Source organism: Beta vulgaris, chromosome 4, assembly GCF_026745355.1.
Source record: "Beta vulgaris subsp. vulgaris cultivar EL10 chromosome 4, EL10.2, whole genome shotgun sequence".
Lineage (NCBI taxonomy): Eukaryota > Viridiplantae > Streptophyta > Magnoliopsida > Caryophyllales > Amaranthaceae > Beta > Beta vulgaris.
This window is the reverse complement of record NC_079205.1, coordinates 7,908,268-7,980,356: the sequence shown is the minus strand read 5'-3', so window position 1 is coordinate 7,980,356 and position 72,089 is coordinate 7,908,268. Positions and strand designations below refer to the sequence as shown.

General features: G+C 35.4%; 5 protein-coding genes and 1 pseudogene across 11 annotated transcripts; 3 read left to right on the top strand and 3 right to left on the bottom strand.

Annotated features, from left to right (window-relative positions):
• Positions 1 to 324: 324 nt before the first annotated feature.
• On the top strand, positions 325 to 3,086 carry LOC104907264 (uncharacterized; annotated as a pseudogene).
• A 5,616-nt stretch (positions 3,087 to 8,702) lies between these two features.
• LOC104907266 (uncharacterized) lies at positions 8,703 to 10,367 on the top strand. The gene is made up of 2 exons (XM_048641913.2): positions 8,703 to 9,384; positions 9,589 to 10,367. Exons 1-2 carry the CDS (start codon positions 8,703 to 8,705, stop codon positions 10,365 to 10,367), a joined length of 1,461 nt encoding a protein of 486 aa, XP_048497870.2.
• A 10,066-nt stretch (positions 10,368 to 20,433) lies between these two features.
• On the bottom strand, positions 20,434 to 23,130 carry LOC104907267 (uncharacterized). Its single transcript, XM_010696172.4, has one exon. The coding sequence runs from the start codon at positions 21,592 to 21,594 to the stop codon at positions 20,569 to 20,571; it is 1,026 nt and encodes a 341-aa protein (XP_010694474.2). The 5' UTR covers positions 21,595 to 23,130; the 3' UTR covers positions 20,434 to 20,568.
• Positions 23,131 to 34,212: 11,082 nt separating this feature from the next.
• On the top strand, positions 34,213 to 46,138 carry LOC104907250 (ABC1 family protein C21C3.03, mitochondrial). Of its 3 annotated transcripts, none has more exons than XM_010696148.3 (5): positions 34,213 to 34,436; positions 36,546 to 37,830; positions 39,182 to 39,448; positions 40,602 to 40,757; positions 45,734 to 46,138. In XM_010696148.3, exons 1-5 carry the CDS (start codon positions 34,429 to 34,431, stop codon positions 45,851 to 45,853), a joined length of 1,836 nt encoding a protein of 611 aa, XP_010694450.1. In that variant the 5' UTR covers positions 34,213 to 34,428; the 3' UTR covers positions 45,854 to 46,138. The 3 variants fall into 3 exon arrangements, with proteins under 3 accessions (XP_010694450.1, XP_010694449.1, XP_010694452.1); XM_010696147.4 differs by having other exon boundaries at positions 34,214 to 34,436; positions 36,543 to 37,830; XM_010696150.4 differs by having other exon boundaries at positions 34,216 to 34,436; positions 36,438 to 37,830.
• A 1,186-nt stretch (positions 46,139 to 47,324) lies between these two features.
• Positions 47,325 to 61,922, bottom strand: LOC104907251 (ubiquitin carboxyl-terminal hydrolase 14). 5 transcript variants are annotated; one of them, XM_010696155.4, is made up of 19 exons: positions 61,625 to 61,922; positions 60,780 to 60,954; positions 59,910 to 60,022; positions 59,288 to 59,621; positions 56,868 to 56,962; positions 56,097 to 56,230; positions 55,958 to 56,014; positions 55,763 to 55,840; positions 54,287 to 54,341; positions 51,962 to 52,042; positions 50,882 to 51,080; positions 50,364 to 50,421; positions 50,157 to 50,279; positions 49,403 to 49,491; positions 49,221 to 49,310; positions 48,936 to 49,106; positions 48,663 to 48,781; positions 48,456 to 48,582; positions 47,325 to 48,020 (listed from the first exon to the last, which is right to left on the bottom strand). In XM_010696155.4, exons 1-19 carry the CDS (start codon positions 61,730 to 61,732, stop codon positions 47,842 to 47,844), a joined length of 2,385 nt encoding a protein of 794 aa, XP_010694457.1. In that variant the 5' UTR covers positions 61,733 to 61,922; the 3' UTR covers positions 47,325 to 47,841. The 5 variants fall into 5 exon arrangements, with proteins under 5 accessions (XP_010694457.1, XP_010694455.1, XP_010694456.1 ...); XM_010696153.4 differs by having other exon boundaries at positions 48,663 to 48,787; positions 48,936 to 49,103; positions 61,625 to 61,916; XM_010696154.4 differs by having other exon boundaries at positions 48,663 to 48,787; positions 48,936 to 49,103; positions 49,224 to 49,310; positions 61,625 to 61,915.
• A 3,170-nt stretch (positions 61,923 to 65,092) lies between these two features.
• Positions 65,093 to 65,629, bottom strand: LOC130591044 (uncharacterized). Its single transcript, XM_057393936.1, has 2 exons — positions 65,423 to 65,629; positions 65,093 to 65,377 (listed from the first exon to the last, which is right to left on the bottom strand). Exons 1-2 carry the CDS (start codon positions 65,627 to 65,629, stop codon positions 65,093 to 65,095), a joined length of 492 nt encoding a protein of 163 aa, XP_057249919.1.
• Between the last annotated feature and the right edge of the window lie 6,460 nt (positions 65,630 to 72,089).

Genomic DNA, 72,089 nt, shown 5'->3' with positions numbered 1-72,089 from the left:
TCGAAATATATGTGGACATATTTTGTGACTTTTGTTTCTCTTACTTGGATCATTGTTGCTCTTATTGATCTTCTGTCAGAATAGTCTATTAGAAGTAGTATTTTATAATTTTAAGAATTAATGTATTGTGTATATTTTAATGAGATTTTTTTTTTTTGATTTTTTAGGTTGAAATTATTGCTTAATAATTGATTAATTGGGGAATATTCATCACAATTGGAGTATTATTGCTTAATTGTCAGGTTGTTTCGCTCCTTTTTTTCACTTTCATTTACGTCTTAGATTGTTGATTGTGAGTTTTACACCTTAGTTGTTTTTTTCCCTATGCCTCCTAAAACTAGAAAGTATGAATTTGGGTATGAAAAACGTAAGAAAAAAAAAAGGCTTGAGGAGTTAACTCAATCCCAAAAAGGAGCTCTTGATAAATTTATTATAAAAGAGCCTCATATTCATGTTGATAATCAAAATATCGAGAAGGAAAATGATGAATTTCTTGAAAATGAAGTTACTAACAAGAATGTTGATATGGAGAATCAAAATGTGGACTCAAAAAATAGAGGTGATATGCCTATTGAAAATGATAATTTGGATAATCAAAATGTTGTTTCTAACAATGACTGTGATGAGGATTTGGAGGATAATAGTAATGATAATGAAAAGCAAGAAACCCCATTTGAACCTTTATTTGATATATTTGATCCAAGAAACTGGGATGCCCTTGATTCTAAATGATTGATGTATTAGTAATGAAAGGTCCAAAAGAGATTTTTCTATTGTGAAGGGTCCTAAAGATAAATTTTCTAGACGATTTACTGCTAATTTATACACTAGAGTTTTATCTAATGGGAGAGCATGATAGAGATTGGCTTGTCTATTCAAAAGAGCTTGATAAAGTATTTTGTTTTTCTTGTAAGGTTTTCAAAAGAGGGATTGGTAGAGGTCAATTGACGAACGAGGGTTTTAGTGATTGGGCACATATTGGTGAAAGACTTAGAGAGCACGAGACAGGCATGGAACATGTTAATAACATGGCTATTTGGTATGAGCTACGTTTGAGGCTAAATAAGAATGAAACTATAGATAAAACAACTCAAAATCTAATTGAAAAAGAGAAAGAGCACTGGAAGAATGTTTTGAAAAGAATCATTTCAATAGTGAAATTCCTTGCTAAACATAATTTGGCCTTTCGGGGTTATAAAGAGAAATTGTACCAAAATAGCAATGGTAACTTTTTGGGTTTAATTGAAATGTTAGCAGAGTTTGACCCTGTTGTTCAAGAACATGTAAGTCGTGTTACAAATGACGATGTTCACTTGCATTATCTTGTGCAATAAAAACTGAAATCATTAAAAAAATCAAACAAGCAAAATATTTCTCCGTGATACTCGATTGTACACCCGATGTTAGCCACCAAGAGCAAATGTCTTTGATAATAAGATATGTTGATGTTTCTTCAAATTCTGTTAGCATTGAGGAATCTTTTTTAGGATTTTTAAATGTGAATGATACAACTGGCCAAGGACTTTTTAATGTTTTACAAAGCGAGCTGAAAAATCTTGATCTTAACAATTTGATGCACGAGGACAAGGATATGATAATGGATCAAATATGAAAGGAAAACATCAAGGTGTTCAAAAGAAGTTTTTAGACATTAACCGAGAGCATTTTATACTCCTTGTGGTTGTCATAGTCTTAATTTAGCATTGTGTGATATGGCTAACTCATGTGGTAAAGCTAAAGATTTTTTTGGAGTTATTCAACGAATTTATACAATTTTTGCAAATTCTACTAAAAGGTGGCAAATTTTGAAAGATAATGTAAAAGGATTTCATTGTCATCCACTCGTTGGGAGAGTCGTTAGATAGTGTTAAAGCTATAAGATCTCAAATGTCAGATTTTAGAGAAGCTTTACTTGAAGTATCAGAAAATGATCTTGATTCTAAAATAAAAAGTGAAGCTAAATCCTTAGCACAAATGAGCTTGGTGATTTTGAGTTCTTAATGAAATAATCATTTGGTTTGAGATATTATCTGCAATTAATATGGTTAGCAAGCTCTTACAATCAAAAGATATGCTTATTGATGTTGCTATGGAAAAAATAAAGGGGCTAATATCATTTTTTGAAGGATATAGAGAAACTGGCTTTTATAATGCATTGGATAATGCTAAGGGAATTGCTATTGAAATGAATATTGAGCCAATATTTCCTCAAAGACGTATAATTAGAAGAAAAAGAAATTTTGATGAGAATTCAGATACCCCATCAGTTGAGCTATCTGGGGAAGAGTCTTTTAGAGTTACCTACTTTCTTTACCTTGTTGATCAAGCTGTTGTTTCCCTTGAGAAGAGATTTGAGCAATATCAAGAGTATGAGAGTATTTTTGGATTCTTGTTTGACTTGCGCAAGTTACAATCATTGGATCATCTAACTTTGTTGTCTTGTTGTAATAATTTTGAAAAGGCATTAAAACATAATGATCAATCTGATATCAATGGAGAAGAATTATATGTGGAGTTAGATTTCAGAGGAATATTGCCCAAGAAAAAATGGGACCTATTGATATATTAAATTTTTTGAAGGGCATAGATTGTTTTCCTAATGAGATTGCGTATAGAATTTTATTGACTATTCCTGTGACAGTTGCTTCTGCAGAAAGAAGCTTTTCAAAATTGAAGTTGTTGAAATCTTACTTGTGGTCCACCATGGTACAAGAAAGGCTTAATGGATTAGCTTTGATAGCAATTGAGAATGATCTTTTGGAGACCATACAATATGAAGATTTGGTTGATGAATTTGCTTCAAAAAGCGTCAGAAGAATAGCTCGTTTTATGTAGGAGGTTAATAATAGCTTTAAGCTGTATTGAGATTTTATTTACCATTTTAATAAAGTAGTTTAAGTTTTCGTAGATTCAATTTGTAAGAATATAATCGTATTTTGATATTTATTTTTTTAATAAATTTTTTTTTATTATAATCGTATTTTCATTTTTCTAAATATAAGGGGCCCAATTTTTAAGATTAGAACAGGGCCTCTAAAATGTTTAAGACGGCCCTGTATATATATTAAACGCCAAGGATCTGGGGTTTTAACAGATAATACAGAGATAAAATAAAATCTTAAAATAAAACATTTGGGGTTTTAACAGATAATACAGAGATAAAATAAAATCTTAAAATAAAACATTAAACAATTAAAACTAAGGCGGTTTAACCAGCCATTGCTTAAAATGAAAGACTTACAAATCGTCTTGATATGAAACTGAAAATACTAAAGAGAGTTACAAATTTATTTGTAGAAGAAGAGAGAGAGAGAGAGAGAGAGATTTTCTGAGGAGCTTTTGTTCTCGTGTATTTTGCTCTCCCCTTAATCTGAAGAAGAGTCCTCAATATATAGGCAGGGGAGAACTAGTAATGTCACGTTGTTTTACTGTGTATGAACAATTTGTCTTCTGCTTTAAACTGTTCACAATTTTGTCTTGTAGAAGCTTTATACTGTTGATGAATAGTTTTGTAGCTTTATACTGCTGAGAAACTTGTCTGTTGCTGTTCAAAATTACTAGTGAGACTGTAGTTCTGAAGCATTTTGTCTGTTTGCTGCGTAAAACCTGTTGCTGCTTTGAAGATAGTGAGAGGATTTTTTTTTTTTTTTTAATTTTTTTTAAGTCTGGAAACCAGCATCTTCTTCATCGTCACTCAGGTGGATGGAGGAGTCTGCTATTGTTTCATTGTCTGAGGTTATGGAGGATTCAGACATGCTATTAGCTAGCTGTCGAAGCATCCGTGCGTAATCTTCGGGGGTTTTAGCTGAGGCAAGCAAGGAATTTGAAAATCGAAAACAAGGGTAGCTTTTAACACTTTTAGGGTAACTTTATATATTTTAAGGGTAATTTTTACCAGTTATGAAAACTGAAAAGGGTAACTTTTAAGGCTTTTAAGACAATAACTTTATACTCCCTCCGTCCCAAAATATAGTTCCCATTTCCATTTTGGGCGTCCCAAACATAGTTCCCATTTCCATATTTAGTTTTACGTTTTTCTATAATTTTTCTAGAAAAACCGTGTCCCATCATTGATTTGCTTCTTGAACTTTGTTTTTTCCTTTGTTTATTCAACCAAAATGTTAGAATTAATGCTCTTTCCCCAATTATTCTCCATTCTCTCTCCTGAAATAATCTTTTCCCATACAACATTTATTTAAATAAACAAAAAATCTTACTACCTCTCTTATATTCTACTTGCATAAATTACCGTGAAAAAAGGAAAATGAGAACTATATTTTGGGACGGAGGGAGTATATTTTAAGGATAACTTTTACCAGTTTTAAGATATATATTTCAAAGATAACTTTAACGAGCTTTAAGGTAACTTTTATATATTTCAAGGGTAACTTTTACCACCTTCTTCCTCAACCTTCATCTTCTTCCTTTTTCTTTCCCAAACTTTCTCAATTTAAACTACAGGATACAAAACTATGTCTATTACATCTCAAAATATAGAGGAAAAAAGTAAAACATTTTGAAAAGATATAGTAAGAGAGAGAAAATTACAAAATTCGAACAAGAAATTTAGAGAGTTTGTCATTTTCTCTCGAAACACATTCAATTTTCCTTTATGAACTAAGCATGATTCCAAAACCAAAATAACAAATCATCTCATAATAAAACATCATTCAAGTATAACATCTCAAATTCACAGGTACTCCCTCCGTTTTCTAAAGATCTTCCTTGTTACTGTTCCTACAGATGTCAAGAAAGATCCATTTGTGTGGGGTAGATAAATTAGGAGAGAGAAAGAGATTAAGATAAATAAACAAATAAAAAGGGGTTAAAGTAGGAGAGAGAAAGGGAGTAAAATTGAATTAATAATGTAATGATGGACTATATGATAAGGACATGTGAGGGTAAAAAGGGAAAAAAAATCTCAAATAAGGAATAAAGTAAAAGAGGGAAGATCTTTTGAAAACACATGCACTTAAACGAAAAGAGGGAATATCTTTAAAAATTGAGGGAATAGTAGATAGCAATAGGATTATAATGCATTTTATTGACCCTAACTTCAGTATCACACATAAACATTCTCTTTTTCCTCTCTAATCTATCGAGACGCCCTAAAACTTGTATTGTTTTCTCTTCTCTATATACAACCTGCATTAAATGTTTTATTTGGATGTAATTAAAATATTTGGGTACGAGTTTGCAATGAGAATGTCCACAAACACTTACTTTGTTTTTTCACATGATAAGATGTTTATCATGTTTGAAGTGAAAGAAGAGTTTGACACATATTCATCACAAAGGGTAATATATACTGCCCATTGTTAGATGATAACTTCCACTTGCAAAAACTTTGAAAAAACATATCAGATCACTTTTGGTACCGAAAACTTAACTTTTGCATTTGAAAGTTTAACTTTTTATTTGAAAATAAAACAATAACTAATTATACCTAAATGTTATTAATTATTAATTTATTCGTAATAGTTAAATAATATGAAGTAATAGTTATGCTGCTAGGATTGTTGTATTTTCATGCTTTGAGAATCATGTACATGCATTCAATCACAAAAATACTACATAAGTATATATGCAAAAGGTGGATTAGATATGTAAGAGCAAAGTGTGGGAAAGAGAAATGAATAGATAAACCAATGTAACCCCATGGTGATATGAAACCGCGAGAGAATTAGTTCTACAATCTCATTCTCAAAAGTCAAGATAATGAATATGCAAGAAATGCACTCCAAGAAGTCTAAAAAAATACTATTGCAATTATGAATAAAGTCTTAACTACAAAACCAATCGTAAAAGAATAACGATGCTCATCAAGTACAACTACATTGATTATTTTATATCCGTATGGTTCAAAAACAAAGAGAGAAAGTCCAAGAAAGAAAAGACTTTTTGAGAAGACTAAAAAAATAAATTCCAAGAACCAAACTGAAAGTAGTACAATAATTACTCCAAATGCTAGGTTGTTTTAAGTTATTTTTTCAAGTTATCTTTTGTATTTGACATTTTAGATTTGCAAAAAAAATTGTTTCTTCGTTTATATTAGAAACCAAAATAGTGCTCAATTAATCTGAACTAATTATAGAACAACACTAACTAATGTATTGAATATGTTAGCTAAAAAACAATGGAAGTCTACATAAAGATTACTAGCTCTAAACTATTGTGCTAAAAATATTTAACTAATTCGCCAAAATATTATCGTGAGAATTTGTGAGACGTGGTCCATTTTCTAAAAATATATATCTCTTGGGCTGGTCAGGTCTCAAGTTAAGACTAACGTGAGACGGTCTTTTTTAATACTTTGTGTGCTCAATAAACTCTTCTTTGTAGTTTGTAGATAGGCAAGTGGAAGTCGCCCAAGCCCTGGTGGAAGCGACTGAGCTAGAGTTTTAGAAGAGGTTGATCCGTTGATTACCTCTTCAACATGGAGTGATAGTGTACGAAGGATAATAATTAATACTCCATCCGTTTCCTAAAGATCTTCCCTTTTTTTCATTTAAGTGCGTTTTCAAAAGATCTTCCCTCTTTTACTTTATTCCTTATTTGAAAAATTTCCCCCCCTTTTTACCCTCACATGTCCCTATCATATGGCTCACCATTACATTTTTAATTCAATTTTACTCCCTTTCTTTCTCCTACTTTAACCCCTTTTTATTTGTTTATTTATCTTAACCCCTTTCTCTCTCCTACTTTACCCACCCCACACCCCGCACAAATTGATTCTCATTGATATATGTAGTAACAGTAATAAGAAAGATCTTTACAAAACGGAGGGAGTACGGCTTTAAGATAGACAAAATGCTTGTTACCTTAAAAAAAAAAAAAAAAAAGAAGGCTTCACAAAATGTATAATGATAATGAGCATTGGGAGTACTTGGCCTTGTTATGGAAGATATAGAAAAAAGTACCGTTGAAAAAAAAATCGTCTTGTAAAAGACCGCCTACTTTTAAATTAAAATTAGGTAATGGTAAACTCAATATTAAAAAGAAAATTAATCCAACAATTACTAGGTTAATTTTTTCGGTGACTAGTTTAATCCATTTAGTGACTCGGTCTACTTTTATATCAAAATTAGACCGTCCCTTTTAATAATGTTTGTAAAAAAAAAAACTAGAGTAAAGCAAGTGTTTACTCTTATTATGTTTAAAAAGAAAATTCAAAGTTAGGGTATTGAGGATCATTAATCACTTTGAATATCTTATTATATAATTATGATTATTGTTAATTGTGTAACTATTAGGCAAATAAATAGTCATAAGTCCTATTAAAACTGAGAAACACTATTATGAATCTGAATATGAAAAAAGTGATATATATATATATATATATATATATATATATATATATATATATATATAACAACGTTTATGCGCCACGCAGTGGCGGATCTACTGTTGGTCACGTGTGGTCACGTGACCAACTATTATTTTTTTAAAAATTTTTTTTTTTTTCATTTGCAGCGTTTCACTTCTCACACGCGCATAGAGAAAACCCTTCCTTTTTCTCTCTCTTTCTCCTTCGCGAACAAAATCTCAAAAACCCTAAGTGTAGCAGCGCCGCAGCCGCACGGACCACGGTCGTTTTCCGGTGACTTTGCCGACCGCCCGACGCACGCACAGACACACTTCAGTCAGATAACCCTAAGTCCCTAACAAAACAAAGTCGAGTAGCAGGACTAGCAGCGTCGTGTTCGTGTTAATCGTGTAGTCTCACAAAAACTTTGCCGACCGGCGACCGCCCGATGCACAGACCACGGTGAGTTTTCCGGTGAATTGTTATTTGCTTGATTTTGTTAGCATTTTGATTTTGTTGTTTTGATTTTGTTAGGGTTTTTTTTGTCTCAAAAAAATCTGATTTGTGTCTTTGTTTTGCGAATTGCAACAGACCAACACATTTACACATTACACACCAACAGAGGGCGGCAGGCGGCGGCAGCAGCAGGCAGAAACTTCAGGTATTCTTCATTTCTTCTAAAGTTCTAATTCAACCTTCTTAATTGAATCATTCTTGAAAATTGTTGAATTATTCTTCATGAATCATTGTTGGGTTGTAAATTGTTGCTGATTATTCTTCATGAATCATTGTTGCTGAAAATTAATGTTTATTTGTGAATTTTTGTCAATTTGATTTCATTCTTGATTGAATCATTCTTGATTGTGTTGTGATTTGGAAATTAGATTAGGATGCCATTACGATTGTGTTGTGATTTGGAAATTAGATTTGGAAATTGATGTGAATTTGTGATTTATGAAATATGTTACTAAGGATAGGAATTAGAATGTTTTAGAAATCATTTGCTTGATTGTATTGTGTTGGCTTTTTCAATCGACTTATTTAATCTCATTCAAAGTATTAATTTAATTTTCAGAATGAAAAGGAAAAAAACGAAGGATATTTCAAGTTTTTTTGTTAAAAGAACGCCAACTCAAAATCCACCTCCACCTTCTCCTCCTCCATCTCCTCCACCTTCTCCTCCTCCATCTCCTCCACCTTCTCCTCCAAATCTTTCACCACCTCAAGAAAATGAACAAAATCTTCCTCCTCCATCTCAACTAAATAAACAAAATCCTTCTCATCAACAAAGTGAACAACATTCTTCTCCATCACACAATTCCAAAACCCATCTTATTCTCAGATTGAGCGAATTTGAAATTGCTAATCTTCCACAAGATCCTGGAAAAGGAGAAAGATGAGTGATTTTCATCCTGATGATAAAAGCATAGTAAGAAGAACATACCTTGATAGAAAACCTTGCCAACCTAAAAATTTTGTGTTTCCTCAAACACTTATCGGGCCGAAAAATCGTCGATTTAATGTGGATTGGTTTGACACTTGGCCTTGGCTAGAATATAGTGTTGAAAAGGATGCTGCATTTTGTTTTGCTTGCTATTTATTCAAGGAGGACAATTCGGTTGGAAGAGATGCTTTTACTACCAATGGTTTTAAGTATTGGAATAGATTGGATGTAATAAAAAAGCATGTTGGTAGTCATAAGAGTGTTCATAGTAATGCTATGATTGCTATGGAACTTTTCAAGAACCAAAAGAGTAGCATTATTACTGGTTTATCAAAACAAACAAAAGAAACCATGAGTGCTTATCGAACGCGATTAGAAGCTTCTGTTGAAACTATCAGGTGGCTTTTACTCCAAGGGTTGCCTTTTCGGGGTCATGATGAAAAAGAAAGTTCATTGAGTAGAGGTAATTTTGTTTCATTACTTACTCTTTTTTCACAACATGATCCTGAGTATTCCAAAGTTGTTTTCAAATTGGCACCTGGCAATTGTCAACTCACTTCTCCTGTTGTCCAAAAAGATATCATTAATGCTTGTGCAAAAGAGACAACGAAAGCAATACTTGAAGATATGAATGGTGGGTGGTTCACCTAAAAGGAAAGAATTTCTTCGAGAGAAACAAGCTCAACGAGTTGTGGAAGCACTATCCTCAGGTGAACTTGAATCGGGAACGGGTTTAAATCAAGAACGTGGCTTAGGCAGAGGTCCCACTTTAAAACAATTTTGAATGTGTTTGATTTGTATCCTTCAATTCTTGAGTCACTTGATAAAATTGGTGAAGTTTCTGATGCAATTGATTCAAATAAAGCACAAGCTCTTACACACTTGTTAATGTCATTTGATTTTGTGTCTGTGACACACTTGATGGTTTCTATATTTGGCATCACAAATGCATTGAATGTGGCTTTGCAAAAACGTGATCAAGACATTGTAAATGCTATGGCCATGGTTGATGTAACCAAGATCAATCTACAAAAGATGAGAGATGAAGGATGGGATTCTCATATGGAAAAAGTCACTTCTTTTATGTCTAAATATGACATCGAGATTCCAAACATGGAGGAGAAATATCATGTTCCGGGGAGAAGAATGTTTAGAGGTAAGAGCCCACAAGTTAACAAATCTTCATCATTTCGAGTTGAAGTTTTCTTAAGTGTCATTGACCTTCAATTGCAAGAACTTGAGAATCGGTTTCCGGAGATAAGTAAGGAACTACTTATATGTATGTCTTGCTTTAATCCTACTAACCGTTTTTCTTCTTTTGACAAAAGAAAATTGATTCAGCTTGCCAAGTTCTATCCCAATGAGTTTTCAAGTACTGATATGATATTTTTTGATTGGTCACTTGAAAATTTTATTGTTGATGTTAGAGGAGATGAGAGATTTTGGAATTTAAAGAGTCTTCACGAGCTTTCAATGAAACTTGTTGAGACGGGGAAGTCCGAAACTCATGATCGGGTCTACTTGCTTTTGAAATTGGTGTTGGTTCTTCCCGTTGCAACTGCAAGTGTAGAAAGATTATTTTCTAGTATGACGCAAGTGAAAGATAAATTGCGGTAATAGCATGGGAGATCAGATGTTGAATGATTGCTTGATTACTTATGTGGAGAAAGAAATGTTTTTGAAGGTTAGCAAGGATGATATTATAAATCGATATCAAAATATGAAAACTCGTCGAGAACAATTGTAATATTTTCTAAGTACTATTTGGTTGTAATAAGTACTATTTTTAGGTACTATTTTATCGAATATGAACTATTATTAGTCATAAATTGATTTTATTTGAAGTAGTTTTCTTTAATTCATGGATTATCTTATATGGATACGCATATCCGAACCCGTGCCCGTAGCCATTTCTGTGCTACCTAGTCGGTAGTGACCAACTATTCATAAATTCCTGGATCCGCCACTGGCGCCACGTGACACCCTCCTTCTGTCATTAAAATTTTGCCACGTATTTATTAATCAACAATAAGTCAGGTGATCACTATTTTAAAAAATATATATGCTAAAGCTTAGGATCGAACCCCGGGCCTCAGGTAAGGGTTTTCAAAGACTTACCATCTCATCTAACATCTATAAGTAATTCATATTTTTACAAAATTATAAATATGTATTGTAATTAGTAATGTGGCAATAAATTGTTAATTATAACACAATTCCTTGATTACGTATATATATTTCAGGTGTGCTTTTAGGTGCCATGTCGAACTTTTCCTTTGCACTAGAATTTTATCGCGTATGCAATAAATCAATAGTAGATTGGTCATCATATTTTTTGGAAAAAATATAATGATATCTTGAATCGACCCCAGGCTATGACCTATTATTAAGTATTAGTTAGATATATTTACCTACACCAAGTGATATATGATGTAATTATTTTAAAATTTTAATTATTAATAGATGAAAAATATAAGTACCTGGAGTATACCTCGGACCTAAAAACTAATTAGATATGTATTGACTCTGTTTGGGGAAGCATTTTAGTTACCTTAAATAATAAGATATTAGCATATTTTAGGTGCTAAAATGATTAGTAGTATTTGAGAAGTACCTAAAATAAAATTTCAAGTGACTAAAATGAATTAAATAATAAGTTAAAAAATTTTCCTTTTCAAAATCAGGTGACTGAAATTTTGAAAGGTTTTTCCAAAACTTTGACAACAACTAATTTTGCTAAAATAATTTATCAACTTAATCAACTAATTTTGCCAAATAGTTAAACTAATCAATTACCTTATTAGTTCTAGCACCTTATCAGTTTTAGCTTTATCTTATCAGTTTCAGTTAATTTATCAGTTTCAGTTTATTTTCAGCTAATAATGCCAAACAGAGCCATATATGGAGTTTCAAAATAATTGAATTCCTAAATTAATCAAATATAAATGATGAATTATATACTACTTACTGCCAAAAACGAATAATCTGTTACGGAAAAATCACACAATATATTAATAATTATAAAGTTTTTCCAGTAATCAGTAGATTGTAGTCATTGTACGTACATCCATAATCATAAAAAAAAAATATTCAGAAATTATAGAGACTCTTTAGCTAGGTGTCCAACAATTCAAAAATATAACATTCTTAACAGATTCTTCAGATTGTTTTAACTTTTCATCCATAATTTTATTGGATATAATCATGCTTGAGGCAGACGACGAGACTCTTTTAGCATGAGAATATGATCTAATGTTGTTCACAACATGTTGTTGAAGAGACCTAATTGGGTAATTCCACCTTGAAAACCTTTGATCTAATCTTGAAGCTTCAACTGCTGCAATTCTTGCTGCTAATACCCAAGTTTTTGTGATGTTCATCTTTATTTTGAACTTCAAATTATCTGATGGGAGTGAAAAATGAGAGTGATTTTGTTCTAAAATGTTGAATGATATATGATTGATTAATGTACAGAAATATAACAGATGCGAGTTAATATATATATGAGGGTTTGAGCTTTTACGTAGAGATTGATTGGGAGCGAGATGAGTAATGCAAACAAATTTGGTGTACATGAACGTGTCTGTTTTTTAGAATTAGTCATGTAGTGTTAGTAATAATAGAGCCATATTCATGATTCACGAGGAGCAACCGAGCAAAGCCAAACCCATGTGTTGCCACGTGATATAGTGGCTTTTACTCTTTTAGAACACTTATTTATGTGGAGGTGGCAAATTATTAGAATCTCTTGGTTTGATAGGTGATACTAATTAATTTTTTTTATTTATTAGGAAATTAAGTCAACCTAAGGGCTAATCCCTACAAGGCTACTAGCCTGTAGGAAACACCAACACATTGGTCGGTAAGGCATGCATAGCATGCAAAGGAAATACCCCAACATAATGTTGGGGGTAAGAATCAAACCCTCGACCTCAGGGGCCAAGGGGGAGCGCGCTACCCACTTGAGCTAACTCCTATCCTTGGTGATACTAATTAATGATAGTAATGATAATAATCTTTCTATCTCGGAATTTGCTACTCTCTCTAATCTCCTTGAGAAGAGCTATTCTTAAGTTCATAATTGCGACCGGATTCACCTCTTCACTCATGAAGATGACGTTATTCCTATGCATCCATATAGCCCATAGGGTTGCTATGAACTCTGATACCCGTGTTGACTTGACGCCATCCTCCTTCCAGAATAGCTTGAGAAAGTTCTTAATCCATTCTTCAACAGATATGACAGTCATGGGGCATATTCTTATTCCCAAAAGCGAGCTTGCCCATACACGCCTTGATATATTGCAATCTCTGAATAAGTGACTCTCATTCTCTTTATCTTGCTTACATAGAAAGCACATCTCTTGTATCGGAATGTTTCTTTTTAGGAGATTGGAGCTAGTAGCCAGAGCCTTATTCAGTAGTCTCCATGTGAAGAACTTCCATTTTGGTATGAGATCGGAGGCCCAAAGTTTGTTCCAGAATTGTCTGTTTTCCTGCGTGATATTCAATTCTCCTTTGTCGGTCAGGTAGAATGCATAAATATCCTTGACCTTGGGTACACCCGATTTTGATTCGCTCCAAACAAATCTGTCATGCAGGTCTTCTGCCGGTATATGAGTGGCTAATATCTTCATGGCAGTGTCAGAGTTGAAACATTTCCAGATTAGCGAAGAATTCCATGTTTTTTGTTGTGTGTTCAGAAGATCCTTCACCTGTCGAAATTTAGTGATCATAAACTTGGATTACATAACCGTCATAGTCGCATGAATTAACGTAATTTAATCCTCACTGCTACGTCATCCCATCTTCATATGCATACCTAAAACAGAAAAACAAAACGTCATGAGCCGAGGCTCAGTAACGTACTACTCTAACAACGTAAATTCATTTCAATTCATTTTATTTGCAAACAGGGAGAAGAGAATATAGTAAGAATCATTTCGTAAACATACACTTCGAATCAGGAATTTAAAAGTCATTTTCGTTCATATTATCTCCATTATCACATTTCATTATCAGAAAACTTTCTTTGGTTACTTTGGCGAGTACAGAAAGGCATAACCACCGAGGATATTCATCTCCCGTCAGAAGGTGACATATAACATCATAGATCATAACAGAAGGCAAAGCCACCGAGGATATTCATCCCCCATTAGAAGGTGGCATATAATGCCAGACATCGTAACAGAAGGCAAAGCCACCGAGGATATTCATCCCCATCAGAAGGTGGCATATAATGCCAGACATCATAACAGAAGGCAAAGCCACCGAGGATATTCATCCCCCATCAGAAGGTGGCATATAATGCCATACATCGTAACAGAAGGCAAAGCCACCGAGGATATTCATCCCCCATCAGAAGGTGGCATATAATGCCATAATGCGGGTGCCACCGAGGACGTTGTCCCCCATCAGAAGGTGGCGTTGCCGCCAGATAACAGAATGACACATGCACGGTCCAGAGAACATAGTACTGTCATTCACCATCTTTCACTTTCATTTATCATGTTTCGTTTCTTTTGAGTGGTTTTCAGAAATCATATTAAAGTCATTTCATAACGTCATCAAATCATTTACAAAACATTTCATATCCCGCACACCATATAAAACATAGCATAAACATTATATAAAATCACCATAAAACGTAGTTGGAAGGGGAGTGCGGGTGTTAGCAGTAGACGTTACCTGGAATCCTGCTTAACAACCTTGATCGGACGTAGGGGAAGGCTTGTAATATCTCTTCCTTTTTAATCTCTTCTCCAATTGAGCAGACGTTGAACCAGAGAGCAAGGGAGGACGGACGAGGCTCCGGCGACAGCGGCGAAAGGCGCAAAACTCCGGCGACTCTGGGCTCGGGTTCGTCGGTGCTGTAGCGGCGGTCTGGCGGTGCGCGCAGCAAGCAGAGGAGAGAGAAAGAGCTGGGCGAGAGCAGAGAGGAGCTGAGCGAGAGAGAGATGAGGACGAGAGAGAGGTGATACGGGCGACGGAGAAGGGCATACGGGCTGGGTCGGCGCCGCGGTGGGTGACGCACAGGAGGTCGTCGGTGGAGGGTGGTGGTGTTGCGGTGGCTGAACGAAAACAGAGGAGTGAGAGAGAGTTGCGAAAAACAGAGAATTTGAAGGTGGTTTAGGTGGCGGTTGGGGTGTTTTCCGGCGATAATCTCAGGAGGCTTGAGTGAATTTGTTTGTGATTAGTGGATGGTGGTTTGAGGGAATGAACATGGCTTTTTATAGCCATTGTTGAGTTCTAATTTTTGCCCAATTCGATTGATGAAATTGAATGGATACAATGGGTTATTGGGTAATTTGGTTTGATAAATGAATTTTCTTTGCAAATAAGTTTGTTTGTGTTCAATAACCCATTTTTGATTTAGAAATCCATGGGTGGGTTTTGAAGAAAACTGAGACGGAGCAAAGGGGAAGAAAACTCACGTTTTCTGTTTCTCAAATTCTTCCTTTTTTTTTTTCTTTTTTTTTTCTTTTCTCTTTTTCTTTTCCTTTTTATGCCATCAATTTGTTTAGTAATTAATTTGTTATTTGTTTCCTTCCTTTAACTAATGAAATCATCTAACATAACTTATTATTAAAGAAAAATTTTAGCAACTAATTATTGTTATTTAATTTAGGGAAGTTTAAAATTTTTCCGATAACTCAAGTTTAGATAGATGTCACGTCTCTCAGCTTAATTCTTCTTTTGACGAATGTATAGTTAAGGTTGATGGAGCTTGGAAAGGCATAAGCAAAAGCATCCACGAGCGGGAATTGGATGGTCAGCCCTCTTGGACAATTCAAAAATATTTGAAGGAAATGATGTAGTAATCTCTTTGTCTTCCCTGCAAACGGAAGCTCATGCAGTTCTCCGAGGGTTACGTGAAGCATACGCTCATGGTGTTAACCGAGTTCGCATTTACTCAGATAACAGAGTTCTCGTTCAAGCCCTTCACAAACGTCAATACCCTTTCGAAGTTGCATCTATCGCACATGATATACAGGCTTTGCGTAGTAAATTTTTGTTTTGTAATATTCATTATGTAGGTAGAGATGTAGTGGCCCCTGCTCATGCATTAGCTACAGCAGCCAGATTAGGTAATTTCATATAACTTAAACATGTTTGTACTTGTTGTAAAAAAAAAAAAATGATAATAATCTTTAATATAATTTTATAGAAAAATATGACCTTAATAATATAGATAGTAATGGAATTTAATAAAGAAAAAGAGAAATTTTAGAGTAAATTAACGTTATCAGAAGTTTAAATCTTCTATTCTATAATACGTGTACTATTTGTATTGTGCCTCATTGTATTTTACTAGTTGATGATTGCTATATTTGAAATGTAATTACAAAAGTGTGGATCATAATAATAACGGTTTTTTCACTAGGTATTTATGTGGTTTCACGAAATGTACCACGTACCCTCGTTGTTTTGAAAATGCACCAGTTGCCCTTGTGATTTGCATACAATGCACCAAGTACCCTTACTGGTTAACGGTGTTAAGTTTTCGTTAGCTTTTAGGGTTGATTAACCCATCTACCCCTAATTAAACCCAAACTTCTAACCCTACCCTTACACTAACCCTCTAACTTCAAATCCTAACCTAGAATAGGGGGTTTGATGGTGTATTTTTGACGGGGAAGGGGGGATTCGACGGGGGTGGGGGATGGGGGCTAATGCGGGGGTGAGGGTGGGGTGGGGGTGGAGGGGGGCTGCAATGGGGGTGGAGGAGGAGGGGGTTACTGGGGACTGGGGTGGTGGGTGAAGGAGGGTTGTTACGGAGGGTGGCGAAGGAGGGCTGGTGCTGGGGTGGGGGAGGTTTAGGGGGTTAATATTAGGGTTAAGGTATAGGGTTAGATTTCATGGTTAAGGTTCAGAGTTAGGGGTTTATAATGGTAAAATGGTAAATAAAGTTAACAAAAACTTAACACCGTTGGTCATTAAGGGTATTTGGTGCATTTGCGTAAATCACAAGGGCATCTAGTGCATTTCCGAAACAACAAGGGTGCTTGGTAGTTGGTGCATTTCGTGAAACTTCAGGGGCAGTTGCGGATCCAGCGTGGGTTCGTTGGGTTCAACTGAACCCACGCGGATCCGAAAGAAAATCTGGGAGAAATTGGAAACTAAATAAGAGATATATACAAAAAAAAACACGCATATGTTTGACAGATATACCCATTTGGCCCAGTGGCAAATTGTGCGTGCAAGCCTGTTAGGGTGAGCGCTTGTGTGCGGGGTCGCGGGTTCGATACCACTCCTCAGAGCAAGTTTTATTATTTCATTTGTCATTCTTTTACTTTTTTTCCATCCCTTTGTCTTATGTTTTAATACTTGGTTGATCACTAGTCAAAAATTCACTTTGTTAAGAAATAAAACTTGGTTTGAGGATTAATGTTATACTATACGTGCAAGTTGAGTACTTAGTAATGTAGTAAGTAAAATTAGTCAAACATTCACTATGTGTACCACTCGATTCACTGCTCATATATTTATATGATTTGCAATTAGAAGTGTGTTAAAATGTGAAGGGTTAGTATTATATATTTTTGCAAATTTTACATGTGCATTTTATAAACTAAAAGTGCAAATATTAAATTTTTACGCGTCACTTCTAAACAAAATTCTTGGTAGAGCTCAATATCTTCGAAAACGCAAATATCTTATTACTTGTCTTGTCTTGTTCTTAATTAGTCATTTTATATTTCACATTTGTGCTACTTGTTAATATTTCATTTTTTCATGTTTCGTATCATAGATATATATAGTTTTTTTTTATAATGTAAGCTCCGCTAAGTATAATTGTTGAAAGTTTTCCTTTTAAAAAAATGTAACTCTAGATAGTAATATGTTGTAATTTAGAATTTATGTTCGAACAACCTTGAACCCACACGACTCAATTCCTGAATCGCCACTACTTAGAAGTACCTGGTGAAAAAATCGTAATAATAATATAACACCACTACAATAAAATAATACAAACTAAAGTGGTATTTAAAGAGTAGGAGTGAGACACATAACTGACATAAATCTTGTGATTTCATTGCCATAAACATAATACGGGACTTTCATTGCAAATTTACATAATAATGCAACTTAGGTACTTTTTCTGTTTTGAAATAACTAAATAAGTAAAATATTTCTCTTTTGTGTGAGAATGTTTTGAGAGATATTTTTCACTTATTTCAAAATAGGGGAAGTACAATAAATTCGGCATATGTCGAAGAAGTTACGCTTTCAACTTTTATATCCCAAACTATTTTTAACTTTCAAGTTTTTGTGAGAAACTACCTTATAACAAATTTGTTAACCCCATACTACCTTACTTTTACCAATTTGTTATTGACAACTACCAAATGCCGATTTTCGACATCGACTTTTTGCAGCTCAATATTGTGGGAGAAAATAGAGTTATCTTTTTGGAAATTGCTTGAGATTTCACGAGATTGAAAGGGTGATTGTTTCAATTTTAGTTTTAGTATTAGAAGTTCAATTTAATGGTGGATTGGTGGTACAAAGTGTCGACCATAGATATGAGAGAGAGAGCACACAGGAAAATGGAGAAAATAGGGTGGGGAAATCCGAAAATGGATTTGAAGAGGTTAAGTGATATTACGTGAAATTAAAAGAAACTGACAAAAATAAAGAGTCAATGTCGGATATCGACATATATAGGGTAGCTGCCAACAACAAAATGGTAAAAGTAAGGTAGTTTGGGATAACAAATTTTTTATAAGATAGTTTCTCGCAAAAACTTGAAGTTAAAGATAGTTCGGAACAAAATATCCATTTTATTCTTATATAAGTAATATCTTTTCTATGCTTATAACAAACAAACCTTCTCAAGTTGTTTCCTAAGCCCCTCTTCTTGCTTTTAGTAGGCTTCTAAACTAGCCTTAACAAACTTTCAGCCTTGCGTTGTTTCTCGAGATCAATTACCTTTTGCAAGTTCAATTCCATATCTTGATGCAACTTTTCACAACTTTTAAGTTGTTCTTTAAGCAAGTTTTCCTCCTTTTTTGAGGGTGCAAAGTCACACATTACTGATGATGCCTCAATCTTAGTATTCAAAAGTTGTCTCTCAAGCTTCATTATCACATGCAATTTCATTTGCAAGTCTTTATGAAACTTTTCTTGACTTAAAAATTGTTCTTGGAGCATATTTTCCTCCGTTTTTGATGCATCTAAACTAGTCTTGATAGAAAACAGTTCGTCATTCGTAGAGGAAATTTCATTTTCAATCTTCATTACCTTCTCCAATTTAATTGCTATAGCCTTTTCATACTCTTCTTGAGCCGCAAGTTTTTCTTTGAGAGTTTTAACCTCTTTTTCTGAGGCTTCCAAGTTAAACTTACTTGATAATGCCTCAACTTTGGTAGAAGAAACTTGTTCTTCTAGCTTCACTACCTTGTACATTTTCATTATTATATTTGCATGAGCCAGATTGATTTTCTTAAGCTTCGCTATCTCTTGTTTCGACACACTTAAACTAGTCATCCTAGATGAAAATTCAGCCTTGGTAGATGATAACTTAGATTTTGTAGATGATAACTCGGCCTTGGTAGATGATAACTCAGCCTTGATTGTAAATAATGCAGCTTTACTAGATGATACTTCTGCCTTGGTAGATGATAACTTAGTTTTGGTTGATGATAACTCAACTTTGGTAGATGATAATGCAGCCTTCATAGATGATAGCGCGGCATTAGTAGATGATAACTTAGCCTTAGTGGATGATAACTCCGCCTTAGTAGATGATAGCTCAGTTTTGGTAGATGATAACGCAACATTTGTAGATGATAACTTAGTCTTGGTGGATGACAACACCGCTTTAGTTGATAATAGCTCTGCCTTAGTAGATGATAAGGCAACATTGATAGATGATAACTTAGCCTTGGTGGATGATAACTCAGCTTTAGTAGATGATAGTTCAGTTTTGGTGGATGATAACGCGACCTTCATAGATGATAACTTAGCTTTGGTAGATGATAATTCACCCTTGGTAGACGATAAGGCAGCCTTCGCGGATGATAATCCAGCTTGAGTAGACGATAATGCAGCCTTAGTCGAGGAAAGTGCTCCCTCGAGCAGTTGGATCCTTCTCCTGGCCTCTGTTGCTTGTTTAGAACCCATGAACAAAGGGTATAAGTTTTGGATCAATTGAACATCCAAGATATAATCCACCACGTAAGGCAAAGAAAATGGACTTCTTAAAATCAAATTTATAGTATCACAAACTTAGTTATTCCTGCCTTGTGCATGAGTTAATGCCAAGATTAGATAAATGTACTATCTTTCATTCTTTCCTGAACTATATTCTGCAAGAAACGAATATAAGTTTGTCTTAGTTCTTACTTCTTACAGACAACTCAGTTAACCCGATTTTTGTTTAGAATAAGGACTTCATTCCATGAAAGATGGATGAAATTTGGGTGATGAGTTACCGGGTGACAGTACAGATAGACCAGGTGAAGCGGATGGATGCGAATGACAAATGCAGGTGAGGCTCCGCCTGGACTGAACCCATCCCTAGATAGAGTGTCAAAAAACTTGATTAATTAGTACAGTTAAAAATCAGAGGAACAAAAAATACAAAATCAGAGGGTCCATACTCCATTGGATTGAGAATAGTACTTCAAAATCAGAAGCAACATATATGTTTTCTTATACTACTATGTTTGTAATTAAATTTAGTCAAGTTCATGAACTTTGATCATAAAATAAACAAACGCTACAACTGATTGGTGGCATATATAGGAAGTAATTCCATACATATATATAAATGACATACACATTAACCTTCTTCAATTAACTACAATTATAATTATAACACCCTTAGCTCCTCCATTGCTTGTTGTACCTTTTCAAGTGCTAAGAGTTTCTCTTTGAGCTTCTCTACCTCGTTTTTCGAGTTTTCTAAACTATCCATGGTGGATAATGCTTCAACTTCAGACAATGAGATTTCTTGTTCAAGCTCAAATATCTTCTCTAGTTTTATTTCCATGTCTTTTTGATACTTTTCAAATTCCAAAAGTTGCTTCTTAAGCCCTTCTTCTTGCTTCCTCAATGCTTGTAAACTAGCCTTAACAAACAAACCTTCGGCTTTACTAAACATAATCTGTTTCTCGACCTCCATTACCTTTCGCAATTTCATTTCTATATCTTGATTAAACTTTTCAAAACTTTCAAGTTGTTCTTCAAGCATATTTTCCTCCATTTTTGATGCCTCAAAATCATGCTTCATTGATAATGCCTCATTTTTAGTTTGTGAAAGTTGTTTCTCAAGCTTCCTTATCACTTCCAATTTCATTTCCATGTCTTTTTGGACCTTATCTTGAGTTAAAAGTTGTTCTTTAAGCATATTTTCCTCATTTTTCGACGCTTTCAAACTAGACATGGTAGATAACATTTCATCATTCACAAAGGAGATTTGTTTTTCCATCTCCATTAACACTTTTACTTTCATTTCTATATCATCTTGGAACTTTTTTCGAGCTATAAGTTGTTCTTTGAGCTCTTCTTCCTCTTTTCTTGAGACTTCCAACATAAATTTACTTGATAATGCCTCAAACTTGGTAGAATGAACTTGTTCTTGAAGCTCCCCTACTTTGGACAACTTTGTTACTAAAATTTCACGAAGTGCATTATCTTTTGTAAGCTTCTCTACCTTTTGTTGTGATTCTCTCAAACTAGCCATGGTAGATGATAACTTAACATTGGTAGATTTCAACTCATTTTGAGTTGATGATAGTGCATTTTGAGTTGATGATAGTGCATTCCGAGTTGAAGAAAGTTCTGTCTCTAGCTGTGAAATCCTGTTTCTGGCAGCGGTTGATTGTTTATTCCCCATATTGAGTATGATATAACAGACGCAAGAAAGATATAAGAAAATTCAACGAATAAAGAACACACAGATTTGACGTGGTTCACTAGCAGTATGTTAATAGGTACGTCAATCAGTTGGAGATTAACCTGGAGGAGTTAAAAAAAGAAAGATTAAGGTTAAGAGTAGCAGGGTTTATTATATATCATTCTCAATAATACACATGAGCTCATGCAATCATACTAGGTGATTCCATTCAAATGCACTAAGTTAGGTTGAGATGATATTCCTCCCTTTAGCATGAGCTAATTCCTAGATTAGATAAAAGTGGTGAATAATTTATTCTTTGCCAAAACTACTTACTGCCAGAAATGAATAAGTACGTTGCTTGCTTCAGTTGGGGAAATAGTCTGTTTCTTGGGAAGCTGAGAAGCGTCAACATCAAATAGAAGTGCTAGAAAACTTGTTCACAAGTTACTTCCTCTGCTTTAGTTTCACGCTTGTAAATGCATCATTTAAACTATTTTTTCCGTTTCGTCTAAATGTAACAAATGAATATTTTATATCTCATAAATAATAACCTTTTTGTTGCATTTAAAACGGAACGGAGGAAATATTAATATTTTAGTTATACTTTTGTAAAAACTGTAAACATTAGATATTAGTAAAATAAACATTGAGACGAACCAATAAATCACATATGATTATAATTTTCCCTACATATGAAACACAAAAGTTAGTTATATAAATAACTGTTAATAGTGTCAAGTGTCATAACTAAAAGTGTTGCATTTAAATAGGATCAAAGAAAGTACTTCCTCCCCCGTTCAATTTTAAATGAAAAGTTTATTTTTTGACGTGACCCCAACGCGCTTCCCACTTAACTATGTTTTTCTTTATATAATGACGATAAATTTGAGTCAAAATTGATCAATGAATAGTGTCATTTCACCCAATATTTCATTTAAAACTGAATGAAAGAAGTATAAATTTTCATGTGGATGTCAACTCGCTACAAGATAAGAGTTGATATCACAATTCACAAGGCTGTTTTTAAATTTTTGAAAAAAGTCAAACTTCCCAAAAGAAATTCTCTCTAAAATGCTCTTAACTTTTCCTAGAATTACATTAATTATCGAATAATTTTCTTTTATTTATAATCAGTGTTATATTCTAGTTAGAAAAAATGTTATTGTTTATGAATTTATAGTTAAAATTCAAATTAAGAGTTTGTTCTCTCCAACTTATTTTCAATTTAGTTGCAATCAGTTCAATTCAGTTTAGTTTCAATCAGTTCAGTTCATAATTTATTTATTATCATCACTATTAGTTATAATTTAATTCAGTTAAATTCAATTCAATTAATTTATGACGAAGAGAACAGGACTAAGCAACCAAAATGTTATTATTTACGAATTTATGACAAAATCACACGATGACGGGCTTTATGATATTTAGTGATAATTTAGTTATATCATAGTATATGGTAGACAATAAATCTCCGATGAACCGCGGCTTATATAGCATAGTATATACAGTTAGTACAATACAATAAGAAAATTGGACAGTCCATAAATAAAATTAATTAGGACCCCAACAACTCAAATACATAACTTTCCTAAGAGACTCTTCAGAATCATTCAATTTCTGGGAAATAACAGAGGAAGTTGACCCAGAAAGATTTTTAGCTTGAGAATAAGATCTAACATTATTTTTTGCATGATTTTGAAGTGATCTTATTGTATAATTCCATCTTGCAAATCCTTGATCTTTCATCCCTTCAATTGCTGCCATTACTATCCATGCTCTACTTTTTACTGAACTCATTTTTTTTGGGGGGTATGAAACTTAGAAATTTATAATAAAGTTTAGAACTTTGATTGTGTTTTGAGGATATATTATTGTTTGAAAGTTTGATGGTCTTGATGAGCTTTATAAGGAGAGAGAATTAAATTTGAGTGATAAAGATGATAAGTTGTGGTGATTTGCTGGCTGTTTGTGTAAAAACAGAAGGAAGAGAGCCCCTGGTATTTTATTTTTCTTTTGGGTAAAAGACAAAGTGAGGTCCATCAAAAGTATGGGACAGTTAAGTGAGAGTGAGTATTGAAGATTAATGTTAGATACATCTAAAAAAAGGTGCAGTGAATTTGGAGAAATAGCACAAATATTCTAAGAAATATGGGTTGAGAGAAAATGACAATTTTGGATGGTATATAGTACAGTTACATACAATAAGGCCTTGTTTGGTTGATAAAAAAAATTATGGGAAGTGCAAATTCCTAGGAAGTAGAAGTATATGAAGTTGTTTGGTTGGCAAAACTATGAGAATTTGCACTTCCTAGGAAGTTCTACTTCCTCCAAATTGGAGGAAGTTACTTACTTAGGTCCTCCTAGTTAAATAGAGCTTTCCATAGGAAGTTCTACTTTCCATTATCAACCAAACACAATTTTAGACTTCCTAGGAATTTCAAATACATGGAAAAATAACTTCCTAGGAAGTATGACTGCCCATATACAACCAAACAAGGCCTAAAGGACAGTTGGATTACTCCAAATCATTAGTGATGTATTGTATATAATTATATAGATGCAAATTATTTTCTAAAGAAAAGGGTGTCCTAATAACTTTTTATAATGTACCCAAAAAAGATAGATGTAAATTGTTAAACTCCTTGTGTATAATATCGCAATAAACACATTTTGTAGGCATAATAGCGTATTTCGTAGGCGATAATTAATTGTTCTATGAATTAAAAGTTTCATGTCAGTCTACATTATTAATTAAAATTCATCTACTACATGAGCAATAAGATGATTTTTACTTTTAGTTAGTAGTTATAAATTTTATAGTAATCTTTTGAAATTGAATTTTTAATTATTTTACTTACTTGATTGGTTTAAACTTTTTGCCACACTATTAATTTTAGTGCTTGTTTGGTTGATATAAAAATATGAATTAAAAAAAAATGCTATAATTGTTATTTGAAAAATTATAGATAATTCTAGTTTCCACTAAATGGAGGAACTATTTTACCTGCTCCACCACTAAGTATTTAAGTAAAGCTTCTCATCGCGAATTTTCACTTTCCATACTCCCAAACAACTTTTGTGCACTTTTTATGAGATAAAAGTTTTTTTTTTACACTTATATAAGAATTTATGCTTCCACAGTCAACCATATGACCACTTAATTTCCTTAGACTAATATGAACTTTTTCATATGTCCAAAATTGCTTGCTTGAAATTAAGTGCTCATTTGTTTACATGGTAAATAAATTCCTGTGGGAAGTTTTATATAATGAGAAGCTACTTTTTTAAAGATGAAAGAAGAAAAGTTAGAACACCTTTTACTCAATTTAGTTATAAAAAGCTACTTACCTTATGCAAATTCTAGAAATTCCTTTTATAGATGGACATCGATCTTGTTCAAAAAGTCTTGGTGGTGAACAATGGTATAAAGGAAAAATAAAGTATTTGATATTATATATTTATAGTAAATAGTTTAATCATACCTAATAGTGTGTTTAGTTGAAAGAAAAAGACATTTAAAATTCAAACCACTAATTTTGAAAAAGTTGGTGGAGGGGCGGAAAGCCGAAAACCCCCTTATTGTTGCGTTTTTGCCTTTTCTTTTCTTTATTTTTCGTTGCCAAAAAAACATTGGAAAAGCTAGTGAAATGAGCATTTTAGTGATAGGGGATTGTAAACATTAAGATGAAACAACATTCAGCTAAAAACCATCAAAAAATGATTCTATTTTCTTTTTTTTTTATTCATATTATGTCTACTCTCAAGATAGTTGCATGAGACTTTCACTACTCCACTCATAGAACTCTTTTTACTCAACTAACTTGCTACCGAGAAGAAACAAGTTGTTACAAATGACTGAAAAGCCTCTAAAGTCAGATGAACCGACTAGCAATCGACGAAGATGATGATTGAAGTTGTTGGTCTGAAGAGTAAAACTCATCAACTTACTAATTACTCTTATACAAACTACTAATACAATTAGCTATCAGAATTCGTCAAACACAATTAGCTAATTGAAGGTGCTAATATAATGAACTCACAAGTAGTGTAGATCCCCTAATTGCCAAACATGTTCCACCATGTACATCCTGATAATGCAAGAATACGATTATTTAAGGAAATGTCCTTTATCATGTAGTCCCCTAAGGAACAATCCTTCATCAGATCTGATGTCTGATGTCCCTTGCTTGAGGCACAATTACCAAAGACTCAAAAAACCACTATTATTAGTGACATTCTAAGAGAAAGACACGTTTGATTCGGTGACTCATCTCCTGAGCACCCAATTACGCTCCTTGCTTGTGCTAGCTCAAGCTCCCACATATTTAGCCTCCTATATACTATCAGTAGTATAAGTACATATCCAGCCCACTAACTTTCATCATTCTTACTCATTGAAAAAGAATATTACTACCATCTTCAAGGTTTTTATATCTCTCTCTTTATTTCAAGTGTATTTTCACTCATAGTTTTTTCAAGTTTTTGAGGTAAAAAAAAGGATGAACACCACTAAAACTTGGGTAGTAGCAGCAAGCATTGCAGCTGTTGAGGCCTTAAAATTAGATCAAAGGCTTTCAAGGTGGAATCGCCCAATTTGGTCCTTTCAACAACATGTTATGAACAACATCCAATCATGTTCTCAAGATAAAAGATTATCTTCATCAAACTCAAGTATATTTTGCATAAAAACATCTGAGGAATCTCTTAAGAATGTTATGTATTTGAATTGTTGGGTCCCAATTGAAAATGATTGAAAAGGTCTACATCTCTATATTGTGTATGAAATTTTTTGGGGGTGGTATTATTCTCTATGTTATTGTGGATTATTGTGGAAAACTTACATGGAGGAATAAAATTGGTGCGTCTAGTTTTAACATACATACATGGTACTAATATCTCTTAGGAAACAGATTGTATGCCCAAATAAACAAAGACACTTTCTTAGCATACATGATACTAGCCTCTATTATGCTTCCTTTAAGTTGTGCATGCAAGTCCTAAGTGCCCACCTAGTAGTAGCATAGTAGATAAAGAATTGTTGTAGATCAAACACTTTGATGATAATTAACTCATATCGATATGAAAAGAGGTCATATATATTACACGCCTACAGCTTACCATACACAAACATGATCCATATAATATCTTTCGGTTAATCATGAAATATAAGATTAGCCTCTATGTGCAAAGCAATTTAGCTATCACATAACAAACTAATAGAAAAATATATAGGTTTACTAATAGAAGTAAGTGGGTAGATCGTAGAGGATACTTTGACCAGGAGTACCGTTCAAATAACGAAATATTCATAAAGCAGCATCCCAGTGTTCAATACGTGGGTCCTGCATAAACTGAGACAAAACATGCACCGAATAGGCTAAGTCAGACCGAGTGACGGCCAAATATATGAGTCGGCCCACAAAATGACGATAAGCATGCAGCTAGATTCGATAATAAGGGGGCTGAAGAAAGAGCAAGACGATGATTTTGCTCAATAGGAAAGCCACTCGGCTTAGAACCTAACAAGCCAGCCTCAGAGATGATGTCAAGAGTGTACTTGCATTGACATAAGAAAATACCAGAAGTACTGCGAGTAACCTCAATCCCAAGAAAATACATGAGAGCACCCAAGTCCTTCATCTTAAAGCAATCAGACAAATAAGCCTTAAAGAAGAAAGAGCAGCGAAATCATACAAGAAATAATGAGATCATCAACATATACCAAGACATTGATTTGAATGAATCGGCGAGTGTAGGTAACGAGAGAGTAATCAGAGTAAGACTGAAGAAAACCATAATCTTTCAAAGTAGTGATAAGTTTGGCAAACCAACAAAGGGGAGCCTGTTTCAAACCATAGAGGGACAACCAGATTAGGATTTGAACAGGCAAAACCAGGGGGGAGCTTCATATAGATATCTTCTTCCAAATCACTATGAAGAAAGACATTATGAACATCCATATGATGAAGCTCCCAATTTTTAGAAGCTGCAATAACTAAAAAAAAGCACGAACAGTGGTCATTTTAGCGACAGGAGCAAAAGTCTCTATGTAATCAATACCTGCCTCCTGATGGTTGCCCAAAACAACCAAGCGAGATTTGAGGCGATCAACCTCTCCATTAGACAGAAACTTGGTACAATAAACCCACTGATTTCCCAAAGCACGCTTCCCGGGAAGAAGCTCCTCCAAAATCCATGTACCATTGGCCTTTAAGGCTTGAATCTCATCCTGCATAAACTCCTTAATTGCAACCATCACACCTCATAGCCTCCTTAAAAGATTTTGGTTCGGTAGTAGAAACAACTTCTGTAATAAACTTCAAATAATTTACAGATAAATTATATAGTGAGTTATAGGATAAGGAGTACCTGAAGGAGATGATAAAGACGAGGTAGAGAAAGATGGGCCATCGAAAATAACAGTGTGCATGACAAAATCTTATAACAAAACAGAGGGCACCTTGTCCCTCATCCCTCGGCCCAAAACAACAGGGGGCCAGATGCAAGAGACGGCCTAGAAGAGCCCAACATGGCAGCAGGCGGCTCAAATGGGCCCAGTGAAGTGTAGCAGATGGGCCCAATGAAGCATCAAGAGAGACGGGTTGGGGAGATACAGCATTGGGTTGGGCGGAACTTGACAAAGCTGGGTTGGAACTGGATAGACTAGCAGGAGGGGAAATATTTGGGTGGGGCACTAAAATTGGTGGAGAGAAGAGAGTTGGGCCCAAAGGCATGAGGCTGGAAGTAATAGGCGCATCATCAGTGGCGCGGGAAGGAGAGATTTCATGGAGAGAATTGGGTTGGGAAGGGGGTAAATTTTCGGTTGTGGATTGTTGTGTGGAGGGAGGTAATTTTGTTGGAGAGTTCAAGGAAGGGAATTCCACAATATGATCGGCAAAATCAAAATAAACCAACTCATCAGTAGGCACTAAAATTTGAGCATCAATAGTAACATCATCCGGAGACACAAATGGATACACATCCTAAAAAAACTTGACATCACGAGAGACGAAAAATTCTTTGGTATCTAGATCAAACAACCGCCACCCCTTTTCCCAAATGGATAACCAACAAATAAACACTTCCTACTATGACTTGCAAACTTATCCCCTTTATTCTTATGATTATGAGCAAAATAAAGACACCCAAAAGTGCGAATAGCTACGTAAGCAAGAGGAAAGCCAAAGAGAATATCAAAGGGAGATTTGTTTTGTAAGAGAGGAGATGGTGTACGATTAATCAAATGAGCGGCAGCGAGAACACTATCACCCTAAAAATAGATAGGAAGATTGGCTTGAAACCGTAAGCACGCCCAACATTCAAAATATATTGATGTTTGCGTTCTACTTGCCTATTTTGTTGAGGAGTAGCAACAAAAGAAGTTTGAAAAATGATGCCAGAAGCAGAAAAATATTCAAGCAAGCAATTGAATTCAGTACCATTATCACTTTGAACAACCTTTATGGTTTGAGAAAATTGTCTATCAACCATGGCTACAAAACTCATAAACATGCCAAACACCTCAGTTTTATCCTCCATTAAATAAACTCAAACAGCTCTAGAAAAGTCATCAACAAGAGTTAAAAAATAACGAGCCCCACAATATGTCACATGTTTTTAGGGACCCCGCAAATCACAATGAACCTTTTCAAAAATTCGACTAGCCTTATTATCACTCAAAGAAAACTTGTCTCTTTAGCACGAAAACAAAATTCACATGCTTTATTCGACAAACTACCCACATGACCTCAAAGAGGGGGGAGTAACTTCACCACTTTCTTCGAAGGATGGCCCATACGAGAATGCCACAAATCAAACCATTTGCACACTGTCATCTTTGTTGAAGTAGTAAAGCCCATCCACCCTACAACCCTTTCCAATCAGCTCCTTCACGTGGTCCTGTATAGCACACATAGAAGAGTTAAATTGTGCAAAGCAATGCAAATAATTAGTCAATTGAGGAACACAAAGTAAACTACAATTGAACTGAGGAACTATAAGAACATTGATGAGAGTAATAGTATCAGACAATCGCACTGAACCTTTTTGAGTAGGCACAATTGTACTTCCATTAGGAAGACCAACAGGACAAGGAGGAATAGTAACCAAATCAAACATGCCAGAAATATCACCAATAACATGATGCGCAGCACCAATATCAATAATCCAAGAAGTGGAGAGAAACTTACCACTGAGACATTCATCAGAGACCTTAGCAGATCAAATATGCCGGCAGGTGCTTTCCACTGCTCATGAGTGAAAAGAGTGGAGGAATCACTAGCCAAAGAAGCCGAAGGGGTGAGCGAGGATGAAGCACCGACCACGATGTTGGTGGTGGCTTTGACAGTGCCACACCCATGGCCGAGAGGAGGATTTGAGCCATGAGACTTAGAATCCGAGCCTTTGGGATAGCCAACCAATTCATAACAATTACTCATCTCATGCCTATGTTTTTTGCAATGAGCACACACCAACAAAGACGAACAACGGGACACATCATGTCCAAGTTTATGATAGTGAGAACAAGTGGGGGTGATCCTTAGACCCACGCCCACAGCCCGCTGGCGCACGGATGCAAACCCGAGCATAGCAGTAACAACTTCTTCAGGCGCATCCTTAATTGACTGTGCGCACACATTCTTCTTGCACCACTAATTGGTATGCACGGTCAAGGGTAGGCAAGGGGCCGGTAGACAATATTTGGGTATGTAAACGAGCATAAAAATCAGAATATAAACCCATTAGAAAATCATGTAATTTCTACATTTCGCGACGAGATTCATGTTCAGCACCCGCAAGACATTTCGAACAACATGTGCATTTAATTAATGGCTCATATTTGGACAATTCTTCTCATGAAACATTCAATTTTCCATAATAAGTTGAGACACTCATAGTTTTGGTTTGTTCACATCAAACAATACCAGACTTTATTTGATGAGTTTGGGGACCATTAACGGTGGCAAAACGCGTTTTAAGATGAACACATAATTTACGAGCCTCACGAAATTTAGTGAGCGTACCTTTAACATCAAGATCTATGATATTCATCATCCATGAGACAAGCATCGTGTTGACAGTGAGCCAATCGGATTCGATGTAAGGATCAAGCGGTCCAGTGATTGTGCCGTCGAGTAAGGCCATCTTGCGCCTCGCTTGTAGGGCGAGTTGGAGATCCCCATCCCAGTCATCATAGTTATCAGTACGAAGGTGGTGGGGGTAATGAAATCGCCAAGTCTATCGCCTTGGCCGAGAAATAAAGGACCGGTGATATCGATTTTGGGAGAGGAAGGCTCGCTGGATGACGCATCTTTGTCACCAGCCATGAGGAAACACGGTGGAGAGAAAAAAATTAGGGCTCCGGTACCATGTGAAGTATGTGTTTAGGGTTAAAGCTTGCCTTCTCATTAATGATTTGACAATATATATGTGTACACTAGGAAACACTCTATACAAAGGACTTTATACATTAGGAAACTTTCCTCTAACAATATATATTCCTATCATAGATGTACAACCTCATTTTAGTTAAAAAAAAATAGAAAGAAAAAGATAATCAAAATACATGGTTAATGAATTTGGACAACATAAAAAGAAAATCATTATTACAAATAATATAGACAAAGGAACCAACTAAAATATCATTGAGTTGGATTCCTTTATTACTACTTTCCTATCTCTAACTAATGGATTAAGAACAGATTATTCATTACGTAGACAAATATTTTCATCTTAAAAGCAACATAAATTAAGTCTTCCTTTAATAAAAAGAGTAACCTGCTTGAGAGTTTCAACAATAGAGTCATATTCGATAATAGAGGTTAGTTAACCTTTCGATATATTCTTGAAGAAATTTTGAGTTTGGTCTTACTATTTGATTAAAATTTATCGTCAATTGATATATAAATTTAATCATACACTCGTATGGTATAGTCAATATTATTTTTTTGCTCATTACTCATTTGAAATAATTCAAGTGAGCAAAATATACTAAAAAAAAGAGTTTTAAATAAGCAAATGAACAAAATTTAGTCTTGAGTGTACATTGCACATGATACACCTGGGTGTATGATGAATAGACTCCAATTAATACAATTGTTGTCGCTAATTGGCAGCAATCCAATTACAGAAAGATTTTTTTTCGTTGCTAATGCAGTAATGAAGAATGGAGTGAAATTGTTCCATAAAAAGATGGAAAGAGAAAATAAAAACAATATTGCACTTGTCAACTTAGAATTTGAAAGTTGTATATCTGAACTATTGAACTTGAAAGAATTGAGGAAGAGGATGGAAAGTTGAAAGGGGGTTGAAAATAATTTGAGAGAGAATGATATATTTTCTTTTTTTTCTATTGTAATAATTAAGTTTTCATACTTACCAATGCACAACTTTAACAATTAATATTTTTAATTATATTTTAATAAAAAAAATATAAAAGTTTGATATTTTAAAAGTATATATATCGAGACGAATCTAACAAGACCCAACATGAATATATTTTTCCTTACATAAAAATCACAATAGATAGTAAATAGGTAGTGGTGAATAGTGTAAAATTTCGTTGTTGTGACAGAAAAAGAACGTAGTTTCCATGAATTGAGGCTAAAGAATTTTTTAGAGCAAGAATCATGAATTGATCTATTCAATCCTTTTTTACATATCAATGAGTACATATGGTCAAATTAGAGAAGTCAAATTAGTAAGAAAAATAAAAGAAAGAACAAAAACTTGTCAAATTTCATCTTACATAAAATCTTTTCGTGAAACCTATCTATCAAAATAATGTTGAGAAATTATCTTTAAAGTAAACATGTGTTGTAAATAGCTACCTTTGCTCGGATTTCGGTTGTTGATTATCTTCTTGGACGTTGCCTTTTTTTTTCACCTTATTCTCTTCATTTTAATCGAAAATTTTCAAGCAACACATATTCTCATATCAATTTTTCAAGGATAATGAAGATTATGAATAAAATGGAGAAAAATCAAAAAAAAAATCAACACAGAAAATGTTATTTAGCAAAAAAAATCCAACCAAAGTTAACTTTTAACAAATGTTTAATTAAAAGTTAGTTTCTACGGTTTTTTCACCAAATGTCCCGCCTGAGTTTTCACGAAATACATCGGGTACCCTCGCACTTTTGAAAATACACCTGGTACCCCTCAGTTTCAACATAATACACTCAAATACCCTTAGTGACTAATGGCGTTAACCGCCGTTAGTCTTAACTCTTAACCCTAGTTAAATCCTAATTAGCCGCAATTAACTAAACTAAACCCTAATTTCTAACCCTACCCTAACCCTAAACCCTAACCCTCCCCTACCCTCCCACCACCCCTTCCCCACCCTCTCAACAGCCCCCTCCCGCCACCCCTTCCCCCACATCCTAGCCGCCCCCCTCCCCACCCCAACCGCCCCCCACCACCGCCCAACAACCCCCAACCCCGCGCAACCCCTGCCTATCCCTCACCCCCACGCAACACCCCGTCGATTTCCTCACCCCTGTCGATTTTCGCACCCTCCCCCCCAACCCCAGTCGATTTCGGCACCCAACCCCCCACCCCAGTCGATGAACAACCCAGAAGCCCACGCGAGCCCAAAAATCGATGGGGTGGGAGGTTTGTGAACAGAAATCGACTAGGGTGGGGGGAGGGTGCGAAAATCAACGGGGTGGGGGAGGGGTGAGGAAAACGATGAGGGTGTTGTGGGGGTGGGCAAAATGCCGGGGTGCTGGGGTGGGGGAGGGGCAGGGGTTGCGGGGGTGTTAGGGAGGGGGTTTGTTGGGCGCTGATGGAAGGGGGCTGCTGGGAGGGGGTGGTGAGAGAGGGTTAGGGTTTAGGGTTAGGATTAGGGTTTAAAATAGAAAAGTATGGTTAATGACTAACGGTTGTTAACGCTGTTAGTCACTAAGGGTATTTGGGTGTATTATGTTGAAACTAAGTGGTACCAGGTGTATTTTCAAAAGTGCGAGGGTACCCGGTGAATTTCGTGAAAACTCGGGGGCATTTGGTGAAAAAACCGTAGTTTCTATAATATTTTTTTATTGATTTTCATAAAAGCTTCATTCTAAATGCTTTATGACAAATCCAACGCATGCTAGTTGCGCCTTGTGCACGGGACGGACAAAGCTTTCATGGCATGCTTTGCCTTTTTCTATTGTGTTGGTTCCGTTCTGTAATGAACCGCTACTCTGAGTAGCGGTTTATATACGTGTCTTATAGCTTGTATTAGAGACACAATATAAACGTTATTTGAAGTAGCGGTCAACTTCGGTGTAACATTATTGGTATTAACCACTACTTGAAGTAGTGATTTTATTAAAACAACCAAAATTCCAGCGTGCTGTCCTACGTGGACGGCATCCATAAAATTAATATAAGTTCAGCGTATAGGAGGAATTAATACTCCCTTTAACATTATTGATGGAAAAAATTCTAGAATTAAAAGTCAATTGTATACTCCATACTCCAAGTATTATAAAACTTTAGATTATCATGGTCATAGTTATTTATGATCACATATATTTTTTCATACTCCAACCAACATTAAGGAGTAAAGTCTAAAGAAAAGTTCCATGAAAAAGTAAAACAAAATACCATATAGAGGGTTAAATTAGTAAACAAAAAAGAAAAAGCAAAATCGCAGATATAACGCCCAATTTATTGTGGTCGGAAACTTAAACATTATAATCACATTCGAACACATAATGAACAAGTGAACAAACTTTGGCGACGATGAACACCTATCAATTGATTTGAAGCTCAAAGAATGCCGCTGATTCCACAACACCGCCAGATTTTTGACCCACATATTCAACCCCATTTTAATTAATCATGTCCAGGTAAATTCTCTTTTTGTTGGGTTAATTTTAATTTGGGTATTGTAATTTTTCATCACTTTTATTCCTAATCTGGAAATGGGTTTGCATTGATTTTTGTTATATTATCAAGGAAGAGGAGTTAAGTTCATTTTTGGGTTGTTTGCTATTATTTCTGGAACAATGGTATTGGGTCATTTCATTTGATCCTGAATGTTGCTGCTGAAAATAATATGAAATATAATTGGAAGATAGCTTTTTATTGGTAAAAATCAGAAGACGTCATTATATAGATTTAGTAAGATGGATTAGTTTTGTTGGAGACAGATTTGGATGAAAGAGATTTGTTGTGTATTTGAAGCTTCGTTGTATTTTGTTGATAGTGTTTCAGTAATCAATTGAATGTTATTGTTTGAGCTACAAAAGGATTGTGTTAAGTATCTATTACATTCGAGCTCGATTTGGCTGTTGCTTATTCAGAGTCTGTGAGGCATAAAAGTTGTGTTCTTGGCAAAGTGAGGATCACTAGGAATATGTGGGGTGCTTGATTTCTTGTTGGGAAGTATGTTTTGTAGGATTTAACTTTCGGGACTAATATCAATCCATACACCAAGATTTTTCATGTCGCATTACCAAGATACTTCCTGTGATTCTTTGTATTGTAACTTGCAACGTATTGACTTGTGTACTAAAGTACTAATCTTGATTGGTAATTATAGATATGTAATTTGACGATATTCCTCTTAAGGGTCGTTTGGTTCATTATTTTTGGGTTTCAAGAAACGGAATCAATTACCGATTCCCTTTCTTCTTGTTGGTTCAACCCCACATCAATCCCTTACCATTTCTTGATGGTAATGGATTCCCCCAATTTGTTACCTTCCCCTCCCCCTCAAGCAACAAAATCCATTACTTGAAGGTAATGGTTACCCTTCATTTCCATTACTTGGCTTGAACCAAACACTCAATAAAGATAACCATTTTTGTTACCATTATCCTCCTCTATTTGTATCCATTCCCTTTATTCCATTTCATATATTGAACCAAACGACCCCTTAATGTATATTTTCTTGCAACTTTCAGATCCAGTTTATTACAGAAGCATAGAAGGCAAAATGTTGCTACAAAACAAAAGGAGGAAAGTATAATATAAGCAAAAAGAACATTTAAAACAGGAATATTTGATACTACTGTTCCCAACTGTGAGCAGTTTGCTTTAAAAGGTCCTAACTTTTGATTCTCAATGGTCTGTCATCTTATCTAAACTGGCAAATCAATTAATTACAACACTTGATTATGTTCTATAAGCTTGTTGATTCAAAGCTTAAGTATCACAATTAACCAATTGAATATGTTACTTAAGGTAACAAATCATTTTGGGAAGAAAACCCCAGGGTTATAATGTTGTGAGATAACCAAAAGTTGGGACCTTTCAAAGAAAATCAACCACAATCTGGACTGGTAATGTCAATTTTCCTAAAAATTACGCATAATAATGGATGTATACCTTGATCCATTCAGGAAGAGTGTGGATCTTCGAGAGTGGTGGGGAATGGGTGGTAGATTGACATGGTAATCTTAAGCTTCTCAAGATGATGAGGAAGCAAGTACATACTTAAGCCCTTCCAGTCTCTTATATAGCCCATCAAAAATAAAGAGTCATGCATGAGTCATGATGTTATCTCTGATGGCCGTTTACATGAATTCACTTCTGTCAATTGCTACAGGCTCCTGCAAATCTAATTTCTTCATGTCATTTATATTGCCTTCCATCCAAGTCATATCCAGCCTCCCCCGAGTTCTTCTGAACTCTCACGTATCCTAACCTTCCACTACCCTAATGAGACTAGAATATCAGGACAGAGTGATTAGTTTCTATGAAGAATACTTTCCAGAAACAATTATGTGTACGAGCTACTTGAACACTGGTTTGCTACTGTGACTACAGAATGTAACCATCCCAGTAGGCAATGTAGTTCAATTGCACAAAAATCATAGCTTTCTTTCTGATTTAACGTTCTGCAGGTTGATTGGTATCGAGCTGCATCTTCATGGATCCTTTACTTATTTACTTTACAAGCCTCGCCCAGTTATGGCGTGAATAATTTCTGGTGGACTCTTTGGTTGCAGAAGTTTGGCTGCTGGGAGAGTCAGAAGGATAATTCGTGCCTTTCTTCACGAGCAGAAATGTAGCTATAGCAAGCTTGATCTTTGCTCACAGTACAATCTTGTGAGCAAAACCTATGCTCCTCGAAAATTTTCAGAATCAAAGTATCTATTTTCCACCAATGGAATACAGAAAATGCATAGCTTCTCAGCAAGTTTTTTAGTCTCCCATGAAGCTAAAGTTGCTTGGAGAAGGCTTTTTTACATGCAGACTTATGGTGGACAAGCTCTTTCTCGTATTAGCGAAGCAGCTGCTGCTGTGAGTTTAGCTTTGAGCCGCTATCAGCTTCTTGCCCCCAGTGTGCTTGCTTTACTAGCTGGACAGTTTTCATGTGGACATTTTGAGTGGACTCGTGCAGAATGCTTACCAGTAGCTGGTACTCTGTACAATCATGCGCAAAGTGGACATGTTTATTTGACATCCATTGTGTTTTCACTGGTAGAGACTATTACTATCTTTCTTCGGGCAATCTATTTAGCAGTCATATTTTCACCTTGCATAGTAATGGCTCCTTTTGCTGATTCACTTGGTGTAGAGTTTAGAGAAGCTTGGCTTAGAGTTCTTCGCTGCACTCTAGAAAAGGCTGGCCCAGCATTCATAAAATGGGGACAATGGGCTGCTACAAGGCCCGATCTTTTCCCTCAGGATATTTGCACAGAACTGGCACAGCTGCACTCCCAAGCACCAGTACATAGCTTTGCCTTCACTAAACAAACGATTGAGAAGGCATTTGGCCGCAAGCTGGGGGAAATTTTTGAGAACTTTGACGAGGAGCCTGTTGCTTCTGGAAGTGTTGCTCAGGTGTACCGAGCTACTCTTAAATTCCGTTATCCTGGTCACACGATGAAGCCTAGGTTAGTTGCTGTGAAGGTCAGGCATCCTGGCGTTGGTGAGGCAATCCGTAGAGACTTCATTATTATAAATGTGTTTGCTAAAGTTTCGAACTTGATACCGACATTGAAGTGGTTGAGACTGGATGAAAGCTTGCAACAGTTTGCAGTTTTTATGATGTCTCAAGTTGACCTGGCAAGGGAAGCTGCTCATTTAAGTCGATTCATCTATAATTTCCGCAGATGGAAGGATGTTTCGTTCCCGAAACCTCTCTATCCTTTAGTTCACCCAGCTGTTCTGGTTGAAACTTATGAACATGGTCAAAGTGTCTTGCATTACGTTGATAAACTTGAAGGACATGGTAGTATTAAAACTGCCCTTGCTTCAATTGGGAGTCATGCCCTCCTGAAAATGCTTTTGGTATGAAGTTATGCTCTTTATTTAAAAATTCTAATGCCATGTGAATATCTCGCTTTTTCGCTCCATATTGTTTGCGAAGACAAACGAACATCTATTAGGTTACATTTTGCGAAAGATGGAAAGAAAAGTACAGAGTATCTCTATGCAAAACAAACTAGAGAAACATCAGAGACGCAAAAGCATACTTTTCCCCTCCTAGAACCCCTGTTGGGGGTTTTTGATTATATACTTCTTCCGAACTTCAAAGTTGTGGGTTCAACTGCTCATTTTGAGTATTGACAGTTGACACAGGGTCTGTGGCAACTCAAGGGGTTCCCTATCAAACCCTTGTTATTCTTCCAATGAACATATTGAGAATATGTTCCTTCCCCTGTTTTCCTGTGACAAATACCCTCAAATTTCGTGACTGATTATGCAACTTCTTATAACTGCAGTAATCTTTGGTTGGCCCTTGCCACTGTAACCTCAGCTTCAGTGAGAGTTTGGAATTTTTGTCACTTCCTCATTCACAAACTTTCATCTTAATCTTATTTTCTCCCGACATGTATGTTGCCATAGCTTGTCTAGGAATATGCTATATCCATACCATCTAACATATACTTGAAGATCTGGAAAAAAAAAAAAAAAAACATGATAAGAATTACTTGAAGTCTCTGTTCTTGGGTTTGATACAAATAAAACAAAGAATAATGTTTTCCAAGAAAATATATTATGTTTTATTCTTATTAAGATCAATGGTTCAGTGGACAGCTGCTGATTAATCTTCTCTGCATCCATTAAGTGGTTTCAGCTGCCTAAATTGCTTTTTTTAGCACATGTTGATGCTTGTTGAATCATGTTTGGGTTTTCGGATTTTAAAATGCAATCCTTGAATCTTAAATTTTGAATCACACATCACAATATTCTAGAGTTGGGCTGATAAAGGAAACTCTTTTTGAGTGTCAGTTTTACAACTAAACATCACATACAGATACAGATAATACAGGTTTCTTTTTCCTCTTTATGCTACTAGCCTATTACCATTCTCTGTGATTGAAAAGTATAGGCCTTTCACTTCAAATTATAAGTTTCAGGAAGAATACATTTAGATAGGTAAATTTGGATAAGCTTTTTGGCTCATTTCACTACTATAAAAGATAACTTTAAATCTTCAGATGAGGGGTATCTAGGTGAAAAGAATGATACTATAGTCCTACATTATATTTTTCACAACCTGATCAAGTACACCTTTAGTACCTCAAATGCAGATATGCGGTTTCTCCTGATAAGAACAATGATATTGGATGTAGTTTTGATTTTTGGTACAATTCTGTTGACTTTATTAAATAACGAGAACCTGCTTTGTTTTCAGGTCGACAATTTTGTCCATGCTGACATGCATCCAGGAAATATACTTGTCCGGATAAAGGAGAGAACCCCAGGGACACAGCTCTTTGAATCAAGACCTCATGTCATATTCCTTGATGTAGGCATGACTGCTGAACTTTCTAAAAGAGATAGGATGAACATAGTGGAGTTTTTCAAGGCTGTTGCTCTTCGAGATGGTCACACTGCTGCTCAATGTACTCTACAATTTTCAGAACGCCAAAGTTGCCCAAACCCTGGGGCTTTTGTCGAGGTACTTGCAACCTTTACTGCTCCCAGAATTTTGGTAATGAATCTCAGCAATCAGAGTTAGTTCTTTAGTGGCATGCAGCTAAAAAGCTCGTGCTATTGAGTACTTATATGATTAAGTGTTTGGTCAAGTTCCCTCTTGAATTTGCAATTACCTAGTGTATAGTCTTCTATGTTGCCTGTGCTCCAAGTTAATGCCTTTCCTCCCAAAGTGGCCGGCGGATTTTGGACCATAAAATTATGGATCCAAAGTTCAAACCCTTATTTTCTAGTGTAAAAGTTGAAATACTTAGCCATTAAGCTTCTATTTTTTTATGTAAATTTAAACTGCATAAGTGCATATCGATTAGACCTAATCAGTCAGAAAAAAAAAGATAGAGGTAGGGTGGCCCTTAACTGCCCCAACTAAGCTCTGCCCCTCAAAAAGGATGTCTTCTGTCACTAATCATTTGGACATTTTCACATTTTCTGTTGAACCGGCTTTCCATTGATATTGCTAAAGTTTTCCAGAATGAGTTCCCTTTGACCTATGTTCCTATCAGAGAACAACTTTTAGTTCTATATCTTTTCCTGCACTTGCTTGATGAGGCAACTACCCTAACTAGATATAAGAAGGTCAGTATTACTTCCCACCATCTCAGAATTCAAGTGATGACTGGAACTTCTATCAGACGCTGTAAGACAGATTGATACTGTTATTTTGTCTGCCACACAAGTCTTACCTGGTTTAAAGTTTGAAGCACAGCCATAATAACATGGGATCAGATAGTCGTATCGACTATTATATGTTCTAGAGTCCAAAAGCTGATTAGGCTAAGAAGTCACTCTCAAGTCTGATGTCTCGACCAGCTCAAAGGGATCATTTCTTTAGGTTTTTAGTTATGCACATCTGGTTTCTGGAAGAAATTTGTTAGAACTTAGAAGGTTTGTCTTCCTCTCTCATACATTTAGACAAAACCGACATGTGTACGTCCAGTGATCGCATTTTCTTAGAGATAATTAGGCTACCTCTTGGTAAAAATATTGGCATGTCTACTATGTGAGTGCAGAACATTCTAATTTTTGCATGAATATATACAGAGCATGATTCTTGTATGCTCTTTTTTTTTTCTTATAGTAATGGATTGTTTGATTAGATTTAATATATTGGTTAATAGGAAGTGGAAAAGCATTTCAATATCTGGCGCTCACCTGAGAGCTGTACTCTGCATGCTGCTGATTGTATGCAGCAACTTCTAGAGCTAGTTCGGCACCATAAAGTCAACATTGATGGAAATATCTGTACAGTGATTGTAACAACCATGGTTCTTGAGGTAATATCTGGCCCTTTCTTTTATTCTGGAAAATTTCCCTATCCAGATCTCAAAATGGTTTTTCCGTGACTCCTATAGTTTCATGGCAGGATCTCCTCTTGTGTAACCCTCCTTGTTTACAAACCGATTTTAGATGGAGGGAAGTCCGCTCAAAATAGCCGGCCATAAAATTAATTTTCCTCATGAAAAACTGGACTACACTAATCGCCTTCTACAAACTGTGCATATAAGAATATAGTAGTACGAGTGTATAATACAAGAGTGAAGCTGCTTTTTTGTTTTAGTTTCTAACAATGAAGTTAAATATCGAAAATGTGATAGCGAATGCATGCATCATATTAAAATTTTCATGTCCTTGTGTTAACTCTCTTTCTCCATGATCCTTGAATAGTCTTTTTTGTGCAATTCCAAATGTGAAGTCTTCGTATCTTATTGGTAAAACAGAATACTTGAAATTCAACAGACCTTCTGTTTTCTTCTTTTTTTTCATCCGAAATAACGGATATGAATGAATTTTTTTTCAAGATTCAGAAGCTGAAATTTCACCCCTACCATCAATAGGTTTAGCTAGGGCATTTACAACACGACCCAAATAAGCCTCACTCACGGGTATCTGAGCAATTCTTCCTGTTGCTTTTACTGAACTTCCCTCTTGTATCATCAAACCGTCATGCTTTCTTTTTCACAACACGAATGTTGAATTTTCACGTGTTGCTTAATTGGATTTGAAGGAAATCACAAAGTGGAAGTGCCACACCTTTACCGTACAATTTGAAGTACAATATTCTATGTAATAATGAATGACTTACAATATTCAGCTGTTATTCAAGGAGCAAAAAATTTCATGGACTGGAAACTCAGTAACAGGCTTTCGGACATACCATACCAGGGTGTTAACTTCACTTGGACAAATAATAGATCAAAAGAGGAGGTTATTTACGAGAGAATAGATAAAGCCTATTGCAATATACAGTGCAAAAATCTCTTCCCTGAAGCAGAAACTTGGAATCTCCCAATACTGATTTCAGACCATAGTCCAATAATACTTCACCTACAGGATTCTCTTAAGATAAGGAAACTAAGACCATACAGGCTGGATACCTGGAGCTTGAAGTATGAGGAAGTGAATAACATTATTAAGGATGAGTGGAAGGAAAATCTGGAGGGCTCGTCCTCCTTTATTCTCCAAAGGAAACTTCAGAACACCCTAAGGAGAATTAGAAATTGGTGCCTCACTTTCAAATCCAAAAATAACATAGACTGGAAGGAAATCATGAACAACCTTTCGGAACAGCAGAAAGGAATTTCACACACAAGTATGGCAGAGTTGGATCAAGAAAGCAGACTCCAGGTCCTAAACTCTATAGATTTGAAAACTACCTACTGGAACAAAGGGCTAAATCCCGTTGGGATGAATTTGGAGACCAAACTTCAGCCTACTTCTACAAAAGCGTCAAAGGGAGAGCGGTTAGGAATACAATCAAAGCTATCAAGGATGCAGAGGGAAACTGGATAACTGACCAGACAATCATCAAAGATACCTTTCTTACAAACTTCAAAAACCTATTCCAGCCTGATGATGTTAATAGAAATAATATTCTCACAGAAGATAGTTTCCTTGATCCGGTCAAAATCTTATCTCAAACCCACATTGATCATCTCAACGTTCCTTTTTCAACAGAGGATATTAGGAAAGCTTGTTTTTGCTCCAAGCCTCTCAAATCACCGGGTCCGGATGGCATCCCTCCAGTTTTCTTCCAGGCAAACTGGAACATAGTGGACGAAGATGTTATAAACTGTGTTCAATCTTTTCTCAACTCAGGTTTCCTTCTTAAGGAACAAAATAAGACTTACATCACTCTCATCCCGAAAATAGATAGGCCGCAAGAAACAAAGGACTTCCGCCCGATTAGTCTTTGTAACTCTTCTTACAAGATTATCTCGAAGATGCTGGTCAACAGATTAAAGACTATTATGGGAGATATAGTTGACAAATACCAGAACGCCTTCGTTCCGGGCCGGCAAATGTCAGATAATTGCTTCATTTCTCATGAAATCATTAATTGGGTGAGAAAGAGGAAAAAAGGAAATTCTTTTGCGGGAATTCTAAAGGTGGATCTGAGCAAAGCTTATGATCGAATTAAGTGGGATTTTGTGGAAGCAATGTTGAGTAGAATGAAATTTCCAGAAAAATGGGTCAACTGGATCATGCAATGTATAACAAGTGTTTCCTACTCTGTCCTAGTGAATGGAGAGCCTTCTTCCTTCTTCTACCCCTCAGCAGGTCTTCGTCAAGGAGACCCTCTCTCTTCATACATCTTTATTCTATGTATGGAAGTTCTTTCGAGAAATCTTTCTCATCTCCAGCTGTTGGGAGAACTACAAGGACTCAAAATTGCTAGGAGTGCTCCAATCATCTCGCACCTCTTCTTCGCGGACGACGCCCTCTTCTTCTTCAAAGCTCTTCCTAAGAATTGCTGGGCTATAAAAAAAGTGCTTTCCTCTTTCTGCGAAAAATCAGGGGAGTCAATTAACTTTGACAAATCGCATGTTATTTTCAGCCCGAACACACCCAAGAAATTTCTGAGAATCATGAGGAGACCGCTAGGTGTTAGGTCCAAGGATAAGATAGGAGATTATCTTGGCTGCCCAATGGAGGTGGATGGAAGAACCACGTCCCAATTCAGTAACATCACCTCCAAAATCTCGAATAAGATTCTTTCTTGGAAATTTGCCTCTCTCTCCCAAACAGGAAAGCTTATCCTCATTAATACCATTCTAACCTCCATAGCAGCAAATATCATCTCCATATACCTTCTACCAAGAAATATCTCAAGGAAGATTTCCTCCATACTTCTTAAATTCTGGTGGTCCACTTCTATGGATAAGGCACCTATTTACTGGAGGAAGAGAGAGGTTCTTGAAAAACACAAGTCAGAAGGAGGTCTAGGGCTCAGTAATATAGAAAACGTTAACAAAGCCCTACTTTTCAATCAAGCATGGAGAATTCATAACAACAAAGACTCACTCATTCATGAACTCTACAAGGCCAAGTACAAAATGGATCCAATTCAAATGGTAATGGAAGGTACTAAGGTTAAAAACTGCTCTTACGCCTTTGGAAGCATGTTTAAAGCCTGCAAATCTCTAAAAGAGGGCATGCACAAAAAAATTGGGAATGGGAAATCCATAAGGATAGATTACGACAAATGGCATTCAAAGGCTAATCTGTATCCTAAATTCCCTATCAACCACCCTTCTAGAGGCAGCATTTCGACAGTGGCAGAGCTAATAAACTCGAACAGAACTTGGAAGTCTTCAGTTATCTGGTCCCTTTTCCCTAGGAAAGAAGCTTCGGAAATTCTGGCCATGCATATACCAAGAGAGGATACTGAAGACAATCTAGAATGGAGCCTCACCAAATCAGGAAACTACTCGGTCAGGACAGGGTATTGGCTCTTGCAGCGAAAGGATAACAATCAATTTGAGTCTACGAAATTTTGGAAGCAGTTTTGGAAATCGGAGATTTTCCCGAAATGGAAGCTTTTCATCTGGAAAATTCTGAATAATGCAGTCCCAACAGCGGATAATCTTTGTAAAAGGAAAATCAAAGACATCAACCCTATGTGCTGTTTGTGTAATATGCAAAGAGAATCCCTAGCCCATCTTCTTAGGGACTGCCAATGGTCCAAAAGAATTTGGAGCTCTTCAATGGGAATAGTCACGTCTCAAGGTGCTCATCTTAACATTCAAGAATGGATTAAGATCTTTCTCAATCTATTCATAAAAAGGAAAAAAGAGGAAGGAGAAGAAATGGAAATAGATTTTATCTCTACCTTATGGGGCATTTGGTTGCATAGAAACGAGGTCATATTCAAAAGACCAAAACCAAATCCTGGAAGAATCTTGGAGATAATCAAGGAAAGTGCCAACAGAGCAAGAAATAAAAGGAATATGAGGGTTCTCCCTCTTAGGAGCCGAGTAGAGGAGATATCAAGAGATCTAGAGTGGACGTGGGGTACAAGTGTTTCGAAATTAGCCCAGACCTTGGTTGTAGATGGCGCGTGGAAAAGGAATGTTAAGACGAGTCAATGGAACGCAGCTATCGCATGGAAAAACCTCAACAATGACCCAATGGAGGAATTCGCGGGGAAAATCTTTGCAACCTCAGCAGAACAGACAGAAGCGTACGCAGTTTTGAAGGCAATAACTGACATGGAATGGAGGTGTTCGGAGCTGATAATCAAAACCGATAATCAGGAAATCATCAGAGCCCTCAACAGCTCAGGAAAGACCAATCAGGACTTGGATCACATAACTAAGGATATAAAGAGTATTGCAAATAGTTTTGCTTTTGTTTGTTGTAAAAAAGGTAGAAGGGAGGAGGTCATTTTAGCTCATAACCTAGCTACAGTAGCTAGGAAAAGCTAATTTTCTCCTCCTACTACTGCTTTTACCCATTGTCAAAAAAAAAAAAAAAAAAAAAAAAAAAAAAAAAAAAAAACAATATTCAGCTGTTGGGTGGTTCACTTGGCTTGTTGCATTAGCTATATTGGTTAATTTAGTCAGTTACTACCATTAACTATTTTGTATGTTGGCTTGTATTTTGTGTTGGAGCAACTTTTTTTTCATTTTATGGCTCAAAAAGCGAGCTACTATTTGCCAAAACAAAATAATAAGGTAGCCAAAATTAAGATTTGTGATCCTCTTCATTTCTTTTCTTCAATATCGTTTCTCTGGATTGTGACACCTAAATTAGACCCTCCCTTCATTTTACCCCCTTAATCCAGTCCTGATCATTGATATAAGAAATGGAGAGGATCCTGATTCCCGACTAATTTGCCAAACAAGTCTTGTATACTCTTAGTATGCACTAGGTCTCTTTTTCACACATCTTTCCTTTCTCTTATAGTACAAACAAGAGAGCTTTGATATACTTTATGCAATATTCATTCTTGTGATACATTTCTACCCAGGGTTGGCAGCGTAAACTGGATCCGGAGTACAACGTATTAGACACTCTGAGAGCAATGCTGTTTAAAGTTGACTGGGCAGAGTCTCTGATATACACAATTGAAGGACTGGTAGCCCCCTGAGCTGATCGTATATCAGCTATACTTTCCATGAACATTCGACCCTCGAGAATTAAATTTTTTGAATTATTAATACTAGAATCATAGAAGTATGTATGGTTCGTTTAGAATAGAATGGCATCTTTATCATTGCTTGCAATTGCATTCTTGTACCATAGTTCTACTAGTATACAATAAGCATGATCTGGTCCCAACGACGAATTTGATAAGTGGCCATACTGAGAGTCTTGGATCATGTACTTTTTTATCATTTTAAACGATGCGAATGATACTTGTGTGTTTTAAGTATATGGAAAGTTGATCCTCCTTTCAAGAAAAAAAGGTATATGGAGTTAAGTTGATCCCAAATAACCATTCAAATCCATTACCCTCGCCACCATTAGCACTTTGGCAGTTTTACTCTTAGGAGTTGTTTGGTTCAAGATATGGAATGGAAAGGGAATGAAAACAAATAAAGGAAGAGAATAGTAATAAAAATATTATAGTTATTGGGTATCTGGTTCAAACTATGGAATGATAACAATTACCACCAACTAATGGATTTTGTTACTTGAAAGTGAGGGGGAGGTAACAAATTGGGGGAGTCCATTATCATCGAGTAATGGAATGCATTGATGAGTTGTTCAACCAAACATGAAGAAAGCGAATTGGTAATTGATTCGGTTGCTTAAAGCTTAAAAATAGGGAACCAAATGGGCTTTAATAGAATTTAACTTTCGGCAAAATGTTGGAATAAGATTTTTTTTTTTTTGTAAAAAGAAGATGAACCCTAAAACTATTGATGCCAATAATGGTTTATTGCTCTGTCCATGCTATTCTACGTGGACAATTTTGAAGTGACGTAGAGTGGTAATTAATTTTTTCTTAATCAATATTATAGCAAATTGTTCTAGCTCTTAGGCTAATTGCTTTTTCAGCTAATTTTATTTTTTGAAATCACTAATAGTAATAATTATTAACTTATCATGTTATAATGAACATTTATTAGCCAAACAAAGTGAGAGATGTTAATGGAAAGATAAAACAAGACATTGAGGTGTTTTTTTCCGAATGAAAGATTTTGCGATTAGTGTATCCTTACAAACGTATGACTATGTTATATTTGCTAGGTAAAGGTTTGGCAACTAGAGTCATCATTCATTAACTAGAGCTATTTAATGAAAAAGAATCAAGAAATTATGTCATCTGCTATTCCTTTGCACCTGAAATCAAGTAAGGTATCGTTAGAGTAGTATCCAAGTCCTCGTTTGGTTCACAAAATAAATAAATGAATCTCTTAACTAGTAATTCCCCCTTGGTAAGTAAAAACTTCTCACAAAATGTAAGAATCTTTGCTTCCCTTAATCAATCAAACTTTTTCCTTGAAAACAAATGTAAAGATTGAACTTTCTGAAACCATGAAATTTTGAATAATTGTTTCACTTGAAAGCTACATAGAGAAATCTATTTAACACTGAAGACATTGTCTCAAATCTGACAACTAAAAAGTGTATTCATTATACTGTTCAATCACTGGTGAAATATTCATATGACATGTGAGTAATTGCATCTAAGCAAGAATCAAACTTGAATCAACTTCAAGTCTCGACTATTGCAGCATGTCATGCAATAGATTCAGACGACGTTGAATTGCAAGGCGTTGAACTAAAATTTTCCACTACGATTGACACCTAAATACAATTACACTATGATTGAACACTAGAAACTAAGGTAGACGTTTTGTTGGCTATTCTCCAAAGGGGCCTACTTTCTGAAAAATATAAGCAAAGATCATACCAAAAAATATCATTCATGAACCCCGCCATGTAAACTAGAACTGCATTCCTGAAGCAAGAACTGCTGACGTGTTCTGGACTGAATGGCATTTCAGAAACCCAACGTCATGGAGCCAGATTATTGATTTTAGCAGAAGACAGCAATTCAACCATCGCTGAGCCAATGAAATGGATCTTTCATAGACTAAATGATCTGATTATGACTTGCAAGCTTCATCATTCAGTCAGTCTCTCAAAGAAATACAAGTATCCCATGTCCTTCGGTGGATTGACAGAAGCTCCAACTTTCTCATCATTGTATAGCACCCATTTACCGTCTTTCTTGATATGAGCAACATAATGGCCACAATGGGTTGAAGTTCCCATGTGACTCACAAACCCAAGGAGCATGTATCCTGTGTTATAATGTGGAATAATCAGCTTTCTTTTAGTAATTGAATTTGATAAAAAGCCAAAGTAAGGAGTAGAAGTTCGCAAAATAAAATAAAAGATTAATAAATCAACATCTAACGAACTACAAAATGCCTCTCTTCTCTATAACTTACTACCGAACAAATTCAAAAAAAATTGCAAATCTCAGAAGCTGGACAAGGTGGACAGACAGAGTGAATGAGATTTGATCGAGAGCGTGAAAGTGGCTGATTAGTACTTTCAAACGATTTCCTTAATCAGTGTGCCCACCTTTAAAGTGATAAGTAGAAGAAAATGAAATGAGGAATCAGGACACCAATAATAACAAAATAGACAAGCAGGAAAAAGTACACTGACAATAGCTTGCGTGCATCAGTAAATACTTTTATGCTTCAGGTATGAGAGGATGGACAACTTACTTCCTGGTCCATCTGGTAGTTCAGCTTCAGCAGCTGCAGCGCCACTGCTCGATGTATCCATGTCTGATGAGGATGCAGCATTAGGATTGCTAAAAATCCAGTCAGTTGCTTTTTCAATGTCTCCACCCTGGGCAAGTTTTTAAATCAACTTAAAAGTCGCAAAAGTTTCAATAGAACAGAGCACATGCACAAAGCCATAAGAAATACCGTAGATATGAGAGCCTTCCGAGCAACTTCTTCTTGAAAACCAAATGAAATTAATGTGTCAACTTTTGATTGGTCAACAGAAGCAGGAGCTTTTTGAGACATATGTGATATAGGCTCATCTATATCTGACAAGGGAACAAACAGAATTACAGCCAGCAATACTTGCAACTTTGCAAGCGACTGCCTAGTGATTGCAGTCCCACGAAAAGTTGATACGCTTCAATGAATGACATTAAAGCGACGTTATATCCTAATATTAGAAGGAATGTTTACCAGGATCATCCATGTGAGAAAGTAGCCAATTCATAGCCTCCTCAACTCCGACATTTGAAGTATTAATGGCAGCTTTTTCACAAAGAAGTTGGCCAAAACCCATAGACAGAAGCTGAGAAACAATATCCTCATTAGCTACAGGTCCAGTAAACTCTGCCTCACCATCAACTGCTGCAGATCAATAGCAAAAAAACAAAAGGTACATTATTACATCATTATTAGGTGTCCCTGTTGATTAAAAAAAAAACAAGTAAAATAGCTCAAAACGATCAAAAATGTCCCCACTACTTTCAGGTAAAATCTCTTCTCCAGGTTGAAGACCCTTGCTCCGCATGTGACTGATATCTATAATGTCGGGTACATCTATGTAGACATCTAGAATCCATAAAAGAAAAAATATGTTATTAACAGAAAATTCAACACTGGTGAAAATTTTTGCCAGGAAATACACAGATAAACGAGAGTACCAAGCTTTTTGGGCACCCATCCATCCTCCATAACAAACTTTCTCATGTGCAAGACCAAATAATCAGGGAAGGACGTCAGACCAGTAGTCCTGCCGGGAGCAAAATATTAGGTTATGAATCACAGCACCTCATACATGCAAGTCCAAGACATTGCTATTGTCATAAATTTTAAAAAAAGAAAGGCGCATAACGTAAAGCAAGAATGAAGAAGCTCAGACAAAACATCTCACTGCTTCGTGATCTCACCTACCACACAAGGGGGGGGGGGGATTGCAAGAGCCAAAATTGGCCTTAAGATAAAGAAATAGTATTATACACCTCATGACAGGATAAAGATCCAATTATTTATAATTTTAGAACAACACGCTTCTTCCCCCAATGTGGAAGAAATGAGCCAGGGAACAAGAAAACGAAATGCAAGCAGTAAATGATGCATCTTTACAGATCATTGCAAATGACTAAAGGCGTATTAAATTATCCAAAACAGCCAACCTACAGCACCAGGTGGAATTGACAACCAGGTCTTCCATGTAGAACTCAAAGCTCTAATCAGCCCTTACAAAAAGTAAACAGCACTACAAACTATATATATGCTTGGAAACAGGAGAAAAATAAACCTGTAAACTGCACTGCTACCGAAATACACTATCATGTAGTAGGCAAGTTAAAATCTGCTTAAATGACCACCAATCTGACTTATCAAATGGATATTGATAGCCACAACAAATATGTGCATCAAAGTAGATAAACTTACTTTGTTGCAGTTGCCTTGGCTTTCAATGCAGTGCTATAGAAGTCCATCACCTCCTCAGGAGCTGAGTAGCTAGCTAGGCAGGCTTCTAATGGCACCCTTGGACGAACTATTTCACCTGCAGCCCTGTTATATTACACAAGCTAAGCAATTTATTCAGTGAACAAGAGTGGAAGAAGAATTGAATGACAACCTAGTACATCAACTCACATATCTTTTCCTTCAGATTCTGCTTGAGTTTTCAATTTCTGGAACTCTTCTAGTTGATCTAGAATTTATATCACATCGCAGTCAAAATAAGGAACAGATAAACAAACTTCGAGTAAAAACATAGTGTGTGCGTGTGTGAGTGTTTACGCATGTATATATCAAAATCTGTATATACCCCCTCCGTCCCAAATTAGTTTCAAACTTTCAACAGTAAGTTGGGTGGTTATTAATTGTGATTTTATTGAAAATTTGGACGTGATAGGTGATAGTGGGGTATTATTACTGAAGGAGGGACAAAGTCGGGTATTATTTTATTAAAAGAGAGAGTGGTGGGCCAAAAGGCACAGGAGGGAAGTATTACAATATTAGAGAGACCATTCTTAAAATAGAAGTGTTCAAAGTATCCTAGGACGAACGATAAAGAAAGTGTTCAAACTATTCCGAGACAGATAGAGTATTATTTTGAAATATATATGTATTGCACCTATAACAGAACTGAATGCAACCACATAGCATACCTTTATTTGTAGCTGCATGCAATGGGATATTGAGAGAAAGAATGTAGTCATATCGCCTATTATACGTAACTTTTCCAGAGGGACACTGAATTCGATCTTCAATGCCAAATTTGAAATTTCTCGAGGGATCCAATTTCGGGTTCCCGGCATTAACCCTCTCAACTTGCTCTAGAAGATGTAGGAAATACTCTAATGCATCCTAGCCAGAGACAAGCATCCAAGTAATCAACATCAAAAAAAAAATGTTTGAGCAGCAAGAATAGAAGAACCACTGTCAGCTACATTTACAGATTATATGTCATACAAAGACAATTAACTCAGACATGGGTAAAAACAAGTCTTTTAACAATGCTGCGTACAGAAGAATGGATTAACTCTGATCTGTGTGTTGCATAAGAGTGATAAAACATATAAGACTGAACATAGGAGTGATAACCCTACTGCGACTATTTTTGCATCTAGGATGTGGCAAGTAGAACTCTTAAACAGATCAGCTTGTGTTATGCGGTTTCAGGATTGCATTAGGGGCACTGTATTTTAATCTCAACCGCGTCACCGCGTTTAGAAGGTTTTTGAGTTTGCCACAACCGTATATAAGACCATGACAGCCGCATCGCCCACAAAGTTGTTTAGGCGATTGTGACTGCATCCAAGATATAGAACTATGATTAGGGTGTGATGTGTTGACTTTCAGGTCAACTCTCTTGTTATGTTTTTCTGTCAACAAATTTTCAACTATAGGCCCAAAAAATGTTCTAAACCTGCAAGATACGAGTCAGCTAAAATTTGCAGTCCTAGGTAGAAGATACACTTAAAATTTGAACTTAAAAACTAAATAGACCTTGACCATTTGTCACAATGCATAAATTCCATGTGTACATTGACAGCAGGATTACAAATAAGTACTTTTCAATTTCACAGACTTTCTCAGTAGATTTCATTTCAATGCAGCTGTATGACCTCAATATAAAACATGGGAGACCCCTGCGCTATTTTCAGAGAAGAAACAGCACGTCATCAAAGAATGTCATCCAATAATGCAATTGCTTTTCATGCACAACAAAATGAAAATGTACAAACCTGCTGTCTCATGGTAGAGAATTCTGGATGACTGGCAGCAATAACTGTCTTGAACATCTGGGGAGGAATACCTTCCTGTTTCTGAAAGTCCAAATACAACGAAGAAAGTAAAATATCATTCTTTTGTAGAGAGGCAACAAAGTTCTCAGCAAACAAATAAAGATTTTTCCAGCAGTAGCAATACTCAGGTGCAGCCATCATATCATGCACAACAACCAAACAACCCAGCCGTTTCGTGTTTTGTTAACACAAGATGGAGATTAAAAGACAAAATCTATTGCAAAGCAACCAAAATATTTCTGGGACGATTAACTTATGGGTGCCTGAAATTTTCCATCAAAACCTCTAGCCAGAAGGCATAGCTGATTCATAGATCTTATCAATCCTCAGGGGAGAACACTGCTTAGAATCAACCACTAAATGCCAGACACATAAGTTAAATCTGTAGGATGATAAAGAATTCACTGCCTTAGTAGAGCATAGCCAGAAGGCATAGCTGATTCATAGATCTTATCAATCCTCAGGGGAGAACACTGCTTAGAATCAACCACTAAATGCCAGACACATAAGTTAAATCTGTAGGGTGATAAAGAATTCACTGCCTTAGTAGAGCACAAACCTAAAAGCTAATCAGCGATGAGAAGTATGTTTCTACTCGCTACTTTGAAATGCATAGCTTTCTTTCTACAGTCCAGCCTTAGACAGATCCTCCAATTGAGTAGCACGCTCACATCAACAGTCTGGAAATGGGTAAAGTAAGTTCCCTTGGGGCCAGAAATATAACAGAAAACCCTTAGATGGTGATCTGATTTATAAAAGTTTTACTAGAGCATCGTGAATCTTTATGGGTGGTAGGGATACCGTGACACTCAATTCTAGACTGATGGAGTAGCTATCACCATGAACTGAATTCTGACACACCAAAACTGAAAATCTAATTGAACTGTCTACAGATGACGGGAACTATGTCAGCATAGAGCACACCTGAACAGCAAGAAAATAAAATATTTTCAATACTACACACTCAAGAGATTGGAATGGTGAGTGGTTGAAGATCCACCTTCCTTCCCTGGGATCTCAAGTTCCATTTGTATCCCCCTTCCCCCCCCCCCCCCTCCATGAGATAAGGAGACTACTGCATACATTAACACAGACATGACAATAGACACCTCCATTGGTATTCACAGCAATTACTGCACTGAATACAACCAGTGAAGCAAAAGGCACTCCTTTTGTCTTGTTAGGGAGAAGGAGAAATAACTAGAGATGAGAATCTAAGTTATCTACAACAAATTCATAAAGATACTTCCCCCATTCTGAAATAAAATAGTCTGCTCAGAAATGAAACATACCTTTAATTGGAGAAAAAGTGGAAAAAATGACATAATTAGCCTTCAGAATTCTCTCATCAAACACCTTTAACCTAACTTTATTAAATTTTCACACCTACAAGAATCTCCTAACAACTCCCGTCTCCCCCTAATTACTAAACTGTCAAGCATTTCAACCCATTCTTTCGTATTCTTCATCTTTGCACGCCATTTCTTTAGGGTTTCTCCTTAATGTTCTCTTCATTTCTCCTTCTCAAGCACGCATGAATCAGAAATTCTTCTTTGCAAGTTGGCCAAAGCTCCTTCATATCTGTCAGTGTAGTTTGTAGAAAATAAAATATCCTCCATATCTCCTCTCTAATTCATAGAAGCCAAAGCTCATAAAAATGTTCAAATTCTGGGTAAAATTTTGGAGCGTTGTTGCGATTTTCAGGGTTCGAAAAAATTGCGAGAAATAATATATATCTTGTGCGCTTTTGTGGGGTTGAAATTTTGGGGAAAAGTCGAGGAATTTTAGTTTTGGGGTTGAAATTTTTGGGGAGACATTGCACACCTACTGAGTACGCTCTCGGAATCCATAGAATAAAGCCGAACTGTCTTTTTTCTATCTTCTCTTTGCATTTCTCATTCTTCCTCTCGGGTTGCGAATTCGTTAGAGGATTATCCCTCTCCTTCCTTTTCTTATTTATAGGGTAAAATGACTTTTTACCCATTGAAAGTGCTAATTCTAAAATCGAGTGTCAAACCCCTATGTTTCATTTGTAATAATTGACAAGTGCCTTAGTGCCTTAGTGGAGCAGGTTCAAATAGCTACGGATGAGAAGACACCAAAGACATGTAACTGTATTGCTCATCAAAAGATTAGTGTCTACAAGACTACAACTAATCCATGAGGCCTACAACTGAAGCAAAGAATTACAAGAAAAGTTAAAAGGCATTTAGGAACTACATTCGCACAAGGAGAATATGAGGGCGAAACAATTCCAAAAATCACCTCTGAAGATGGACTTGAATATCTCCCAGATAGCAATCCATGACCTAGTTTTGTCCTGTGCCACAATAAAGTTCAAACACAAGTAATGTACCAAGGGGAAATAAACTCATCCCATAAAGTCCCAGTATTTCTACTTTCTACTACGGTTATACAATCACAAAGCTTTTATCAATGAGATACTTAAACATCTTAAAATGAACACGACAAGACAAGTGGGAAGACCTATTTTCGCGACATAGGAAAGATAATCAAGCAAAGAAAGAAAAATGTAACACCCAATAGGGACTATGACAATCTCGACATCATGATAATTACCCAGTTTTCGGAAAGTAACTTGATGTTATACAACTTAAGCGCTTCCTATCCATTTCAGGTCTTCAGGGTTCATAGAAATGGAAACATATCACAATTTTCAAGCATATATTGATATTCAGCAGCAAAAAAACTTAATCATGACTGCATAGTAGAATATAAGCATCCTAAGTTCATTCACTACATACATTACCATTTACCCAGTAAGTAGGTCACTGCGGAAACAGGAGCTTATGTAAGAAGGAATCTAACATCTCGCAGACAGCATTACTCGTATAATCTTGGCTCAATATTCTGGTCCCCCATACCGCCAACATATAAAATATATAAGATATATACACATAAAAACACAAGCGTGCTCCCCAATCGGACATTTAGATATATAATATAAGAGTCAACGCCCCCACCCCTTCCCCCCCCCAACTCCCTTATGGTTCATCCACCTCTCTTATTACATGGACATCTTTCCCATCGGGGGAACCCTCAAATTTAACAATCATGATCATTCACGCATCACTAACGGTTCGTTCAGTGCCATTTTTCAGTTCGATTAATTTCAAAGAACTACCTTTTATCAAAAAACTACCTTTTGGATATTTTAACAAATATCTTCCAAAATACTACCATATCACAATTTGATTCCGTTATTGACTTACGCATGGTACTCACGTGACCTTATTCAACACCATTTCAAGCTCGAATTGGTAGTGGCGTCACGAATGGTGGGGAGAAGGTTGGAGAAGATTACATGACTACCATGTACAAGTCAATAGAGGAATGAACGGTCAAACTTAACAGTGACCGCCATCTAATAGTATCCTTAAAAGAATTTGCTATTAAAAATAGAGTTTTGGAAAAGTTAATTAAAAGGTAGTTTTTTGGGAAAAAGTTTCTTCTCACAGGTAGTTCCTTAAAAATTTTCCTATTCATTTATATGGGTGTCATTTTTAAGTACAAAGGTATCATTTTATGAGTGTTCTAATACTTGCATCTTCCTATTCTGCGCCATAAACATCCATATCAGAAATCAGTTCAAGCAAATTTCTATATTAACCCTTTCCTCGTAATGTAGGAGAAATATCAATGATAGATGACCTAGCAGCTATAGTCTCAGACTCTCAGTGATAGAACTAAAAAGAAACAAAGAACTGCTAGCTCACTTACAACTGCATATTCAGGTCCACAGTTGGATCAGCAGGAGCATCATCAAAAGCGCTTTTCAAGCTCCGATTTGCAAAATATCTGATTGAATAATCACACAATAAACCTTGAATTGATTAATTAATTATAAAAAAAACTTCGGAGAAAGTCCTCATAATTTAGCCAGCTAGAAGCCAATATAAAATTATTATAACCAACCTAGAAACAAAAGCATTCGTGGTATATGCTACTTGCATGGTTGCTGCCAGATAACAACTGTGACAAAAGACAAGGAACAATTAGTGGGGGGCCCAAAGTAAGCAATGACCTAATGAAACCACATTCGAAAGTAAATCACCTATTGCCAAGATTGACAAGTCCAGTATAACCAGGGCCAAATAATGGCTGAAGTGCCTCTGCACTTTCTTGTAGCCGGTTCCAATCAAAGTTCGTATTCTGGTCAAGCTCCCTTTCCGCAGTGGTCATTTCAGTCTAACAGAGAATTGAATTAGAAATGTCAGATAATAGGAATACATACATGAGGAGAGGGAACAAATTGGACTGAAACATCCCTGCCCACACTCCCACAAAGAAACAGAAAAGTAATAGCTGAACTATAAGCCTTGGGACTCAGAATGAATTAAAAGAGGATGATCATGAAAGAGATAGTAATCACTTACTAGCTCCTAAAATAAGGAACATCATATTTCAAGCTACCTCAGCTTCCCCGCTTAGGCAAATAATAAAATGCTATAAACATGACATCAGACATATTTTCTTGCTTGAAAGCATGCAAAGCCCGAATAATTTAAAAGAGAAGTATTTCACAGACAGTGACACTAGTCATGCGAAGGGAGCCGAATAAAGACATCAAGGGAGATGCAATTCACAGAGTCAACAAAGAGCATACTGAATGACCATGTAATATATCCTCAGCCGATGTGATTACTCAAGCCTACTTCTATAGAATCAAATGAGTGTAAAGTTTGATTTCTGGAGCTAAATGAAAAACTAATCAGAACCCTGACTTATTTGTCTCTCTCCACAACTAATCCAAAACTTCAGGCAATTAGGGAAAAAAGAAGAAACTATAAGTACAAGCTAAGGAAAAAAGATTCAGGGTACTAACCTTTTGCAATGAAGAAAAATCTATCCCAAAGTGCGCCAAGTGATGCGGAAGAAGCGGGTCAATGACACTCTCATCCTCCGGATAAGAGAAAACATCTAACATGACAAAATGTATTAAACAATATTATATCCAACCTTAACAAATATGTCAACTCTTAATGACTAAATGTGATATGCTTTTGCTCAGAAGGAGCTTAGGAACCTATTAATTAAAAACTTATAATATACTGCAGGTAGGTCATCAAAAGACACAAAATGTGGCAAACATCAATAAGCTATGGTAGAGCTTCTTACTTTTGATTACAGCAATGTCCCCCGAATAACCTATAAGCTAATTACTAGAAAGGAAGCCAAAAAAGGGAAAGGGAGGGAAGAGAAATAAGAAAAGAAAAAAGACCCCCCCCCTCCAAACTCTCAGAAGACCAAGTCACTTCCATAACAAATGGAAGATCTAGAACATGATTCAATACAAATGTATACGACATAATTCAAAGGAAAGCAATGATCAGTTCAAACAGCATCTACAGGCTAAAAGATTGCCGACAAAAAGGGTTTAATCTCACCATACTTCTAGGCTATAGCTCACCGGTGTCAAAATATTCTACTTCTACAGTCTCCATTTCGCTTTGCTTAATATGTTCTAATTTCTGGATAAAATTCAGCATCTGATTCCCAAGGGAAAAGCAGATGGAATTCCTCAAGTTTCTTATCATGTTAGCTCCTATAAAGCCATGCAATTTTTAAAGAAACATAGTGAACTGTGAACTGCTCCTCTATGTATTAGTCCACATACAGCAGAGTCATATTGCATACCAAATGTCCACTCACATACTTCAGCCCTTAGACTCGAACAACCTTTTATCTCTTTAAAGATAGCTACAAAGACCGAACTAAAGACAACTAGTCCCTCTATTTTATTTTTCATTTGTTCACCATTTGACTTCCAAATGCACCAAGGATCAAAGCAAACATAGTGTCACATATATTTCTTTCCTCAGGGCTAGGTCCAACTTTATAATTCTTTCCTCAGGCCACAAGTTGACAATTATAGCTAATACCCAAGCTCAAATTTTCCAATTTTCTATTCCACCGTTACTAGAGTTTTTAGAACTTCTTATTGTACGTTAAAAGTATAACCTGCTCCTTCCTAGTCAATACTACAAATATTCCTCTCCACCATAAATCAAAATGGATTAGCCTTAAGGTATCACTTCAAAGTTGAGGAAATTTTTATTAAACCTTACATTTATTAATCTCATTAGCACAAGACCGAAAAGATTAGCATGTAATTCAAATCTTTAACAGAGTTAAAAGCACTTATAAGCCTGAAAAATCCATTTTAGAGAGATCTAAATGATAGAACGTTCAAAAATTTGACCTCGTCTTCTTGCTAGGCTCAAACAGAGAATGATGCAAGTAATCTACAAAATTTGTCTATTTGTAACAATGCTGAATTATTTTAATAGGTATTTTCCAACTTTGTAAGACAGATAATTAAACCATATGTCTCAACATAGCATCTATTCTTGATACTGTGAGTAGTACGCTACTCATTTGCCTTTGCAATTAGAAGGGTAAGGCTAAAGCAGCCTACGTACAATCAACAGGGTAAGGCTCCGTATGTATTACAATTACCACTCGTTACCTGCCCTTAAAGACAGCTTTGGTTAGGGAGATGGTGATGACTGATGGGTATGGAGCAATGGTCTGCAATTAAGGTTAGGGAGATGGTGATGACTGATGGGTATGGAGCAATGGTCTGCAATTAAAGATGATCCATGAACTCCAATTGAAGTTATATTGAAAAATGAGGTGGTATACAAGAGATAGGCTAAAAAGGAAGAGTAAAATGAACTCTTTCATATCTAATCCTTCCCAATACTTCCATCAACAATTATAACCAACTAAGTCCACTTCACAAATTTTATAATGAGAAAAGTGTGTGGACTTACCAATAATAATAACATTAATATGATTACTTTCCAGCAACTTGTAATATATGGTAATAAGTATCTAATACAAAAATTGTGGTTTCCCTTGTCCAGTTGACCATACTTACAATTCTACAAACTCAATTTTCCTAAACAAACCTAGAGTAATATTAGCATCACAGTGACTCAGATTGCCAACTGTAAACTCGCATTTTATTAACTTAAGAACCATTAAGATATTCAACTTTGGGTCACAATTACAATTGTCATACATATATATAGCATACCCAAGCATCATATACTCCTATAATTATATGAAAAACGAAATGGTAAACAAAGAAAAGCATCAAGAAACGTAAACAAAGCAGCCTTGAATATTTTTTAGATAAAGATGCTACTCTCACATGACAAAAAGGACAAGACAAAATACTAGGAAGAGCCATTAAAAACACTATTGTCAGAGACACATTACATACAAAAGCAATGCTACCTGCTGCTTCCAGATCAGCTGTTATCGTGCCAAGCTTCACTGCAAGAGGGTATTTTGTCTCATTGTAATGGTCAATGGCATGGTTGTTACCACCAGTTCCATCCCAATTTTTTCTACCACAGAGGATCATTCCATCTGTTAGATTTAACCAAAGATTATCTGTTTTATCACACTTTGCGCATTTCCACCCAGATGGAGGAACAATAATGTCATTGTCGATCTGTGGCAGATTCATGGCGTATGCACTGGCTTGCTTCTCAGCTACCCAGGCTGAAACTTGCTCTTTCCGCTCAACACCCTCGGCCAATAAAATAGCATCAGCTGCCAACCTTACCTAAAGTATAAACATGTCAAGCAAAGACCAGGCAGAGCTCTATCTGAATTTTTCAAATATACAGCTAGTCCCTCTACAAACATTGACTGTCCCAATCAATTGTGTTGATGCAAACTACTTACTCATAAACAACGTAAATTATTGTTTCAACATCTTAAAATCCTATTAGCTTGCATAAAATATGATACCCAAACTGCACGATTGCCTGATAACAAGAGTCCTCAGCTGATATCTAAGCCAAGCTGAAATAAGGAAAGGATCTTTTTATTTCAAAGGAGCAGTAATTACCTTTTCCGGCAACACAACTGAGGGAAACGGAAGACTAGCATAGTGTGGCAAGATAATGATGCTACATGATTCTTCATATTGAGGTTCACCGCTACCAAAACCCCCTTCCACACCTACAATTATACCAAGGTAAGTTTTCTCTCTCCACCATCACAGGGGATTCAACCCAAAAGCACATCAAGAAGGATTACACCTAGTGGACTAGATTAATATGTAGCACATAAAATCAATCAAAAAACTATCATTATGACGGTATGACCATTGTAGGTTACACCCTCTGTTTCAAAATACATAGCTCATTTAGATAAGGGGAGAGTATAAAATATAAAGTCAATATATTGAGGTAGAAAAGTATGTAATTAGAGATATAGGCACTTACCAAGACCATGCACATTATCATTTCTTTTTGCAGTATCATTTGTCGTAAATAACTGACACCTTTAATCAACTTTAAATCTTAAGTTTCAAAATTAGCATCATTTTATAGCACCTTTAGTAGATAAACCATCTCTTATCCTTTTTATATCTACCTGTCCATGCCTGAAAATTCAAGTCATAAAGGTCTGCTCATGTTATCTAAGCTATGGTAATATAGGCCCAGCTGCACAGGTAGTATTTATGGCATAACATAAATTCCCTTCTACTGGTTTTTGCTATATCTACCATTATAAGTGTTTGGTTTGATTGGGAAGGGAGGGGGGGTAGAGTCTTCCTATACCATCTCACAGCTAATTTATGGTTGTAAGAATGTACATTACTTATCAAACCCTGCCATCCCATGGTTTCATGAAACCTGAACTCAGTTATTCCCATACTGAATATACTCTTATAACAATTTGCTCTCAATCAAACACGAATTCAGAAGCATACCTATGGCCAATATAGTTGGCTTTTTAGAAGGCCTGTCTTCTTCTGAAACCACCTTCTTTGTCTGCTTAATATGAAGATAAACTGGATTCCCGGTCTTCTGGTAGTTCCAATCCACAAAATCTTCCCCAAACGCAAGGAAAGAACTCATATCCACATATAAACCACCTTTCGATTTCTAGAACAACAACAGAGAAACTTCAGCATAACAAGATTCAAGAAAAACATAATCAACATTAGTAATCTCTTTCTGAGTACAAATTCCATCCACTGAACTCTACCAAAAGCCACTCAGCTCAATAATGCAAACAAAATTATAAGCAGATATGCATGAATTAGTTTCTATTGCATGGATTTCCGCTAACAAATGGAACTAATTAGGACGCAAAAATTTCAACACATATATCAAATTCAATCTATTCTCAAATGCAGCGCCGAAAAACCTAGGTTTTAAACAAAATCGTTAGCTACAACATTGCAAACTTCTTTCGCCTAAAATTCAATCCACTGAAGTTTACCAAAAGTCGCTCAATCATGCAAAACACAATAATTAATAGCAGAAATGCAAGAATTAGTTTCTTTTGCATGAATTTCCGCTAACAAATGGAACTGAAATTCAATCATTCTTCAATGCAGCGCCGGAAAACCTAGGTTTTACACACAATCTTTAGCTACAACATTTCAAACCTCTTTCGACTAAAATTCAACATAAAGATAAAACAGCATCATCATTCAATAGGTCAAAGAAACGATCGACAACTACACGGGATTAAACATTTGCTCAAATACACGAGAAAAGAAAAAAAGAAACAAGAAAAAATCAGCGAAAAATGCAAAAGAAAACTCACCGGAGTATCAAAAGAAACGCAACATTCTTGTTTGAAGATGCGATTGGTTGGTTCAGGGATTCGAACACGATGAAGGTGCGCTCTGAGATCTTCCATGGCGTCCACCATGCTTGATTATCAATGGAAGAGAGGAGAGAGAAAATGAGAATCAGTGTTTTTTTTTTTTTTGCCCTAAGCTTATAGCAAGTGACTTTTGCGCCGAATAAAATGTCGTTGGTTCATATACACACACAAGTTTTCGTGTTTTGATTGTTTAGAGGCGCTAAGTATGAAAATGAGAATGACAGAATTATTCATATGTTTCTTTTTGTTTTTTGTCTTTTTGATATTTTGGTTTTGAGATATTTTGATCATGACTTGTAATATTTGCAAATTGGATGGATCATAAACAATATTGACATATTGTTACTTGTTTAATGATTCTGGACATATTGTTACTTGTTTAAGTTTTTTTCAGTTTTTTTCACCACATAGCTCGAGTTTTCAAAAACTTCACCAGATACTTCTATATTTTCAAAATTCACAAGTTATCCCCGAGTTTTATGTGAACCCACTCAAATATTCTTAATGACCAACGGCGTTAACTGTCATTAGTCTTAATCATAATTAACTCCTAATTAACCTAACTAAACCTTAATTAACCTAACTAAACCCTATACCATCACTCTAATAACCCTAACCCCCTCCCTACCACCCATTTGACCCACACCTCAGCACCCCCAACAGCCCCTTCCCCTACCCTCGTAGCCCCTACCCACCTCGCAACCCCCACCACCCCGCCAAAACCCCCATTCCCCTCATTCCCGTCAATTTTCAACCCCTCTTTCTCTCTCCTCTTCATCCTCAGTCCCTATAATGCAACAATTTCGCTTAACCCTACAATTTGAGGATGTATAGTAACAATTCGAACCAAGAGTGAGCATCCATTTTCGAGACTGATGAGAAGCGCATGAAAGAGACGAAGATGAAGAGGGGAGAGAGAGAGGGTTTGAAAATCGACAGGGGTTAGGGAAGGGATGGTTTCGGCGGAGTGTTGGGGGAGAGGGGCTGCGGGGGTGGGGGAAGGGGTTGCTGGGGTGGTGGGAGGGTGGGGGAGGGGGATATGGTTAGTTAGGTTTTAGGGTTTAATTAGGTTAATTAGGATTTAGTTAGGTTAATTAGGGGTTAATTACGATTAAGACTAACAACGTGTAACATCGCTAGTCATTAAGGGTATTTGGGTGTATTTATATACAACTGAGTGGTACCTGGTGAATTTTGAAAAAATAGGGGGTACCTGGTGAATTTTTTGAAAACTCCTTTGTATCTAGTGAAAAACCTTTTTTCTTGGAATAATTTAACGAAGCTTTATTACGAATCATCTACCTTATCATAGAGGTTAAATTTGATATTACTGAATTTGGTTTTTTTGCTTGATCCATGAGTTTTTTTTAATTGTAAAATGATGTGTTTGCTTTGTTGGACATCCTTTGAGAGAAATGAAAATTGTAAATGTAACTGTCATTTTGTGCTTTTTGTTGTTCATTTAATTGAAGATTATGTCGTTGTATGTGTTACACCGGGTAGCTTCAAATGTACTGAATCAGATATATTTGATGTTGATGAGTCATCATTTGAGTATCTGCATTGAAAATGTTAGTAAAATATATCCCTTTTTTTTGCATAAGTGATAATGACCTAACGACATTGTTTTATTTTAATTGCCCTAACTTTTGCCAGCAATATCCCGCGGGATATTATTTATTTTTAGTAAAGGATATTTTTTTCTTTATTGCAAATAAGGATCTTGAGCACAAGGTCCTCCGAATGGTCGTCAGGTTACGTGTTGAGAAGAACTCATAAGATTTTTTGACTTCCATTAGCCAGATTTGTTCAGAGCTTCCAATTAGAGCCCACCATTCATAAAACCATATGGGGAAATTATTTGGACATTGAGGATAAATATTGAAAAGTGATCAAATCAAAAGACATAAGATTCAAATTAGAGAAAAAGATTATTATTTTTAAAATTGACATAACTACTTTAGGGAAATTATAATGACCAGAATAGTCTAAACACTTTCCTTTATTTAATTTATGTTTGTCCTAGATTGGTTTGGACACTTCTATATTGACATGATCAAAATATTCAAAAATTATTAAAAGAGACGGTCTAATTTTAATAAAAAATTAGACCTAGTTACTAAATGGATTAAACTAGTCACTAAAAGAAATTAACCTAGTCACTGTTGGGCTAATTCTCTTTTTAATATTAGGCTTATCATTGCCTAATTTTAATTTAAAAGTAGGCGGTCTCTCACAAGACAAACTCCAAAATATTTATTATTCTAATTTTCTTACATCTATTTCACCCACACTCTATTTCCATTTATAAAAACTACCCAACTTTCTCTCTCATTACGTGTAAAAGTACCATCTTTCTAAAAAGTATCAACTATATAGGCCCCACCACGTGGCATAGTGGCTAATGTTGCGGGGGGGTTTTTCACCACACTGACTACAATCTCCAACCCCAGTTTGTCCCTCCTTCGCATATCTTAACTTGGATATTTTCATACAAAATAAGTAAAGAAGCCAATCATCTCTAAATCAACAGGTGTTGAAGTACATTGGAAAAAAATAATGGTAACATCATAACAACAACAAGAATCAAAAGAAAGAAAAAAAGAAAAAGAGTCGAGAGGAAGAGAGTGACGAAGATTAACAACGACAACAATAAAATTAGATTATAGAAGATTACCAATCTCCCAGGAAGAAGATAATAAAGAACTCTCTTTGGTCTCATAACCTATGACATCATCTTTTTCTCAAGTAGAGCCAAATCAAGTCTTTGCTTATGATGTTTAGCAACTTCAGACTAGAATTATAGCTCTATTAGAACCAAGATAAAATCATCAAATTTAAAAGCAACCCTTTTCCCAAGAAAAAGAGTAACTCTCCAGAAACATCTAGCATATTAGGTTCCTGTTCAAGCTTCTCAATCTTATTTCGAATTTCAAGAAAGGCCTCTCAAAGTAACAAATACAGTTACATGTACCATATATACAAGTTGAGAAAAACAAATGAAGGTTAAAAAATCAAGACAGACATAAAACTAAAAAAATTAAGTGTGGGTATCACAATAAAAAAAAAATAGATGTACAATCATCATATAACATAATGAATTTTGCAATGAAGCAAGCTAAAATATGTACTATTCATTTTTGAAGTAAAAGTATTGCAAAAAAATCATCAAGGAAAATAGAGGCAGGATATATAATGCAAATGATATGATATTGAGCGTAAAATTTCTCATTACATACTCATATAAGTTTTGCACTTAGCAATATATTATATACATTTTCAATTCTTCTTCACTACTTTACCTCATAAACATATACATATCAAATAAAAACCCAAATTTATCATTTATCTAAGATTTCCTTCACCTTCTTCCATGTCCAAAATCTCTATGTCCGCTCTTTTCTCTCAGTCAATATTATCCGAAAGTGGATTGTAAACATCATCTCCATCTTCCACCCACGCCTCCCTTCTCAACGACCTTGCTAAGCGTAACTCTCTCTTACCCATGTGTGTGAGCTTACTATTCGCAATACCAAGTTCCTTTAAATCCTTGCCGGACAGCCCAACAAAGTTCAGATTTGGAACGGTCAATCTGTAACTCTCATGTGCTAGTTTAAATGAACCAACCTTATAAGATCTCATGATTTGAAAATCACAACTATTAAAATCAACTAATGCGCAAACTAGAATCTGCAATGAATCATGCAATAACTCGACAAAGGTTCAGCACTGAACATCAGGCTGCCCACAACCGGTAACCAAAACATAGGGATATTTCTGACAAAAATTCTCTTCCATTAAGCTTTCGAGAACAATTAGCTTCTCAACGACAAGTATAAAATTCGCTGGACTAGACTCTGCAGTTAGAAGCCTATGGATAGAATCCAAATGTAAGCGGTAGGACCTCGACATCCCAGAACAGTCAATGACATGTTTTGCCATCAATGTCAATTATTTCTTCGAATTGAAGACATCAGCTAAATACACAGTTTGTAGGTGCATAATGCAATTTTAAAGAACTCCTAGTGCACTTAAACCACGGACACAAATCAATAAGGCACCCATTCACTTGATCTGGTGTTAAAGCATATCTAGCACCGAAACACGCGTCGCTTTTCAGTAATAGTAAAACTTACGAGGACTACATAACCAGCCTCGATTATGAGATTTTGGAGCCTAAGGGTGAACCTACATATTAGTGCCCTGATTAGGTCTAAGTTTTTTGAATGTTTGATTTTTTGGTCCGGGTTTTTTTGAAGTTTTGATTTTCGGTCCAAACCAGGAATAAATTTTTTTGTTGGCTTTTACATAACCTCTATAGAAAATTTAATTTAACAATATTTTTATGTACTTTTTATAGATATTAAATCAAAAAAATTATCTCTATTTATAAGTGAAGGAAAGAAGTATGGTGTCCTCCTATTAAAGGTCTATATTACCATTACTTTTTAAAATATATCAATTTTGTTTAAATTTTTAAAATAATAATAGGTAATCAATCAATAAAACTATTTGTCATTTTTAAAAACTATAATTAGAATAACTTAAAATTTTAGGTTAAAAAAAAAGGAAAAATTGAAAAAGTTTTAAAGAACAAAGATAAAAAGTTCATTTAATAATATCAAAATCTTCCATCAAAAGGAAAATTTGCCAAAATAAAAAATCAGCCAAATACTTCCACATGTAAAGAAATGATCACAATTACATAGAGGATAATAAGGTCAGATTAATAACTGATTTGAACTTATTTTTGCTAAAAATAACTTCTAATAAGTTGAATAAAACATATTCTTGATTGAAAAATCCGTCAACTTAAAACTATTATAATTAGTTATCGTTGCATGTATTGCATCCATATAAAACTAACTACTCGACATTACGAAACATCACAATAAAAAAGTTGTCATCGCACGCATCGCGTGCTTATATATTCTTAATAGCTATATTTTATACATTAATGAGAATGAAGAGGTGAGAGAGAGATAGAGATTTGGTGTATTATAGGAGATGAAGAGACGAGAGAATTGAAGAAAGAGAATGAAGAGGTGATAAAATTTTGCAAACCAATTGTATTTTTATATTATTGTATACATAATTTTGCATATTATATATAGATTTATAAGCATTATTTTGTAATTATCTTAGCATATACTTATTATGATGTATCTCTAAATAACAAAATGCTAACAAACTATCAAAGTGTTGGCACTTCCAAAACTCCTGGACTAATAATCACATCCGTTCTATGTTTCATAGTAAGCCCAATTTTCACTGCATCAGATAGGCTTTTTTTCCACTAGTGAGAACACCATAGTATTTATAAAAGAACATATGCATATAGTACTTGACAAACAAAAGGTTAAAAATTTATTAACATGAAAAGAACATTATTAATGTATAAAACAAAGGATGCCATACATATTTATTGTAAAAGACATGTGTATATAATACTTGAGAAATAAAAGAATTATTAAAAATCATAAAAATGGATAAAAACATAACAATAACATGAACATATTGAACAAAAACTCATACTAATATAAAATAACATAAACATATAATACTTGAGATACAAAAAACTATATGAATAATCACAACAAAATCAAAATTAATCATGAAAAGAACATGGAAATATCAAACAAAACAAAGAACACCATCAAAAGAAGTAAACTACATGTGTATATGTAATTGAGAAACAAAAAATATTTAGAATGTATTTTTGAACAGTGAACTATAAAAAACATGTACTTCCTCTTTTTTTTTTTTTACATGTTACAATTTTTAAAAACACGATTACCTAGGCAAAAATTTAATAGGAAATTTCATAAAAGTAAGGGTGGGGGGTTAAAGGGACTGGGGATCATTGCACATGAGATTGAAGGGGAGGGAGGAGAGAGAAAAGATGGACCACAACCCCTATTTTCCTCCTTATTTCCCACGCCCAAGTTGATGGGAATAAGGGGAAGACAATTTTTTTTGCCACCAATTTCAACTCCCTCCAAAAAATTTGATTCATCAACTTTTCATAAAATTCAAAATTTTGCTATTTTCAAATCAGTTCAAGGCTTTGTTTGTAAAAATCCTACATACTCTCCCTTCTATATAAACCCCCAACATACAATGAGGAGTTTTATCAAAAAAATAAAGAGAGAGAAAATGTCATCACCTAGCATGGTTTAGTATCTTTACAAGCTAATTAAGTTTAGCTACTAGTTCATTGTACACACTGCAAAATAAGTAGCAATTGATCATCCTAAAAATTACAGGCTAAAATTTCCCACAAAAAACTTCAAACTTTAGTCTTTTTCTTCTCTTTGAATCTATCAATATGGGGTCACATGATATGGGGCATGCAAGGTTCTTGGCCTTCAAGAGTTGCTGCAAAGTGAAGGCATGGAGGATGACTTGCTGCTGCATGAAATGGGAGAGAATTATATGACAATGATGATGACAAGTACACGGATGATGAAGAAGGAGGCAGAAAAACAGAGTAAGAAGCACATCAACAACAACAACAAGTTGACCACCACAACCACAGTCCACAGACACAAACAAATTACAATATAATTTCAACAACAACAAAAGACCAATGTTAAATTAAGAAAAAAGGAGAATGTTTTGGTTGATGAACTTTTTACCGCGGAAACAAAAGGTAAACTTGCAGGGGGTTTAAAAAGACAATTAGCAATAAAGTATGACATACCTAGGATAACATTAGATATAATATGGAAGATGCAAAAAAAAAATGACAAAAAGTGGGAAACCCATATATGTTAGAAGCAAAAAAATAATCAGATGTGGTAGAAAACTAAGGGGTTATGATGAAAAATGGCTTCAACCAGTCCCACTTCATCTAAGGATAAGTATTAGTGCATTTGCTAGTTATATTAAAGTCCCCTCATCCACTGTGTATAGCCTGCTGAAACAGGGGAAGTTCAGGAATCACACAAGCAGCACTCACCCAAAACTAACAGATGATCTCAAGTTTCAAAGAATGAAGTGGGTGTTGCAACTCATATTACCAGCATCAAGGTCACAACCACCAAAATGTTGTTCACATAGATGAAAAGTGGTTTTATTTGAGTCTATACATAAGGAGATTCTACTTGCTCCCTACCGAAGATGACCCTTGTAATTGTTGTCAATCTAAAAGGTATAAGATTAAAGCTACGTTCATATGTGCAACATCTAGACTTATTATTAAGGACACTGAAGAGAATATGATATATGATGGAAAAATTGTATCTATCCTTTTGTTGGTATGGGAGGGTCAAGTATTCAACTAAGAACAAAAGGGCAGGAACTTGGTTGACAAGGCAATTGAAAGTGTTAACCTAGCAGTTATGAGGGACATGATAATCACACTATCATCCCTGCCATCATGAGGGATTGGCCAAAGGGTGTGTCAAAATATATTTACATACAGGAAGACCAAGGTTGTCAAGATCGAAATCATATATTGGATCATAGATGTAACAGTCTGCACTTTCGAGCTGCTAACTAATCACAATTAACATACACAATCTCAATTAACACTTAATAAATCTCGAATTACATTCTCTTACAACTGAAACATAATCTACAAATCGATCATAAAACTGTGGGTCAGGACCCACAACACAATGACCTCATACCAATTATCCAATTATAGAATATTTTTCTCAATTCCCAAAAGAATAGAATATTTTATTCTCAAATAAACACTTGAACACTTCTAGATACAACTTATAAATCTAGAAATTAATTACAATTATGATAACCAAACTCTTTATTTTGATCCATTCTGAGCCTCAGAGGCATACCCGCAAAATCACTAACTATGAACTATGCCCTCACCAGGACAAGTTCCGAGTACAAAATTAGGAAAACTGAGTACACACTGTCGAACCAAAAATTCATTTTAGTGGCTTAAAACATAGTTGTGTAGCTTATTATTCTTTTGGATGATGACTGAATTCACAATATCCACATAATATTACATGATTTCAAATAACAAAATAATCCATCTTATATCACTCATACAATTATTATACTTAATAGGGTCTTTGAAAATGCATATTAAAACTCACTAACACAATCTTGATCTCTCGAAGGTGAAATATAAACTTAAACATATACTCCTTAACTATAATTTCGCATAATAGAAACACATATCCTGAAAACATCATTGCATTGGAATCATAACTTAGTACAATTATCTTTGAAAAGAAAACTTATAGTATCAACCGTTAATCGTAGAAAACAAAAGGTTTGGTTTATGAGTTTTCATACAAACTTTTAGATCATAGAATACTCAATAGTCTCTACAATAAACAACTTACAAGCTATCCGAGGAAGAAAATATGAATAGAGAGGACTATGCTACCACATCTAAACTCATGAGGACGTCTCCCTTACCAATTTTTGTGTTGCTTGCAAGACTTATCTCATTGGACATTTCCCATCATTAAAATATCACATACATAACACAATGTGTTCATCATGGAGTTTCGTCCCCACCATTAACAAATTCAAGTTTGATTTATAATTCGACAAATCCATATTTTCTCATAACTTAAAAATCCATAGTTATCAAGTTCATAGCTATATAATCCCCATAAATAGTTTTATTCACTATATCATAATTTCTATGTAATACTTATATCATCATTCATTTGACAGTCATCTTAGTAAACTTAGTACGACATAAGTCGAACACCCTTTACTATCATTAAAATTATAGTTCAAATGATAATCCAGATCATAAGCCATGTATTAACAGGAACTTGCTAGATTATGAAATCGGAAATCTTATTATAAGTCCAACTTGGCTCAAATACTCATAGATACAGTTTATCATTTGTTCACATAATACATTAATGTACATAACATATAGAATTCCACTGCAAAGTTGATTTGGAAACAAATAGAGTTAATAACTACATCTAGCATTTAAACACAACCATAACTCAAAATACAACTACGTACACTCCATAGACTTATTTCAAATTGATAATAAAAAATTTAGTCAATAAAACTTATCAGATAATTAACTTTTGATCAGGGCTTAAGATTCATAAGCTAAATATTTAAGAGATCTTGTAAATAAACAAATCACACTTTTAAGCAATCCACATTTAGAAAACCAAAGTGACCTCAAATCATAAGATTTAATAAAGTCATACAAAATAAGATATTTCTAGTTTAAGGGTGAATGGACATGTGTGTACCTCTACTAATTTCCCAAATAAGCACTCGACTCCATAATAATCTTCAAGAGTCCAATATCCTCCTTATCCAAATTATACTCAAATTCCACAATCATTGATTATCTCATAAGAACAATGACAATTAGCATTGATCATCCTTACAACAATTCACATTGCCAATTTTAACTTGCTTATATTTTTCTAAACTCTTTTATGAACTAACTATGACTCTTATATACAAACCCTTATTCTAATCTGACTTACATCATCAATCTCACTTGCTGACTATAATTAACCTCATTCCTCTTAACAAGCTTATATAATTTGCAAGTTCAGTTCTCCATTCCACACACTAGTTTGACATAAGGGTTTACTAAACAAGACCATGTTCAGAATCTATTTAGGTACTTAAACAAAATCAACAAACTAATATCATACTTTAACTTAAAATAGGAAGTGAAATTTAGATTATAGAATTCGGAAAAATAAGTTTCAATCTAATAATTGAGCAAAAGTTCCAATACTTAATATGAATAACTCAAACATTACCAATTTCAATCCATAATATGATCTTTCTGCTATACCAAAGACTAGAAAATGAATTTGAAGATTCAAGCAATAATACCCATCAAAATTTTAAAATAAACAAAGAACAAATGGAGCTTATACCTTCACAAATCGGCTCAAGAGGTTTCAGAAATTCAAGAACACCACATAACATAGAAGCAAAGAAACTGAGAGTTTAAGTTATTAGCTAAACAAGAGCACAGTCGGGAAGGCATAAATGGCATCTCGCTTGAGCACCGACGACGATAGTAGATGCAGCAACACAGACAACGCGGTGACGGCAGCAAATCGTGCAACTGCGGTGCAAACAGAGCAGGGGAGAGAGAAAATTGAGAGGTTGAACCAACTGCGAGGCAACACGCGCAACCAACAACAATGACGGCGCCGGAAGGCGGCAGAATGCTGGCAAGAGGAAACAATGAGATGCAAGAGAAGATCGAGAGAGAATGGAAATTTTGGATCTTTGGGGTTTATTTTACGATTTTTTCACCATTTACCCCTGACAATTTTTTTTTGCACCATATACCCTTTCAACTTTTCAAATTCATCATGTACCATTCACTTTGCAAAAAATACACCCACTTACCCTTTTGGCTGACGGTGTTAGACTTTCGTTAGTCATTAGGCCTTAATCCTTCCCTGATCGT

Bases quoted from the DNA above. Each gene is read 5' to 3' on its own strand.
- LOC104907266 (XM_048641913.2), top strand. From the start codon at position 8,703: ATGAGTGATTTTCATCCTGATGATAAAAGCATAGTAAGAAGAACATAC. The intron at 9,385-9,588 runs GTGGGTGGTTCA...AAATTGGTGAAG, and splicing joins AATACTTGAAGATATGAATG to TTTCTGATGCAATTGATTCA.
- LOC104907267 (XM_010696172.4), bottom strand. From the start codon at position 21,594: ATGGGGAATAAACAATCAACCGCTGCCAGAAACAGGATTTCACAGCTA.
- LOC104907250 (XM_010696147.4), top strand. The intron at 37,831-39,181 runs GTATGAAGTTAT...CTTTGTTTTCAG, and splicing joins CCCTCCTGAAAATGCTTTTG to GTCGACAATTTTGTCCATGC. The intron at 39,449-40,601 runs GTACTTGCAACC...ATTGGTTAATAG, and splicing joins ACCCTGGGGCTTTTGTCGAG to GAAGTGGAAAAGCATTTCAA.
- LOC104907251 (XM_010696151.4), bottom strand. From the start codon at position 61,732: ATGGTGGACGCCATGGAAGATCTCAGAGCGCACCTTCATCGTGTTCGA. The intron at 51,081-51,961 runs GTTTGTACATTT...GTCTCTGGCTAG, and splicing joins TCTCTACCATGAGACAGCAG to GATGCATTAGAGTATTTCCT. The intron at 48,583-48,662 runs GTATTTCTTATG...AAACTTGCCCAG, and splicing joins GGAAGGCTCTCATATCTACG to GGTGGAGACATTGAAAAAGC.
- LOC130591044 (XM_057393936.1), bottom strand. From the start codon at position 65,629: ATGGCAAAACATGTCATTGACTGTTCTGGGATGTCGAGGTCCTACCGC. The intron at 65,378-65,422 runs GTTCAGTGCTGA...GATTCATTGCAG, and splicing joins CCGGTTGTGGGCAGCCTGAT to ATTCTAGTTTGCGCATTAGT.